Source organism: Heteronotia binoei, chromosome 1 (genome assembly GCF_032191835.1).
Source record: "Heteronotia binoei isolate CCM8104 ecotype False Entrance Well chromosome 1, APGP_CSIRO_Hbin_v1, whole genome shotgun sequence".
Classification (NCBI taxonomy): Eukaryota; Metazoa; Chordata; class Lepidosauria; order Squamata; family Gekkonidae; genus Heteronotia; species Heteronotia binoei.
Window position 1 is genome coordinate 256,088,694 of NC_083223.1, and position 66,982 is coordinate 256,155,675.

The 66,982-nt window shown below is 45.7% G+C and overlaps 1 protein-coding gene across 1 annotated transcript; it reads left to right on the plus strand.

Moving 5' to 3' along the window:
• Positions 1–3,115: 3,115 nt before the first annotated feature.
• On the plus strand, positions 3,116–31,565 carry LOC132582263 (ras-related protein Rab-11A-like). Its single transcript, XM_060253807.1, has 5 exons — positions 3,116–3,381; positions 20,662–20,857; positions 21,349–21,542; positions 23,808–23,888; positions 29,607–31,565. The coding sequence occupies exons 1-5, from the start codon at positions 3,342–3,344 to the stop codon at positions 29,747–29,749; spliced, it is 654 nt and encodes a 217-aa protein (XP_060109790.1). The 5' UTR covers positions 3,116–3,341; the 3' UTR covers positions 29,750–31,565.
• The last annotated feature ends 35,417 nt before the right edge of the window (positions 31,566–66,982 follow it).

Sequence of the window (66,982 nt, forward strand, 5' to 3'; positions counted from 1 at the left end):
GATGACAGAGAAATGGCAGACAAGCTAAATGTATTTTTCCCTCTGTCTTCACTGTGGAAGATGGAAGGTGTTTGTCCACTCCAGAACCACTGATTTTGGGAGGGGTGTCGAAAAACCTTAGTGGGATTGAACTGATGAGAGAGAAGGTCCTGTGACTGATGGACAAATTAAAAACTGACAGATCACCAGTCCCAGAAGGCATATATCCAAGAGTTCTCAAAAAATTGAGCTAGGCTTGGCCATTCATGTCAGAGCCAGGGTCAGCCATCCCACCCTGAATTCTTTGGAGAAAGAACAGAATTAAAATGTAATAAATGAGGATTTATACAGGGATATTATGATACTGACTGATTTGTTTTCAGTCCTCTTCCTAATAATTCCCAGCATAGCGTTTGCCTTTTTTTTTATTGCAGTCACATCCTAAGTCAACATCTTCAGTGAGTTATTTACTATGGCTCCAGGATCTCTCTCCAGGTCAGTTACCACCAGTTCAGACCCCATCATCGTATATTTATAGTTATGATTTTTGGCTCCAATGTGTATTACTTTGCACTTGCTCAAGTTGAACTTCATTTGCCACATGGACGTCCACCCACCCAGCCTCAACCAGTCTCTCTGGAGCGCCTCAGTCCTCTCTGGTTCTCACAAGCCTGGTCTTGAACAATTTAGTGTCATCCACAGGCTTAGCCACTTCACTGCTTACTCCTAATTCCAAATCATTAATGAACAAGTTAAAAAGCACTGGACCTTGTACTGAGCCCTACGATACCCCGCTGCTTACTACCTTCCACTGTGAAAACTGCCAATTTATGTCACTCTCTATTTCCTGTTAATTAACCATTTTTTTTTATCCACAAGAGGACGTGTCATTTTATCCCATGACTACTGAGTTTATTTAGGAGCCTTTGATGAGGAACTAGGTAAACAACATCTGCTGGGTAACCCCTGTCCACATATTTGTTCACCCCCTCAAAGCACTCTATAAAGTTTGTGAGACAAGATCTTCCCTTATGAATCCATTCTGGTTATTCCTCAATAGCTTTTGTTCATCAATGTGCCTAGTAATTGTATCTTCAGTAATGGATTCAACCAACTTACCTGGTATTGATGTTAAACTGACTGGCCTGTAATTTCCAGGATCTCCTCTGGAACTTATTTTTTAAAGATGGGGGTTATATTACCTACCTTCCAGTCCTCAGGAATGAAGCCATATTTTAGTGACTGATTTGAGGGCCCAGCAGACTTTCAATGGAGACATGGGCAACGCTGAACAAGTCAGTACTTCTGGCCAGCAGACATCATGTTTATATCAGGCTTAGACATTTATGAGACATTTCTTTCATCAAGCAGATCAATTCAGGATTGGGCTAACTATAACTATCAGCCATGTCTATGGTTTCCCGCTGTCACCAGGAGGTGGGTAGCTGGAGAGCTCTGTAATTACAACTGGTCTCCCGGTTACTGAGATCAGACCCCTTGGAGAAAATGACTGCTTTGGAAAGGGGGCTCTATGGCATAATACTCTGCTGAGGCCTTTCCCCAAACCCTGCACTCCTCAGGCTCCACCCCCAAAATCTCCAGGAATTTCCCAGCCCAGAGCTGGCAACCCTACATGTAGAAACTTTATGTCAAAGGAAGTCTATATCTGTTTACCAAATGGGTTTTAATGCATAACTTTTCATGAGGCTCCTCCCCTTCCCAAACCCTGCCCTCTCCCAGATCCACCCCCAAAGTCTCCAGGTTTTTCCAACACAGACTTGGCAACCCTGGGGGGGGGGCATGAGACAGGTTTATAACATTACGCATGTTGATAAAGAGAAAATTTGACAAAGAGATGACAAAAAGAAAATGTCCTCCCTCTCCCAAAAAACTAGAACTCAAGGGCATCTAGTGAAACTGATGGGCAGTAGGTTCAGGGAAGACAACAGGAAATACTACTTTACACAGAGAGTGATTAAAATGTGGGATTTGCTGCTAGAGGATGTAGTGATGGCCACAGGAATAAACAGCTTTACAAGGGTAAAAGGTAAATTCATTGAGGATAAGTCTATCAATGGCTACGAGGCATGGTGACTCTAGGAAACCTCCACATTCAGAGGCACTGAATCCCAGAGCCAGGAGCAGGGCTTTTTTTGGTAGAAAACCCCCCAGTAGGAACTCATTTGCATATTAGGCCACACCCCCTGATGGCACCATTGTTCTGCGCAGGGCTTTTTGTAGAAAAAGCCCAGCAGGCTCATTTGTATATTAGACCACACCCCTGGCACTGAGCCAGCTGGAACTGTGTTCCTGTGTGCTCCTGCTCATAAAAAGCCCTGGGCAGGAGGCAACATCAGGGGAAGGCCTCAGCCTCTATGCCCTGTTGATGGCTGCCCAGAGGAACAGGTTGGCCACCGTGTGAAACAGGATGCTGGACTAGATGGACTGTTGGTCTGATCCAGCTGGATCCTTATGTTCTTATGTTGGGGTATGAAGAATGCTGGGGTAAGATCTTTGGTCTTGGAGGCAGTGCTTGGGGAGGACAGAATCCGGAGGAGGGAGCTCAGCAGAGATGTGATGTCCTCCAAAGGTGCCATTTTCTCCAGGGGAACTAATCTCTGTAGTTTGGGAGAACTGGAGGTTGGCAACCATAATTAGTAACACTGACATCTATGAAGGGGGCAAAGCAAGCCTTCAATAGTCAGGGGGAGCCTTTAGCACTCTGAATGTGCCCTCCATTCTGCCATCAGCTAATAGAAATAGATATGCAATATTTGCACTGTTTGGGGCATTGCAGACTCAAGAATGTGGCTTTTGTGACTGTATAAAATAGATTAAAAAAAAACTTTTTGCAGTGCCAGTGAAGTGCCTTCAAAGGGATCAGAAGCTTCTTGTATTTTAAAAACAACAACCACACATCTGATCCAAGCAACATCAACTATAATCCGCCTATATACAAATCTGAAGAAATGAAACATTTCCACTCCACCCTGCTTCCTTCCCCTTTTTTTCTCCTAGGAATGAAACTCTGGCCCTTTAAGAAAAGAAACAAAGAGGCATGTCCCACCCACCTACCTGAGCCAGGTGAGCTCCTCGCCCACTAGCCTATGGAATTCTAGGCCCCAAACAAGAGGCCAATCAGAACCAAAGGAGAGGGCAGCAACCTAACCCATTGGCTACGAGAGAAAGGCATTCTAAGGCCTTTCTCTGCCGGTTCCACCTGAAGCTGGTCTAAACCCAGGAAATCCCAGAGTAGTGAGGTCACCCTCTTTTTTTGGGCCCTGGGAGAGAGGCACAGGTGTGCTCTCATACATTTTATAGGGGAGGCTGTAGCAGTCCTTGGGGGATTAGTTTACCTCACCATGCGCGGCAAGGATGATGAATACGATTACCTGTTCAAAAGTAAGTTTTGTTTTAAAAGCTCCCAGTTTCTGCTCATTCTGAGACTTGCGAACTTTGGCTTTCTTCCTGATTTTAGTAGATAGTTTTTTGCTTCTTATGACTTCCTTCTAGCCAGTGATTTCTTATAACTTTACAATTCCCCCCTCCCATCTCTGGAAGCCTAGAGTTGCGACTGCATCATGTAACTTCCCTAGCACAACCCCCCCCCCCCCCCGCGAGCCCCGTACAGTCCTTGAAACAGCCACTTCTTGTTCATAGAACTGTCGCTGCCACCGCCGCCCCCCTTGTGGAAAATTTCCAGACATAATTCTTATCGCTTCCAAGTCTGCTTTTTCCACCCACTCCCACCATCCCTTGAAATAACCCCTCAGAGAATCATTCTTGCAAACAACTCCATAGAATACAAATCTCTTTTCCTCAAAACGCTCTTCCTGCTTTATCCCCCGGATTCTTCCCTGGGCTTCCACCTTCCCACAACCGCTGCCCATTTATTTCTCCTCCACCCATTCCTTATTCTCCATTCTACCTCCTGGTTTTTAAAGCTGTTCTTTCATGGTGCTAGAAATCTAGCAGCTCAAGATGCTGTGTGGGCTCTTGACTTTGGGCAGTTGGATCTTCTGGAGTTGGTTAGTCATCACTTTGGTGTTGTCTTTCCATCAGGGTGGAAAGTCCCCATACTGGGCAGGGTTTTTCTGGAAAATGTTGACCGCTTTTTAAAAACTTGTTCCTCTTATAGTTCCGGCTTTGGCAAACTCTTGATGCGGGGAAGGGGGCCAGTTGAGAGTGGACTGCCCCACCTAGGGAGGTTGCCAACTCCAGATTGAGTTCCTGGAGATTTTGAGGGTGGAACCTGGGGAGTATGCGGTTTGTGGAGGAGGGAGAGCACTGGGCAATAATAATGCTGTAGACCCCATTCACTGAAGCTGCCGTGTCCGCCACGGGAACTGATCTTTGTAGTCTTCTGGGAGATCTCCATGCCCTACCAGGAGGTTGGTAGCAGCTACCTTCTCTCCCTCTACTAATTCATTTAAATGTTGGTATGTGGCCAGGGCTGGCCTGTGTGGCACTCTAGTTAAGGCTAATGTCTGGGGCTCCCCTCCTGCACTGATAATGTCACCAAGTCACATGGGGATGCCCAATTAAGTCCCCCAGAGGTTGGCATCCTAGGCAATCATCTAGTTTGCCTAGCAGCAGAACCAGCCCTGCATGTGGCTTTCATGAAAGTGGTAAGGAAAATGGCAGGATGCCATGAAATTTCATATTTAGCAAGGATTGTGTTCTGGATCATGAGAGATGCATGATTTGGTCATTCTCCTTTTCAAGATTAGCAGCAGACCTCATTCAGTTTTTGCGAAAGACTTTTGAAAGTTGCTTCAGATCATAGCACTATCCTTTGTTGCTGATTTCTTGCCTTTAATCTTCTCCCCTCCTGCCTCCTCTAACATAGAAATAACAATCTTGCCCTCTCTTAAGGGCCTGTTGTGAAGACTGCACCATTTTCGCTAATATTTCATGGATGAAAACACACAATAAACCCCTCCCCCCATTCTGTGACAAAGTAAGATCAGTTCCCCTGGAGAAAATGGCTGCTTTGGAAGGTGGACACTATAGTGTTATAAACCATCAAAGATCTCCAGGAATTTCTCCTTAGTTTTGGCAACCCTTGGCCTAGATATCTCTCAACATTGCTACTGATCTAGGGTTGCCAGCTCTGGATTGGAAAATTCCTGGAGATTTTGGAAGTGGAACCTGAGGAGGGCAGGGTTAGGAGAAGGATATTGCCATAGAGTCCTCCTCTACCTCCAAAGCAGCCATTTTCTCCAGGGGAAGTGATCTCTGTAGGCCCTACCTGGAGGTTAGCACCTTTAAAACCAACAGTTTTATCGAGAATGTTAGCTCAATAAAACGTTGTTGGTCTTAAAGGTGCTACTGGACTCCCAACTTTATTCTGTTGCTTCAGACCGACATGGCTACCTACCTGGATCTATCTCTATGTTTTGTAGTCATTTTTATCAAAAGTAGAGTGTTTCTGCTTGATGTTGCCAACATGATGACATTACCTCTGGCAGTAATGTCAGCATGTTGCCAACGTCCCTGACCACCCCTGGAAAGCCCCACAAATCCTGCTGCCAGCAGAGAAAGGCCCATGGGACTCTTATTTTAGAAAGTGGGCAGGACCAAGTAGGGCTTTTGCCCAGCGAGGCCTCTGATTGGCCACTGGGAATTTGATTGGCTGTGCAATTTTTTAAAAAATGTTGCTATAGTAGCAGCTATAGTAGCAGCACAAGGATCTTCACTGCGTGACTCAGAAGGGAACCTCCCGTCACACAGCGCCATTTTGTGGCAGTGCCCAGCCAGCATGCTATGTCAGGATTCCAATAGCTCCAAAGTTGGGGACCCCTTCTCTATGATATTATACCTGGCTGAGGCCCCTCACCACTCTAAATTTTGTCTTCCTTAGACTCCACCTTCCAAATATCCAGGAATTTCCCAGCCCATAGCTGGCAACCCTACTAGATAAGGGTGATGGTCTTGAAAAACTTGCCCTGAGAAGATTGGGTGGGTGGAGCTTGGAGGGTGAGGTGAGTCATGAGTAGGGTTGCCAGCTCCAGGTTGGGAAATATCTGGAGATTTTGGGAGTAGGGCCAGTGGAAGGGAGAGGTTTGGGGAAGAGAGGGACCTCAGCAAGGTGGTATATGTGGGCACTTCAGGAATTCTGACATGGCATGGTGGGTGCAGCAACAAAATGGCTGCTCCACAAAATGGTTGCTACAGTTTAACTTCAGTAATACAATGTAGTAGAGCCTCATGCTGTGGTGGCAGCTGCTGTTAAAGCAATGTTTTTTAAAAACCTGCACAGCCAATCAAATCTTGAGAGCCAGTTTGGTGTAGTGGTTAAGAGCAGAGATCTCTAATCTGGGAGAACCAGGTTTGATTCCCTACTGCTCCTCCACATGAAGCCTACTGGGTGACTTTGGGCCAGTCACAGTTCCCTCAGAGCTCTCTCAGTCCCACCTCCCTCATGAGGTGCCTGTTGTGGAGGAGGAGGAGGAGGAGATTGGATTTATACCCCGCCCTTCATTACCCGAAGGAGTCTCAGAGTGGCTTACAGTCTCATTTACCTCCACCTCCCTACAACAAAGGCACCCTGTGAGGTAGGTGGAGCTGAGAGGGCTAAAGCAGAAGCTGCTCTTGAGAGAAACAGTTCTGCAAGAACCTGTGATAGACTCAAAGTCACATCCGTGGGCGGGTGTGTGTGGAGGAGCGGGGGATCAAACCCAGTTCTCCTAGATAAGAGTTTGTGCACTTAACCACTACACCAAACTGGAAGAGAAGAGTAAGAGAGGAAGGGAAGGTGATTATAAGCCACTTTGAGACTCCTTAAGGTAGAGAAAAGCAGAGTACAACTTTTCCTCACTGTCACTTCTTTGATCAGTCAATCAGAAGCCTTCATAGGCCAAAGTCCTACCTGGCCTCATCTACCCCCTAAAGACAGTTGGAGGGCACCAGAAAAAGTGTTGACATGCATCATGGCACCCACAGGCCTCACACTGAAGACTTCTGTGATAGAGTCCACTCTTCAGAGTAGCCAGTTTTTTCCCCAGAGGAACTGATCTTTGTTGTCTGGAGACCAATTGTAATAGCAGGAGATCTCCAGGTGCTACCTAGAGGTTGTCAACACTACCCCTAATCTACACTACAAGACTCAGGGCTTTTCTTGAGCAGGAACGCACAGGAACACAGTTCCGGCTGGCTTGATGTCAGGGGGTGTGGTGTAATGTGCAAATGAGTCCTTGCTGGGTTTTTTTTTTTAAAAAAAGCCCTGTGTGAAACAATGATGATATCAGGGGGTGGTTCCTAATATGCAAATGAGTTCCTGCTGGGCTTTTTCTACAAACAAAGCCCTGACAAGACTATGTTGGCAAAGATAAAACAGAAGGACAATGCAGCTTGCAGGCGAGGGAGGGGCAATAAAAATGTGATATTTGCATTCTTAGAAGCTACCTTTCTTATGCATTTTTTTTTTTTGCAATGCAGAGTGTTAAATATTATTTTTAAAAGATTAATGTCACTCCATAAAGCTTTAGGGACAGGCGGGGATTGTTGACTAGTCCTTAATTAACCTCAAAACGTTCTATGGAAACCTTTCTGCATCGTAAAACTACACTTTGGAGGTTCATCTCTGTTGGACTTTGCCTCTCTTTGACTTGACCAGACAGGCTTGATTTCCTGCTTGTGAATTGGCTTGTGTGGAAACATAAAAAGTGATCATTTTGGAAAATATCTGCATAACTTCTGTGGTTTTTTTAATTTTAATTTTTTTAAAAATTAAAAAGGGTAGTATGGAAGGGAAAGTCAGTATCCATCTACGATAGGGATGCCAGCTTGCAGAATGGATTTGGGGATTCCCCGGAATTACCGTTTATCTCCCGACTATAGAGATCTGTTCCTCTGGAGAAAATTGATGCTTTCTCTTGCATTGTATCCCACTGAGGTCCTTGTCCTCCCCAGGCTCCAACCCCAAATCTCCCGGGGTTTCCCAACTTGAATCTTGCAACTACCCCCCCCACTCCCCACCAGTGGGCTGGGGAGGACCTGACAGCTCTACCCAAATCTTTAGGAGTTTCTCAACCTGTAGCTGGCAACCCTACCCCCCCCCCCCCACTCCCTGCCAGTGGTTGGGGAGGAACTGGCAACCCTAAAACTGTCATGTCACATGTGTGATTATTCATTGCTTCGTGGGCTCCTGGCATGGGAAAATCTGCCACCCCAGATGGAACATTCATTCATTCTGCCTGATGTTGGCATGCAATGCAATATGTTCTTTTGCAGTGCCAGTTCACACGTTCCTAGGTGTGGATTTGTAGAGTAAAATCTGGCCCTTTGGTCTCCTCTGGCCCTGAGATCAACAGCAGGCAAAATGGCTGAGTTGTCGTCAGCTTAAAACCTACTGATTTGCCTGGAGATGTCCTTGGTTTCTCCATGATGCATGGAGAGTGAGTAATAGCCTTGCACGGAATGAAATCATCGGCTTTAGTTTCCTATGACTCGCCTCTGCTTTTTTTTGTGGAGACTGGAATGGCAACTTTGGCAGCTGCACCTTGGAGAAGGTGACTTTGTCCAGGCTCATCACCCACACCCAGATCTTGGGGTGTAAGCTGGTCTTCTTTGTTTTAGGAGGCACAGACAGCAGCCGAACCGGGATGTGTGATAGGAGGGATTTCCCAATTCACGGGTGTGAAAGAGGGTGTTGAGTGTGCAAGTTCCCTTTTGATTGGTTCTGTACCAGGACAAAATAACCAGCTGTTCAAGCTCAGTAGCTTTTTGCCCTGTGATGAAGTTGCAAGTTGGTAGGTACAAGGTGAAGGAGGGGAGCATAAGAACATAAGAACATAAGAGAAGCCATGTTGGATCAGGCCAACGGCCCATCAAGTCCAACACTCTGTGTCACACAGTGGCAAAAAATGTTATATACACACATACACTGTGGCTAATAGCCACTGATGGACCTGTGCTCCATACACTGTGGCTAATAGCCACTGATGGACCTGTGCTCCATACACTGTGGCTAATAGCCACTGATGGACCTGTGCTCCATATTTTTATCTAAACCCCTCTTGAAGGTGGCTATACTTGTGGCCGCCACCACCTCCTGTGGCAGTGAATTCCACATGTTAATCACCCTTTGGGTGAAGAAGCAAGAAGGAGCAATTTGGGTGTAACTTAGCAGGAGTGCACTCTGCTTCCAGGGCTGGTCTGCCACATCTATCTATCACCTTTTAATTCTGCCTTTCCTCTGAGGAGCTCAGGATGGTCGACTTGGGTCTCCTCTTTCCATTTTATCCTCCTAGAAACCCTTGAAATGATCACTTATGAAAGTTAAAGCAGAAAGTGCCAAAGCAGGATTACAGCTGAACATCAAGAAGACAAACGTAATGCTGACTGGGAAATTACACAACTTTAAGGCTGGCAGTTTTCTAGTAAGAGCATAAGAGAAGCCATCTTGGATCAGGCCAGTGGCCCATCCAGTCCATGTCACACAGTAGCTATTGTGTATTGGTTGTTTTGACTGCTGCTTTGTTATGTCTGCTAGTTAACCTTGAAGCATACTTCATTGCCCTCCAGGACCTTGATGACTACATTCCAATTGGCTGCTCTTTTAGAACCAGCCAATCGGGATGCGAGGCATTTATCTCAGGAAATGCAAATGAAGGATCTTGGAGAGACCAATAGGGTGGATTGCTGCCCACATAAGGGGGCGTGTTTAACTCCAAATGGATATAAGGAGTGGTGTGGCCTGTTGGTGTTCGGTTCTGCTCTTGTTCAATAAACATTCTTGCTTATTGCAAGTGGGCTGAACTCACTATATAATAGTGCCATCAAGAGGTCTGCCAGCGGGGCCAGAACTTCAGAAGGCCTCCTACTTTTGTCCCCAAGCACCTAGAATACAGAGCATCACTGCCCCCAGATTCTTTGGCTCCATCGTCAACCCAAAGGGAGACTGTACTCACAAAATCAGGAGACTGAAACTGGGGAGGGCAGCCATGAAGTAGATGGAAAAGATAATTAAGCCTAGCAATGTGTCACTTGTGACCAATATCAAATTAATTCATGCCAGGGCTTTTTGGCTTTTTTTTTAAAGCAGGAATGCACAGTTCCGGCTGGCTTGGTGTCAAGCGGGTGTGGCCTAATATGCAAATGAGTTCCTGCTGGGCTTTTTCTACAAAAAGCCCCGATTCATGCCATAGTATTCCCCATTATTATGTATGGATGTGAAAGTTGGACAATGAAAAAAGCTAGAAATGGATTCATTTGAAAGGTGGTGTTGGAGGAGAGTTTTACAGATCCTGTGGACTGCCAGGAAGACAAATAAGTGGGCTCTAGATCAAATCAAGCCTGAACTCACCCTAGAAATTAAAATCACTAAACTGAGGCTATCGTACTTAAGTCATATTATGAGAATACAAGACTCATTAGAAAATACAATAAGGCTGGGGAAAGTGGAAGACAACGGGAAGACTCAACATGAGCTGGATTGACACATGAGATGGACTGATGGCCTAACTTGAGAGGAATTGACAGCCATCGATTTGCAAGACCTCAGCAAGGCTGTTTATCAATAGGACATTTTGAAGGACATTAAATTCATAGGATCAGTCACCATATGTTGGAAGCAACTTGATAGCACTTAACATGCAGCACAACAACCCTGGGAAGTAGGCTTGGTTGAGACTGTCACCCAATGAATTCCATGGAAGAATGAGGACTTGAATTCAATATGTCTGAATCTAACACTCTAACCCAGGGTCCCCACTCTTGTTGACCTTTGGGCACTTTTGACATTTTGGGAAAGGCAAGAGGATCAACCACAAAGTGGCTGCCGTGGAAAGTGGGACAAGTTGTGTTCCACAGGGAGAAATTATAAAAAGTCCCAAGCCAAGAATCCTCCTAAATTGGGCTATTTCTGCATGGGTAATCCTTTCAAACCCAAAGATTATGTTTTCTGGGGTCTTTTGGATCATCTTCTGCTCCAGCTAATTGCTAGAAAGCCTTTTGCTTTGGAGAAGAGCCAGGTGGACACTGGGAAGCACATTGGTGGGCACCATTGTGCCCATACCAGGAATCACTGATGTACTCACTACATTGGCTCTTGGTACATACTCTTCTGTCCCTCTATGCCATAGATAGTCCTTATTTTCTGCTATCTGTTCTTGGTAAATCTCTAGCCTTCTTCAGAATGTTACATGCACCTGTTACCAGAGTCACATGTTACTTGTGGTGCTACCAATCCATGCAGTTACCATACTGCCTCAACAGGAGCAATGTGTGTGTTTTGCATGTACGTGCACCTTTCAGTGCATACGCACATACTAGAACTCTGGTAAAATTCAGACGTGTATTGCACTTGGAACTTCATGCAAAATATGCATATTGCCTGTGTTCAGATAACATGAGGACCATGTGCATCACACAGAGTTGCCAACTCCAGACTGGAAATACCTACGGACGTGGGGGAAGATGAGCCAGGGGGAAGGAGCTGGGGTTGCCAACCTCCTGGTGGTAGCTGGAGATCTCCTGAGATTATAACTAATCTCTGTGCAACAGAGATGTGTTCCCCTGGAGTAAGTGGCTGCTTTGGAAGGTGGACTATGTGGTTTTATACCCCAGTGAAGTCCTTCCATGCCCCAAATCCAGCCCTCTTCCTATATTTCACCCCCCAAATCTCCAGGAATGTCCCAACCTGGGGCTGGCAACATTGCCCTCTCTTGTATCAACCTCCAAAGTCTCCAGGTATTTCCCAAAACTGACCTGGCAACTTTATTCCAGTGTGAGTGGCTGCTGGTCTTCCAGTATGCAGGGATAAAACATCTTATAAGGACCACTGCTTCTGTTCTTGCCTTTTGGAGATGCTATGTTAGGAGAAAAAGAGTTGGTTTTTATACCTCACTCCTCACTACTCGAAAGAGTCCCAGATTGAAGAAGAAGAAGACCATAGATTTATACCCCGCCCTTCTCTCTGAATCAGAGTCCCAGAGTGGCTTACGATCTCCTTTATCTTCTTCCCACATAACGGACACTCTGTAGGTGGGGCTGAGAGAGCTTTCAGAAATCTGCCCTTTCAAGGACAACTCTGAGGGAGCTATGGCTGACCCAAGGCCATTCCAGCAGCTGCAAGTGGAGGAGTGGGAAATCAAACCCGGTTCTCCCCATAAGAATCCGCGCACTTAACCACTACACCAAAGTGGCTTACAATCACCTTCCCTTCCTCTCCCTGCAACAGGCACCTTGCGAGGGAGGTGGGGCTGAGAGAGCTCTGAGAGAACTGTGACTGACCCAAGGTCACCCAGCAGGCTTCATGTGGAGGAGGAGTGGCCAGTCAAAACCAGTTGTGGAGGAGGACTGAGGAATCACACCCGGTTCTCCAGATTAGTCTGCCACTCTTAATGCTACACCATGCTGGCTCTGTTAAAACGTTGTGTGTGTAGAAATCATTGTTCAAGGTTCAGCTCTCTCCAGGGGGCTCAAGAAGTTAAATCCCTGGGTCTCTGGCTAGCTGCTTCTCTTAAGTGCACATCCATGGAACAGCACGAGCAACAAGGCGCCATGCCGCGCACAGCCTGCTGCTTTCCATAGCGCAGCTGCTGAGGTATATTTGGAACCGGTGAGAACATATTGTCGGATGATTATGCTTTCTTAGTATAGCTATAACCAAAAGAACAATCACTCTCTAGACTACGGAGAATGGTGTACTTTGGAGTAAATGAATGCAGCCAAATCTCCAGGTATTTCCCAACCCGGAGCTGGCAACCCTAATGATTTATGTAGTCTGGAAGTCAGTGGTAATTCCAGGAGATCTCCAGTTCTGACCTGGAGGCTGGCAGTTTTGGTCCCATCTACACTGACTCCCTGTCTCTTTCCTGGCAGAATTCAGGGTGCTGGTCTTGACCTTCACACCCTATATGGTTTGAGACCAGGATTCCTGAAGGACCGCCTTCTCCCTTCTGAACCTGCCTGACCACTATTGTCATACTTCAAGTGCTCCCATCTCCTGGGCCTTCTTGGTCATGGCACCAGATTCCTGGAACTTTCTCTTTCTGGGGAGATCCGTCTGAACTCCTCTCTTGTATTTTTGTATTTGTGTGTGCACTGGAAATCATGGCAGCCTCTGGTGACTGATCCCTACTGGGTGCCTGGAGGATATTCAGGGCGGTGGCTGAATGAAGCCTGCCCTTGTCTTCCCGACTGCTGGTATTACAAGGACGTCTCCCATCCGAGTACTTGCCAGAGTCAACCCTACTTAGCTTCTGAGATCTGACAAGATCAGGCTGAACTCTTCTGTTGCCCTCTTCTGCCAGTGGGTGAAGACTATTTTGCTTTGTTTGGATTTCCCTCAATAATCCCTCCTCCCTTCATTGCTGTTTTTTATGTTTTGTGTGTATTTTAGCTTTCTATTTTATTTTTAAATGATGACTATTGGGGAGAGGGTCAATTTTTAAATATTTTAAAGTGTGATTTTTAATGACATATGTTTTAAATGGTGAGCCGCATTAGTAGCCTCCGTAAGGGCAAAAAGGTGGGATACAAATTTTGTAAATAAAAATAAACGTGCAATGTATGTATAGTGTATGTTTGGGACTGCCAATCCCCAGGTAGGGGCAGAGGATCCCCTGATTTGGAGGCCCTTCCCTGCTTCAGGGTCATCAGAAAGCAGTGGGGGAAGGGAAACATCTGCTGGGCACTCATTATTCCCTATGGAGACTGATTCCCATAGGGTATAATGGAGAATTGAGCCGCAGATATCTGGGGCTTGGGAGCTGCTTTTTGAGGTAGAGGCACCAAATTTTCAGCATAGCATCCAGCGCCTCTCCTCAAAACACTCTCCAAGTTTCAAAAAGATTGGACCAGGGGGTCCAATTCTATGAACCCCAAAAGAAGGCACCCTTATCCTTCATTATTTCCAATGGAAGGAACGCAATTAAAAAGTGTGTGTTCTCTTTTAATATGATGGCCAGAACTCCCTTTGGAGTTCAGTTATGCTTGTCGCAACCTTGCTCCTGGCTTCACCCCCAAAGCCTCCTGGCTGTACCCCCAAAGTCCCCAGATATTTCTTGAATTGGACCTGGCAGCCCTACGTATGCTCGATTTTCCTTTATACATGAGTTGAATAATTCTTACGTTTCATTCGGTGCGCGCAAACCCTAATGTGATTGAAGCCCTGCATTTCACCAGGTACTAGTTCCTGGTTTCATTTAAGGTGAAAGTGTGTTGGTTCTTTCTAACCAACAAGTATACACATGAATATGCAGGTGGCCGTGCATTCATGTGAAAAGGAGAGCCAGTTTGGTGTAGTGGTTAAGTGTGCGGACTCTTATCTGGGAGAACCGGGTTTGATTCCCCACTCCTCCACTTGCACCTGCTGGAATGGCCTTGGGTCAGCCATAGCTCTGGCAGAGGTTGTCCTTGAAAGGGCAGCTGCTCTGAGAGCCCTCTCCAGCCCCACCCACCTCACAGGGTGTCTGTTGTGGGGGAGGAAGATAAAGGAGATTGTGAGCCGCTCTGAGACTCTTCGGAGTGGAGGGCGGGATATAAATCCAATTTCTTCTTCTTCTTCTTCTTCTGCATTTCTATAGGTATAAGTACTCCTCAGAAATAATAATAGGTGCAGTTATCCTCTCCATCCATCCCATGTTTTCCATAATTGGTAATCTTGACCCAGAAACTCAGATTGGAGTAGGAATGCCAGCCTCCAGGTGGGACCTGGGAATCCCCCAGAATTACAGCTCATCTCCATACTACAGAGATCAGTTCCCCTTGAGATAATAGATGCTTTGGAGAGTGGAATCTATGGCATTGTATGAGGGTTACCAATCCCCAGTTGGGGGCAGGGGATCCCCCAGTTTGGAGGCCCTCCCCCCGCTTCAGGGTCAGCAGAAAGTGGGAGGGGGGACGGAAATTGCTGCTGCCACTCCATTATATCCTGTGGAGATTGATTCCCACAGGGTATAATGGAGAATTGATCTGTGGATATCTAGTGCTCTTGGAGGGGGGGTGTTTTTTGAGATAGAGGCACCAAAGTTTCAGGATAGCATCTGATGCCTTTCCTCAAAACACCAAGTTTCAAAAGGATTGGACCAGGGGGTCCAATTCTATGAGCCCCCAAAGAAGGTGCCCCTATCCATTATTTCCTATGAAAGGCAGGGATTTAAACGGAGCACGGTCCCTTTAAATGTGATGGCCAGAACTCCTTTCATGCCCTTGCTCCTGGCTCCACCCCCAAAGTCCTCAGATATTTCTTGAGTCAAACTTGGCAACCCTACCCCACCTGAGGTCCCTGTCCTCCCCAGGCCCACCCCCAACTCTCCAGGAGTTTCCCAGCTTGGATCTGGCAACACTTACCACCACCCCATCCCCTGCTAGTGGCCAGGGAGGACCTGGCAACCCTAACAAAGGTTGACCACTGAGACTAAGCTGGAGACTTATGGCAGGTTCAGAGCAAGTTTTTACTTTAGCATACGGTTTTGGGAACTAGAGCTTATTCTAGTCTGCAAACTCTTATGCTAAAAATCTGTTTATTTTTCTCAGTGCCACAAGCCTTCTATTTTTGCTGCAACAGACGAACGTAGCTTCCCCTCGGCAATTATTTCCAGCATTTTTGAAATGGTTCAGGGTGTCAGGTTAGAATCTAGAAGTCCCAGATTCAAAATTCTCCTCTGCAACACAACCTGGCATTGGCTGACCTGGAGCAGCCAAACTAACCTCACAGGGTAGCTGTTGGAAGAATAAATTAGAGAATATGGTTGCAAGCTGCTTTAAGGCCCCCTTCCCTTTTGGGAAGAAAACCAGGGCATGAATATCTAAATAAATACCAAGGTTGCCAGCTCCAGGCTGGGAAATATCCAGATTTTGGGGGTGGAGCTGGGGGGCGGGCAGGGTTTGGGGAGGGGAAGGACTTCAATAGGGTATACTGCCATCAGGGCTGGGCCTGCCAGTAGGCAAATTGGTGATTGCCTAGGGCGCCAGCCTTCTGGGGATGCCCCCCCATGTGTCTCAATGATGTTATCAGTGTGGGGGGGGCACCAGAAGTCAGCCTTGTCTAGGGTGCCAGACAGTCTAGGGCTGGCCCTGCCTGCCACGGAGTCCACCTCCTAAAGCAGCCATTCTCTCCAGGGGAACTGATCTCTGTTGCCTGGAGATTAGTTGTAATTCCAGGAGATCTCCAGCGACCACCTGGAGGCTGGCAGGCCTAATAAATTGAGTCAATAGAGAAGCAGATGGCTTCCACTTGAAGCCATGTCAGCCCTCAAAACACCATGGCTCAAGTGGGGGTTGAGCCATGGTTAACCTGTAAGTGTCAAAAGCGATCCAAGGTGCTTTAAACCTATGCCTTTTACCACTGCCAGTCAAAAGCTGCCTTGCTGCTTCATGCCTGTTTTGCTCAACCAGCCCGTTATGCTGGTGAGAATCAGTGATTATGGGAAGAACTGCGGTTGATTGAGGTTGTGTATTATTCATTTCCTGTTTGCAAATGGGACAGCTCCATGATCAGAGAATTCCTAGAGAACCTTACAATTGCTAGAGGATGGGAATGGAGGGGGTAATTAGTTCATAATGGATGGTATGATGAACGTACTAATAAGGTAGGGTTACCAGATGTCCTCTTTTTAGAGAACATGCCCTGGTTTTTTTGTGTGCATCCATCTTCTTTTGGGCTCTCTTTAAAAAGCTGATGAAAATGTACTCTTGGGGTTGGAAAGTTAGGAATATTCCTAGATCCAAGTAGGCAGCTGTGTTGGTCTGAAGTAGTAGAACAAAATAGGAGTCGCTTGCACCTTTAAGACCAACTTAGTTTTATTCAGAACATAAGCTTTCGTGTGCATGCACACTTCTTCAGACGAGGAATGAGGTACAGTAAGCAGAGCCACATATAGCTGGTGGGGTTTGGAATGCAAAGTGGTACAAAGTTAAAATCCAATAGCAGAAAAGCAAAATCAACAAATTCAGAAAACCTTTGATCTGGGTTGCATTAGCGTGGGAAACCATAAACCGTAACATGTCAGAATGTGAGAATGCCTGTTAATTATTCTATTGCTAATTAACCTGGGTCAAAATGAGGGCATTTCTTTCCCAGATGTTTTTCCTATCCAAGTAATTTACCTTTTAACATGTAACATAAATATATACGTCATTCTAGTTTGCCATTAGGAAAAAATATATTAAAATATAGCGGAAGATGGGTTCAGTATATGTTATGAGATAAACAGCCAATACCCCTTGTTTGAGCATGTCAATACAAAAGCATTATTCTGATACACTATCCTAAAAGAGAAATATATTGGAATACTGTGGATATATCGCCATACTTGGTGAAAGTGGTTTTAGCATATGTAATGAGATAAAAAACCAATATCCCTGTTCAGTCCTGGGAAGCTGTTTGTTCCAAGTTTCATAATAATTTGTAATTCAGCAATTTCTCTCTCCATTCTGTTCTTGAAGTTCCTTTGCAGTAAAACAGCTGCTTTGAGGTCACCCATTGAATGCTTAGGAATATTCCTAGGTAGTATCAATTATCACAGCTTAAATAGTAAGGATATTTTAAATGAAATTTGTCATAGTGATCACTTGTTTGAAGTAGTCAGTTGGGAAATATGACCTCTTTTTTGCTTTTCAAAATATAGTAACCTGTCCTGACCAGGATAGCCCAGGCAAGCCCAGTCTTGTCAGATCATGGAAGCTAAGCAGGGTTGACTATGGCAAGTACTTGGATGGGAGACCTCCTTGGAATACCAGAGCCAGAGGGCAGGGGCAGGCTTTATTTAGCCACCTCTCTGAATAGCCTCCAGGCCCCTAGCAGGGGTAAGTCACTAGAGTTTGCCATGACTTCCAGGTGCAGACAGACATACACACAAAATACAAAAATACAAAAAAATTGATAACCCTAAATAAGGTACATGGTCCTCTAGAATGGCATAAACAAAGATGGCCAACTCTTTCCTCCAAGTGAGTAGTAGGCAATGTTCCCTCTAAGCTGTTCCCTCTAAGCTATTTCTCTTTTAGGATTGTGAGCAAAAATTCTACTTGATGAGCTACTGGCATTGAAGTTGTGAGCTACTGCATAAATTAGTTTGCTTTGGGGCCATTTTTCCTGAGCTAGGACAAAAATGTGCGAGTCTCATGCTAAAAAACTGTGAGCAAGCTCGCACTAATGCAGCTTAGAGGGAACATTAGTAGTAGGGAGAAACACAGTTAACAAGGAATGACCAAGAGGAAAAGCTTTGTTTCAGCAGGAAGGAGGATTAAGGGATTCAGCAGAAGATTTGATGGGAAGGGTGGGTTTTTAAGGGGTGGGTGTTGGACAGACCAGTTCTAGATTTTAGGGAGCCCTAGACAGGATAGGAGCATCTGGCTTCAGCATCAGCAAGCAGGATCTCACTCAATGTACAGTTCCGACTAACAAATAGAACTAAAGTGCGGGGACTGAGCTCCACCCCTTGAGACTCAACCCACCCCCCACCCCACTATTTTATCACCATTGGATATACTGTTTTACTGTATCCAATAAATGCTTTTTGCCATCACGTCACAACCAACTTCTGGCAAACCCTGGTGGTGTTTTCACAGCAAAGAGATGTTCACATATGGCTTCTTTATTGCCAACCTCTTTCCTGGTGGTCTCCCATCCAAATACTGACCAAGGCTGACCCTGCTTCGCTTCAGAGATCTGACAAGATCAGGCTAGCCTGAACTATCCATGTCAGTACAATAAATCCAGTACATAATTGTATATGCCGCAATAAGAGAGCAGTGATTCCCAAGGTGGTGCCCAAGGCTGTTATGGCACCCGCCAGTGTATTTGTTAGTGCCCACTTCCTCCATTCCCAGAGCAAAATGCCAGTCTTGGTTTTCCACCCACTGTTAGGGCAGGACATGCTTCAGGAAAAGTCCAAGAGGCATCACCTTTATGTCTACAGGAAATGCCTGTTTTGGAACTGCTAGGAAACATCATAGGAGCAGGGCCGGCTCTAGACTGTCTGGCACCCTTGGCAAGGCTAACTTCTGGTGCCCCCTCCCCTGTACTGATTACATCACCAAGTCACATGGGGGAGCTCAATTGGTGCCCCCAGAAGGCTGGCGCCCTAGGCAATCGCCTAGTGGCCGAGCCAGCCCTGCGTAGGAGAATGTTTGGCTTGGAACTTCAGGAATTTTTTTTACTAGCCGCAGCCTGCATGGCAACCATTTTGTTGTGCCCTCCACTGAATGTTCTCAAAATTCCAAATGTGCCCATGAATTCAAGAACATTGGGGCAGTCCTATGGCAGAAATATAGAGTTGCCCTGCAAAATAGATATGGTCAACTGTGATGTGACGCTGCACAATGCCTTAGTGTTCATGGGCAGGAATTTACTTTGCAAAATGTATCTGTTTTTCTAGGGTTGCCAGCTCTGGGTTGAGAAATACCTGGATATTTGGGGGGTAGAGCCTAGGGAAGGCATGGTTTGGGGAGGGGCCTTAGCAGAGTAAAATGTCATAGAGTCCATCCTCCAAAGCTGCTGTTTTCTCCAGAGGAACTTGTCTTAGTCATCTGGAGATCAATTGTAATGGCTGGAGATAGAAGATATTGAAGAAGATATTGGATTTATATTCTGCCCTATACTCTGAATCTCAGAGGGGTCACAATCCCCCTCCCCCAACAGACACCCTGTGAGGTGGGTGGGACTGAGAGAGCTCTTACAGTAGCTGCCCTTTCAAGGACAGCTCCTACAAAAGCTATGGCTGACCCAAGGCCATTCCAGCAGCTGCAAGTGGAGGAGTGGGGAATCAAACCTAGTTCTCTCAGATAAGAGTCCGCACACTTAACCACTACACCAAACTGGATATCCAGGCACCACCTGGAGGTTGGCAGCCCTATCTCCCCATACCAAGATTTAACTTCTTACATACCCTGGGAAAGGAGCTGACTGCTAAAGGATGGTTATGCTTGCAACTGCATTTGTAAAGTGCCATTAAGTTGCTTCCTGCAGGGTGATAATACAAATTAATGACCTCCAAAAGTCCTTTGTTAACAGCCTTGCTCAGGTCTTGCAAACTGAGGGCTGTGGCTTCCTTGACGGAGCCAGTTTGGTGAGTGGTTAAGTGCGTGGACTCTTATCTGGGAGAACTGGGTTTGATTCCCCACTCCTCTACTTGTACCTGCTGGAATGGCCTTGAGTCAGCCATAGCTCTGGCAGAGGTTGTCCTTAAAAGGGCAGCTGCTGTGAGAGCCCTCTCAGCCCCACCTACCTCACAGGATATTCGTTGTGGGGGAGGAAGATAAAGGAGATTGTGAGCCACTCTGAGTGGAGGGCAGAATATAAATTCAATGTCATCATCGTCTTCTTCTTATGTTGGGTCTTCCTGTTTTTCTGCTGCCTTCTGCTTTCCCTAGCATTATTGTTTTTCCAGTGAGTCTTGCCTTCTCAGAATGTGACCAAACTACAATAACCTCAGTTTAGTCATGTTAGCTTCTAGAGAAAGCTGATTTGACCTAGAACCCACATTTGTTTTTTTTGATGGTCCTTAATACCTCCAACAGTCCTAACACCACATTTCAAATGAATCCACTTTCTTCCTGTCAGCTTGCAATTAGCATTTGCAAAATTCTTACAAGGTGTCCCCAAAAGGCAAAGCTGGGAATAAAATGGGCAATGTGAATGGTTAGGGATGGGTAGCAAAACCAATTGCATGATGCCCCCCGGGCCATTCTGAAGCTTAACCATTTTTTTCCCCCCTTGTGGCTTGGCAGTTGTTCTCATTGGCGACTCTGGAGTAGGGAAGAGCAACCTGCTCTCGCGATTCACCCGCAATGAGTTCAACCTGGAGAGTAAAAGCACCATTGGGGTTGAGTTTGCCACACGTAGCATTCAGGTGGACAACAAGACTGTGAAAGCCCAGATCTGGGATACAGCTGGACAAGAACGCTACCGTGCCATTACTTCTGCGTAAGTACTGCATCATCTCTCTTCATTCTCTTGGACTAGGAGTGGTCAAACTTCCTTCCTTCCTTCCTTTCAAGCCAGTTTGGTGTGCAGACTTTTATCTGGGAGAACTAGGTTCAATTCCTCACTCTTTCACTTGCAGCTGCTGGAGTGACCTTGAGTCAGCCATAGTTCTCGCAGAGCTATCCTTGAAAGGGCAGCTTCTTTCAGAGCTCTCTCAGCACAATCTACCTCACAGGGTGTCTGTGGTGGGGGAGGAAGGTAAAGGAGATTGTAAGCCATTTTGAGACTCTGAGATTCAGAGTGAAGGGTAGGGTATTAATCCTATATCTCCCTCCCTCCCTCCCTTCCTCCCACCCTCCCTCCGTTCATGTCTTGCAGCTCTCAAACATCTGACATTTATTTGATGTGGCTCTTATGTTAAGCAGGTTTGGCCACCCCTGCTGTAAGTAAGTCCAGCTGCAAGTGATCTTCTTTCTCTCTCCACCCCATAGTTACTACCGAGGAGCAGTTGGGGCACTTCTCGTCTATGACATCGCCAAGTACCTAACCTATGAGAATGCAGAGCGCTGGCTAAAAGAACTGCAAGATCATGCGGACACCAACATCGTCATTATGTTGGTGGGGAATAAGAGCGACCTGCGACATCTACGGGCCGTGCCCACTGATGAGGCCAAAAGCTTTGCAGGTACAAAACTCTGTCAGCCTTCCCTCTGGGGAGCTCACAGCAGCGTACAGAGTAGACAGTACTGCCCTCAATGGACCAAAGGTCTGATTCAGTATGAGGCAAGCTTCATGCTCTGGCCTCCAAGGCTGCCATTTTCTCTCAGGGAAATGATCTCTGTAGTCTGGAGATCAGTTGTAATTCTGGGAGGAATTCCAAGCCCCACCAGGAGGCTGGCGACTTGACCTGTGAGGTAGGTTAGACTGAGAGTCTCCCCAGAGCTTCATGGTGGATCGAGGAATCGAATCTATTTCCTCCAGATTCTAGACTAGCACAATCCCCACAGCGCTGTACTGGCTCTCTAGAAAAATGCAGATGTGGATAGAAACTTAAGATGACACAGTTGGAACAAAGATTTTTCTGAAATGATATCTATCCACGCATATACATTACAATATCAATACATATACAGTGGTGAAGTGTGGGGAGGAGGGGAGGCGGGAAAGATGAGACAAAGAAATGGTGTCTATCTTTTGTTGTTCATTCTAATTACTCTTTTGCACATATGGATTTCTGGGAATGAGGCCCCTTGGATATGATGGGGATGAACACAGGCTGGAACTAGACAGGTTTGAGTCTGGGTAGTACCTAGATGGGGGTCTTCCTTGGTGCCCCACACATGTTGCCTTGATAGATCAAGGATGGCCAAACTGCAGCTCAGGAACCACATGTGACACTTTCACACACATCATGTGGCTCTTGAAGACCCCACCACCATGTTGGCTGACTTGGAGAAGGCATTTGCATCTTTAAACCAGTTCTCCAAACCAAGTCAGCCAGCTGCTTGGAGAATGCATTTAAAGTTGCTTTCTTTCTACTTCTCCCTCTCTCACCTTCCCCATCCATTTCCTTCCTTCCTTCCTTCCTTCCTTCCTTCCTTCCTTCCTTCCTTCCTTCCTTCCTTCCTTCCTTCCTTCCTCCCTCCCTCCCTCCCTCCCTCCTTCCCTCCCTCCTTCCTTCCCTCCCTCCCTCCTTCCTTCCTTCCCTCCTTCCTGTTCTCAAACATCTGACTGACTGACTAAAAACTTTATTAGGCATTTCTTCATAAGAATCCAGATAACAAGAAGCAGGAGGCAATACAATTATATTATAAAAGTAAATGCCATTTAGAATGATAAACATCTAAATTTAGTATAAAATCTACAATAGACTAAATAATACTTGTTCCTTCCCTAAGCTGATAAACCCATCCTCTCAAACATCTGCTGTTTATTCTATGTGGGTCTTACGTCAAACAAGTTTGGCCACCGTTGGTATAGATGTAATAAATACCCTCAGAACCTGTTTCCCAAAGCTGATACTCTATACAGCTAGATACAAGTCCAGTAGCCCCTTAGAGACCAACAAGATTTTCAGGACATAAGCTTTTGAAAGTCAAAACTTTCTTTGTTGGATATTCTGTATTCTTCTTATATTCAGAGATTCTGCAGTGGCTCAGTGATATAGCATCAGCTTTGTGTGCAGAAGGTCCCACGTACAATCCCTGGCATCTCCAGTTAAAAGGATCTTTTCAAAGGACTAAGCTACTGCCAAAGCAGACATAACCAATTGTGATGGACCAGTGGTCTGGCTCAGTAGAAGGCGTGTTTGTGTCTGAGCATGTCAGGCCCGTAGCCACCGGGGGCGGGGGGAGGCACAGCCTCCCCACCCAATCCCCCTTTGATCACCTGATCATCGGGAAAAGCCGTGCCGAGGCCAGCGGTTCCTACGCCGGCTTTCAGGCGCGCTCTGCACGTTCAGGTGATCGGTAGGAGTGGGAGGGAGCCTTGAAAGAGCCCCAGGAGCCTGCTCTTTATTGTTTCACCAGGTTGGTGGGTGGGAGGGAGGGGAAGGCGCCACACAGAGGGGGGCAGGGGCTGCCAGAGCAGCGGGGAGATCGGGGGCCGCCAGAGCAGTGGCGGCAGAGAGAGTGGGGGTCGCCAGAGGGGCCCCTCCACCCAAAAATTTTTTCTGTGGGCCCCCCAACTACAATTTTCTGGCTATGGGCCTGGAGCATGTAGAGAACCTTTTTGCTTACCACTGAGTGAACCCTAGTAGCTCCTTGTAGGTCAACTGATATAGGAGAGCAGAATTTCCAATGGCAGCATAGCTTTAGTAGGTTTAGTAGAACTTTAGTGGCTTTAATAGAACTCTGAAGCAATTGCTTCTTGAAATTAGTAAGCGCTGAAGTCTCAGGAAATACATTGTGCGTGGATAAGATCTGACAGTTTCTCTCTCAATTTCCCCTAGAAAAGAACGGCTTGTCCTTCATAGAAACTTCGGCTCTGGATTCCACCAATGTGGAGACTGCCTTTCACAACATTCTCACAGGTAAGTTGTCCCACCTGCACATTGTACCTTATTCAGCATTATGGGGTAAGCTCTAGCTTTGCTCTAAAAGGGTAGTGAGGTTAAGGCATGGGCTACCTGGGATGGGCCAGCTTCTGGTTCTTAAACAGATGTCAAGTAACACTAGTTATAGGCAAGGCTGCTGAGAGCCACCTTAGCCCCCCAGCCAAAGATTCCATCTGGGTATGGATGCTCCCAGCCAGGGGTGTCGAACTCATTTGTTATGAGGGCCAGATCTGACATAAATGAGACCTTGTTGCGCCAGGCCGTGTCAGGCCAGGCCATGTGTGTACCTATTTAAGATTAGGTAGCAGAGATAAAAACTTTTTAAAGGACACAGACAAACATGACTAAAGATTTTTTTATAAAAAAAACCTTTAAATAAAACAAGCTTAAAACATTAGCACTTGTTGGTCTTAAAGGTGCTTTCTTTGTATTTCTCCTGTGGGATCCAGGGAACTCTGGCTCTTTCCCTCCCTCCCCAGGGGACTAGGAGGGGGAGGAGCCTCAACCAATGGAGAAAATTGAGGCTTTGCTCTGTAGTTCCTGTGTGATTGAGCAAGCCTTGCAAAGCAAGTTGAGATGCAGAAGGAAGCAAGAGAGACGGAGAAGGAAACAGACAAGAGCCAGTTACTCGAGGGCCTGATAGGAGCCCTCCGGGGGCCTGATTTAGCCTCCGGGCCACATATTTGACACCCCTGCTCTAAGCTGTGGAGTCTTGTGAGCAAAAATTCTACTTCATGAGCTACTGCCATTAAAGTTGTGATATACTGCATAAATTACCTTACTCTGGGATCATTCTTCCTGAGCTAAGACAAAAATGTTTGAGCAAGAGGCTAAAAAACTGAGCTAGCTCATGCTAACTCAGCTTAGAGGGAACACTGTGCACTCCTCTCCCATATGACCCTGATCCAAACCAAATATTGTAACAAAACAAAGTACTTGACTGGTTGTTAACATGCAGCTATAATAATAAAAAGATCCATACGTCCATCTGTCTGTCCATTTGCAGCAGACATAATTCCTCAGAAAATAAAACTAGGGAAGTCAAGACTGAGCCACCAGTTTCAGGAGGATCATGGAAATTCTAGGGCCAAAAATGGAAGGAAAGGCTGGATGGTTGAAAAATAAGGGGAGGGGAAGAAAAGGCCAAAGTGGAAATAGATGAAAGGCAGATCATGAAAGGAAGAGAACAAAATGGAGGAGATGTGGAAAAGAGAGGACTGTAGGAAAACAAAAGAAACCTCCCTCCCTCCCTCCCTCCCTCCCTTCCTTCCTTCCTTCCTTCCTTCCTTCCTTCCTTCCTTCCTTCCTTCCTTCCTTCCTTCCTTCCTTCCTTCCTTCCTTCCTTCCTTCCTTCCTTCCTTCCTTCCTTCCTTCCTTCCTTCCTTCCTTCCTTCCTTCCTTCCCACACACTAACAAAGCTACCCCTTGGTAAGATCTGACGCTGCAGGAGCTGGGCGAAATTGAAGGGAAAAGGAGACCATAGACTTTTTTTAGGAGGCTGCCTCCTGTCCTGCCTGCCTGTCCCAATGCATGCTTGGCTGAGTGTTTAGAAAGATCTGATCAGCGAACAGTTTTCCTCAACCTCCTGGCAAACTTTGCAGAAAAGCCAAGCTCTTTGCTGTGCCTCTGCCTTCCTTGTGCCCCTACTGGCTGCAGGCAGAACTGCATTAGGGTTTTCTTTTTAAAATGTATTCCATGAAAACTGCATGAGTCAGGCTTCGGGGGCCCTGCAGCTAATCCGCCCCCCCCCCCCAAATTTTTTGTCCCTCCTCCACCCCCTCTGTCAACAGCCTTGGTTATGGGCATAACTGAGCTCACTTGCAGGAAGGACATGATACAAATCTAATAAAATACAAAAAATAATGCTTTATAGCAAGGCTTTTTTTGTAGAAAAAGCCCAGCTGGAATTCATCTGCATATTAGACCACACGCTCTGACACCAAGCCAGCCAAAACTGCATTCCTGTGAGTTTCTGCTCAAAAAAAGCCTTGCTTTATAGTGACAAAACATATCATCAAGTTTACAAAGTTTGAGTCTAGTGGCAGCTTTAAGACTAATAAAGTTTAATTTAGGGTACAAGCACACAAAAGCGTATACTCAAATTGAACTTTGTTGATCTTAGAGGTGCCACAAGATTAAAACTTTGTGCTGCTGCTTCAGACCAACATGGCTACCCACCTGAACCTGCCTTCAAGTTTGTGACACATATTGAAGATTTATTTCTGTGAAAGCATGAAGAAGAACTGGCAACCTTCTGGCCTAGAAGAAGAAGACGACTGTAGATTTATACCCCGCCCTTCTCTCTGAATCAGAGACGCAGAGCGGCTTACAATCTCCTATATCTTCTCCCCCCCCCACAACAGACACCCTGTTAGGTGGGTGGGGCTGAGAGGACTCTCACAGCAGCTGCCCTTTCAAGGACAACTCGTGGGAGAGCTATGGCTGACCCAAGGCCATTCCAGCAGCTGCAAGTGGAGGAGTGGGGAATCAAACCCAGTTCTCCCAGATAAGAGTCTGCACACTTAACCACTACACCAAACTGGCTCTCAGGAGGGTCTAGTTGAGCCGCTGCCTGACCATTGTCTACACCTTTTCTACCAACTCACAAAACCCCGGCTGAGAAATTATATAACACTTGTCTCCAGTTCAAACACACACAGATTATCAGCCATAACTTCATTGTTGGGTATGTTCTGGGAAGATTTAGGAAGCTTAACTGAAAAGGTGAGAGGAATTGGGAGCTGTTAACAGGTGACCACTCTTAGTCCTCTGCTGCTTCATGATGTTGCTAAGTAACCATTCATAGCAGAGCTGGCCTGTCCACCAGAGCAGTATTTAGGTGACTGCCTAGAGCCTCCAGAGGCAGAAGTAGGCGGGAGAGATCTCTATAGCAGGAGACATCCTGCTGCTTACACCAGTTCCCTCTTGTCTCTTCTAAAGCCAGTGGGAGAAAAAATTGGATTAAACCGTAGAGTGTGGTGAATCCTAGAGCATTGTGCCTCTGAAGTTGGTGTTCCCGTCTACACCCCCTAATTCCTCCTGGAGGGTTGCAAGCCCCCCAATGAGGGATCTTCTGCTTCTTGTTTCCCTCCATTGCCCAGAGTGGAGACAGAAGAAAAACAAAAGCCAGTGGGCCAATGGTGTGACTTCACTTTCAGTAAAAAAATCAGAAGGGACTTCACAGCTCTCTAGGAATTGCTGGAAACTCTGTGGTTTTACCATTGATGTACCTGACAGCTGCTCCTCATGTCCCTAACCTCTAGTCTCCCACTGACTGCTGGGCTGGGCCTTACAAGCGTACTTTAGGTAGAAGGGTGCTAACTAGGGCTTTTTTTTGAGCAGGAACACAGTTCTGGCTGGCTGGGCATCAGGGGTGTGTGGTCTAATATGCAAATGAGTTCCTGCTGGGTGTTTTCTACAAAAAAAGCCCTGGTGCTAACCAATTCTCTTGAGGCACCCACAGCCTCAATGTGTGGCCCTCCAGAACTCTGCACCTTCTTTCCCTCCGTTTGTCATGGGTCCAACACTCTTCCTCATTCTCCTTCCTTTTCCCTCCTCCCTGTGCTGTTGTGGTACCAAATGAAGAGGAAGGTGGTGGCTTTGCACCTCCTTGCAGCGCTGGCTGTGGTGGGTGGTGGTAAGACTGGTCACTCTAGGTTGAGAAATTCTTGGTAATTTGGAAGGCAGAGCCTGGGGATGGTGGAGTTTAGAGAGAGGAAGAAGCTCAGTAAGTATAATGTCATAGAGTCCACCTTCCCAAACTACAGCTGCCAAGCCCCTGGTCCAGGCAGGGAATCCCCCGCCCCGGAGGTTCCCAACCCTCTTGTCCACATTGGGCTGGTGGGGGAACCGCCCTCTGCGTTGCCGGCGCAATGACGTCACCCGGAAGTGATGTCATCAAAATGGCGGCACACATGCGGGGCCGCTCTAGGCATTTCTGGAAAAACACTATGGTTTTCCCAGACGCTCTAGCCATTTGGGAGGTAAAACTCTATGGTGCAATAGAGGTAAAGATCTATGGTGCAATAGATGATGTCACTTCCAGGTGACATCATTTCGTCGTGTGCTCGAATGTCCCCCGCCAGGGCTTGAAGAGGACTTGACAACCCTATCCCAAACAGCTATTTTCTCCAGGGAACTGATCTCTGTAGCCTAAAGATCAGTCAGAATTCTGGGATATCTCCAGCTGCTATCTGAAAGTTGGCAACTATAGGTGGCAGCCCTGATTCACAGGCCCTCCCCATATCTCCCTCTAGGCTTTCCATAATTAGTCCTCACAAGTCCTGCAAGAATGAATCAAAGAGCTATTACAGGAGACATCTCTAATGAATCCAGTTGTACAATCAAATAGAATCAGCCCCCACAAAGGACTAGGATTCCCTGATCCCCTGGTGAAGGTGGGCGTCTCCCCTCCCAGGCCCCACTTCCCCAGATCAGAACTCACCCAGAAAAAAGAGAACATAAGAACATAAGAGAAGCCATGTTGGATCAGGCCAACGGCCCATCCAGTCCAACACTCTGTGTCACACAGTGGCAAAAAATTGTATATATACGCACACACTGTGGCTAATAGCCACTGACGGACCTGTGCTCCATATTTTTATCTAAACCCCTCTTGAAGGTGGCTATACTTGTGGCCGCCACCAGCTCCTGTGGCAGTGAATTCCACATGTTAATCACCCTTTGGGTGAAGAAGTACTTCCTTTTATCCAGCATCATTGCCCACATGACCTGGAAATGATGCCATCACTTCTGGGACACTTCCAGGACATTGGGGGTGACACTATGGTATTTGGGCAAAAACTGTTACGGTAGAAGCCAAATTTGCCATAGAGTTTTGCCCAAATACCAGAGTGTCTCCCTGACATTCCAGAAGTGATGACTTCTGGGTCATGTGAGCCGTGATAGACACGTCACTATACAAAGGTTGGGCGTCCCTGCTGCTCCCGGTATATTCCCTTCCACCCCCTACCGGTTGCCAGGAGGGACCTGGCAACCCTACAAAGGACTTCCAGAGGAGCAGTGTGATGGCCAATGTGGTTTGGCCTGCTGGCTTTTGCTGCATGCGGCTATCTCAGTTTCAACCACATCTGGGCTTGGATCCACCAAAATACTTCTGCTCATGAAACAATTTCTGCCTAGTATAACTTTCTCACTTCTCCTGCCTTGCTGTAGCCCAAAATACCCCCCCAAGTACTTTTCTGGGGGGAGGGCCCCACTGTATGCCATACTCTCTCTCTCTCTCTCTCTCTCTCTCTCTCTCTCTCTATATATATATATATATATATATGTGTGTGTGTGTGTGTGTGTGTACGTGTACACACACACACACAGGCTGCAGGACTGATTAAGACATGCTGGGGCCTAAACTATCAGGTTTAAAAAGATCCCATAGCATTACCCCTCCCCAAAAGTATAGTATTCAGACACTGAAATTTAGTAATATTTTTGCTTCGAGACTCCTCATAGTCTGAGGCCCTAAACTGTACTGAATCTATCTTGTATATGAATCCAGCTCTGGTAGTCTACATACAGAAGATTTAGGTTGAATGTGTGGTGGGGATGGTGCTAGCAAGCACGGTCTTTCTTTTCCTATTGCTTGTATACTATCATGCTGTGTGTATATGACTACCATGTTGACATCACCCATCAGTTCAACCTCCTCTTCATGTTTTGTATTTCATGGTCTTTCAGAAATCTACCGGATTGTATCCCAAAGGCAAATTGCCAGCGGGCAGCCAGAGACAGAATTCAGCCCTAGCAGCACCATTGAGCCCATCAAAGTCCTGCCTACTCATCAGGAAGGGAAACAAGCGCCTTGCTGCCAGAATATATAATCTGCCAGGACAGTGAGGGGAAGAGCAAGTTGGGACAGCGCTGAGTAACTAGGAAGGCCTTTCTCCTCCTCCTAGTATCCAGTCTCCAATGTGTTACACTGCTTCGTGTATGTCCTGCAGAAGTGCAAGCCGGATCATGTCCTTCCCTCCATGTTTTAATTGCTTTGCTTTAGATGTAGGACATACTGATTTGCCTTTCAAGATAACGGTTATTTGAAGCTACTGTTTAGAACCCCAGTAAATATCCAGAGATTGGCAACTAGAGTCCCTTAGGCTCAAGCCTACCCAAAGAATGATGTCAATTCGCCCGGCAGAGAATTTCCCCCATCCATATCCTTCTTTCCTGATCACCTGAGGCTGCTGTTGTGACCTCAGGAGATCTCAGGACCAGCCCTCCTGGCCTAAGTCCTGTTCTGATGCACTGGAAGAAGATGGTGGTTGCTATGCGACCATAAATATGGCACCTTATAGATCCTGCTGTCATTGGAATATGTAAAGAGTACATGAATGGTTTCTGGAGCAGATAGCCTATGCTCCACAAGGGTCAGACATCTTTATCATGCTGCATACCTGACTGCTATACACTACCTCCATTATGTAGGGCTTCCTCTGGCTATATTGTGTGCAAACAACAATAAAAAACCACAAATGGCTGTAGTTCCCCTCCCCCTTTCAAAGACCCGGTGGAGATTAAAAGGGTTTGGTGTTTCATCCACAAACCCCCAAACCCATAAAAATTAAGCTAACTGGTGCTCATCTGCCTTCTGCGTAGGTCTATGATTCTGAACTCAAACCAGTCAGAAACTGAATTCACATTCCCTCATGACTTTCCCTGAGGAACCTTGAGAACGGTAGCTTTGTGAGGGATGCTTAATCACGGGAGCTATAGCCCCAAAGTTCCTTTGAGAGAAGCCAGGGCAAATTAGGCCTATATTTCTTCTTTATAAAAACCCTCTTCATTACACAGTTGTGACCTATTAGCTTGACTTTACTCCTACAAGATAGCTGGGCTGTTGAGTACGTTCTGGGCTCTGTAAAGAGGCCAATACAAGGTTTGTCTCCCTAGGAGGCCATGAATCTTGGCTGCCCCTTCACTCAGGATTTGAAAAAGGCCTTCATGCAACAAGGCCAACCAAAGACATGCAGTTGCTTCAAAGCATTTAATGTTCTGGGTGTGCCTGCTTGCTAAAAACTTGCCAATCTGCTTGCTAAAAACTGGCCAGGGGCATGCATTCAAGTGGCTGACAGTAATCAGCTCTCTGCTTCCACCATTCAGCCAAGCCTTTCTAGCACATCCTCATCCCATCACACTGGTAATCTCTTCTTGTCCATTCAGGTGGGTTTTTAAGTAAGTTCTGGCAAATAAATTTGGTTCCTTCCTCTCTTTTGTTGAAGATTAACTTGGAGATTCTGACTATTTTATATCAGCCAGTAAAGGTGTGGGAGGCTTTTTCTGGAATAGGAGAGGACGAAAGCCACAATAAGAGAATGTTTTTAAGCACCTTAACTTCCCTGCTGTTTTTGTTTATGTCTTAGCATAACCCACATCCTCGGAAAATTCTTCGAGGGCAGAGAAGGCTTTAGCATTCCCTGTGGGTTTCACTGCCCTAAGAGTCATCAATGAGTAAAGATGGACCGTTCTAGAGGGACAAAGTGTCATGTTTAATTGCTTTGTAGTCACACTTTTGTTCCAACTCCAGCCTTCCTGTAAATAATAATTTTAATGTCTGGAATTGCCTTCCCACATTGCGCTAATGGAATTGTATGTGTTGTGTGTTTGTCAGGCGTTGAAGTGTTGAAATAAAAAAATCTCTATAAACAATTGGAAAGTGTTGGTATTGGTGTGGGGCAGAATCCCAGGCTTTTCTGGGTGTTACAACACTGAGTCTCCCAAGAGAAGCTCAGACGTGGTGGTTGTGATGAGTGACTGTCCCTTGCTCCTGGACCAATGTCATCCCTTTTTTGTCCCAATGTCCACGTCTAAGGCAGGGGTGGCTAAACTACAGCTCAGGAGCCACATGTTGCTCTCAAAGTCTCCTTCCCCCATCTTGGAAAAGGCATTCTCTCTTTAAATCACTTCTCCAAGCCAGCCAGCAGCTTGGAAAATGCACTTGAAGTTAAAAGAAATTTCTTTCCATATCTCCCTCCCTCCTCCCATCTGTTTTCCTTCCTTCCCTCCCACAAAGCTCTTCTCACAAAGACCATAGAGAGAATCTTTATTTCTCAGTAACCTAACCTCTTTTTCTGTGTGCATGAACACACAAGCTTATACCCACTACTGAACTTGGTTGGTCTTAAAAGTGCCACTGGACACAAACTTTGTTCTATTTACATCAAATCAACATGGGAGGGACAGTGGCTCAGTGGCAGAGCATCTGCTTGGCAAGCAGGTTCCAGGTTCAATCCCCGGCATCTCCAACTAAGGGTCCAGGCAAGTAGGCATAAAAAAACCTCAGCTTGAGACCCTGGAGAGCCGCTGCCAGTCTGAGTAGACAGTACTGACTTTGAGGGACCGAGGGTCTGATTCAGTAGAAGGCAGCTTCATATCTTCATATGGCTAACTAACATCTGAATCTCTTTTTGTGTTAAAGTGAAGAAACTCTTACAGAACTGACTAACATTTTTCCAGTTATCAGTCACTTCAACTCTATTTCATCTGTCCAGTCAATAACTAGAACAAAGCAAGAGTCAAGCGCACCTTTAAGACCAACAAAGTTTTATTCAGGTCCACTTGACTCCTGCTTTGTTCTACTGCTTCAGACCAACACGGCTGCCCACTTGGATCGATCTGTCAATAACTAGTCACTGCACCACCAACAGGCTTGGTCCTGCTTTTATAAGCTCCAAAGCTCACCAGACATCCATACCACTCAATAATACATCTTTTGTGTTGCTTTAAAAAAAAAGAAGTTAGCACAGTCCACTTATATCTCTGGAAGTCACAGTGGCTTTTCCAGTGTATTTCCCATAAGCCTTTGCTTAATATGCAAACTAGTGACAGCTTGGAGCAAAGCCATAGCTAACATCTGCTGTCTACTAGTCAGGTCTGGCCCAGAGCCGTATCGAAACATCTGCTAGTCAGGCCTACATCAGCATAGTGAGGGGACCCACAGAAGCAGCAGCGACCCAGAGTGGAGTACCTGGTCCCATTAGGCACGATGGGGCAGGATGATATGTGGATTCACAGATCTGCCTGTTCGTATAGAAAACTGGCATTGGAGGAAGCTTTTTGGAAGTGAAAAGGGAATGAATGGGTGAAGGCAGTTCAACCATGCTTCTTTCTTCTCTTTTCCTCTGTTCCACGTCTTCCAGCATTTTTCTCCCAGCTTGGCTCATTTTTGATACATCCTGTTTTAAGAACCAAGAAAGTGTGTATTCTTTTTACTACAGTTAAGCTTTTTTTTTTTTAAAGTAATTTTCTGACAGTCTGCTACAAAAATGTGCTGTGGCAAGCTATGTGCACTGAATACTTACTTAACTTTTCAGGTGGATGCATTTAGCAGCATTTGTCCCAAGAGATAACCATCCACCCACTCAAAGGGACAGAGACAAACCTTGCAGGATAACAATGCTGACAACTGGCAGGAATGATTTCCAGCAATTCATGTTCTGGCTCACCCATCCCCTCACCCCTTTAGGAACATTGTAGGGTTGCCAATTTCCAGTTGGGGGCAGAGAATCCCCTGGTTTGGAGGCCCTCCCCCCATTTCAGGGTTATCAGAAAGCAGGGGTGGGGGGAGGGAAATGTCCGCTGGGCACTCCATGGGGCTTTTCCAGGGTATCCAACCATATGGAGACCGATTCCCATAGGGTATAATGGAAAATTGATCTGTGGGTATCTGTGGCTCAAGGAGGCTGTTTTTTTTTGAGGTAGAGGCATCACATTTTTAGCATAGCATCTGGTGCCCTTCCTCAAAATGCCCCCCAAGTTTCAAAAAGATTAGACCAGGGGGGTCCAATTCTATCAGCCTCAAAAGAAGGTGCCCCCATCCTCCATTATTTCCAGTGAAGGGAAAGCATTTAAAAGGAGGGTGGTCCCTTTCCGTATGATGGTCAGAACTCCCTTCAGAGTTCAATTGTGCTTATCACAATCTTGCTCTTGGCTCCACTTCCAAAGTCTCCTGGTTCCACCCACAAAATCCCCAGATATTTCCTGAGTTTGACCTTACAATCCTAGAGCATTGTTTTAGCAGGGACAGTTGGAATATATCATGCTAGCAAAGCAGTTAGAATTTTTGATGCAATAGGTTGTTTTAGTTATTTGGGGGGGGGGGGGGAATCATGCCCCGTATCCAGGAATCTGCCTGTGGTAGCTTACAAAATAATATTTATTTAATACATTTATACCCCACTTTTCTCCCTGATGGGGACTCAAGACTGCTTACATCTTTCTCCTCTCCTCCATTTCCTCCTCACATCAACCCTGTGAGGTAGGTTAGGCTAAGAATGTGTGACTGGCCCAAGGTCACCCAGTGAGCTTCCATGGCATGAGCAAACATTCGAACCTAGGTCTCCCAGATACTAGGTCAACAGTTTTAACCACTACACCGTGTCGAAACACCACCTGCATTAAAAACTCAGCTGGGCATTTTTTAAAAAAATGGGCCATAAGAGCAGATGACTGACAGCTTAAAACAAGTTTCCAGACTAAAATGGTGTTAAAGGATCAACCTCATAATTTAAAAACCTGGGTGGACAGAACCACTTTGGCCTGGAGCCTAAATGAAGACAACAAAGGCACCAGGGGAGCTTCAAGAGAAGGGCACTCCACAAGAAAGGTGCCACTACTGAAAAACCCCTACAGTTGCCAGTGTTGGAAAATACCTGGAGACTTTGGGGTTGGATCTGGGAGAGGGCAAGGTTTGGGGAGGGCCTCAGCAGGGTACAATGCCAAAGAGTCCACCCTTCAAAGCAGCCATTTTCTCCAAGGGAGCTGATCACTGCCAGCTGGAGATCAGTTGTAAAAGCGGGAGATCTCCAGGTCCCACCTGGAGGCTGGGAACCCTAAAAACTCCTCCCTGGGATTGCCGCCTACCTCACCTCTGAAGGCAGGGGGCACAGGGCAGTACGGTTGCCAGCTCTGGGCTGGGAAATACCTGGAGACTTTGAGGGTGGAGCCTGAGGTGGGTGGGATTTGGAGAGGGAAGGGACTGCAGTGGGGTGGAATGCCATAGAGTCCAGTTAGGGTTGCCAAGTTCAATTTAAGAAATATCTGGGGACTTTGGGGGTGGAGCCAGGAGACATTGGGGGCGGAGCCAGGAACAAGGGTGTGACAAGCATAATTGAACTTCAAGGGAGTTCTGGCCATTTAAAGGGACAGCACACCTTTTTAAATGTCTTCCTTCCATAGGAAATAATGGATGGGGGCACCTTCTTTTGGGGCTCATAGAATTGGACCCCCTGGTCCACTCGTTTTGAAACTTGGGGGGTACTTTGGGGAGAGGCACTAGATACTATACAGAAAATTTGGTGCCTCTACCTCAAAAACAGCTCCCCCAGAGACCCTGAAACCTCCAGATCAATTCCCCATTATACCCTATGAGAATCGATCTCCACATAGGGAATAATGAAGTGCTCAGCAGACATTTCCCCCCACCCCGTCTCTGGCGACTCTGAAGCGAGGGATTGGCCTCTCTTCTCATGTATTGCTGCCAACTTCTTCAAAGTAACTAGGGTTGCCAAGTCCAATCCAAGAAATATCTGGGGACTTTGGGGGTGGAGCCAGGAGACATCAGGGCGGAGCCAGGAACAAGGGTGTGACAATTGAACTCCAAGGGAATTCTGGTCATCACATTTAAAGGGACCGCACGCCTTTTAAAATGTCTTCCTTCCATAGGAAATAATGAAGGATAGGGGCACCTTCTTTTGGGGCTCATAGAATTGGACCCCATGGTGGATACTTTGGAGAGAGTCACTAGATACTATACTGAAAATTTGGTGCCTCTACCTCAAAAAACAGCGCCCCCAGAGCCCCTAAAACCTCCAGATCAATTCCCCATTATACCCTATGAGAATCGATCTCCACATAGAGAATAATGAAGTACTCAGCAGACTCCCCCCCCCCTCATTTCTGGCGACACTGAAGGGGGATCGGCCTCTCTACTCACGAGTTGCTGCCAACTTCTTCAAAGTAACACAGACACCCCATCCCAAGAGGAAGCCTTTCAATCAGCGACTGAAGCCTCCGGAGGTAGAAACGCACATGGTCCTCTGGGGGCAGAGCTCCCCCCCTCCGCTGGCCAGACTCCCCGAGGAGACGCCCGTAGCAGCCGGAGAGGATGCAAGGACTACGAGTCCCAGCATGCACCTCGCGAAGGGAGGCCGTGCCGTTTCCCCCACCCCTCCCGCTTCCACGTTTTTGGAGATCGGGGGAAAAGACTGCTAATTCAGGGGTCCCCCGGCAGGGTGGGGGGGGGGGGATGTAGGGGTGCAGGAACCAGTGTCAGACATCACGCTGGCAAACCACGTGACTTGCCTGTGCTCCCTGTACCCTGCAGGGCCCCAACCGAAACCGCTTCATGTGCATTATACTTTGCCCTATTGTAAAAGGGTATCAATCATTACCTGAGCCAACGCCTGGTTTCCGAGGATAAATAAAGTGAGCGCTCCTGGCTCAGGAGGAGCAGCTTCTTTACCCCACTGTCATCTCGTCTGGTTTCTTGACTCCCACAGTATCTTGACTCCCACGGCTCCTTGACTCCTACAGCTGGTGACCCCGACGTGATCAGCTCCCGACTCCTGCTCGCCCGACCCAACGGTCTTCACGGTGCACCAATTTCAGGTGAGTATGGGGGAAACGTTGTCTAAGGAACAGGTAGTGCATGCAGATGAACTAAGGAAATTATGTCAGTCACAGCAGCCAGACAGATGCCCGTCAGGGAAAGAGATCCTTGAGCTCCTGCGGGAGATAGACTGCCAGTGTCCATGGTATCCACAATGTGGTTCCATGAAGCCCAGTGACTGGGGGAAAATCGGGGCGGAATTAAAGCAGGAACCCCGTGCTCCTATGTCTCTGCTCATAACCTGGCAGCGGATTCATCATGCTATTTGCCAGTTCACTCCGGCTGATAACATCCTCGGTAAGCCCCCTGAGACGTCGGGTGAACCCCCTCCTCATCTCTACCCGGCCCTGGCCCCTTGGCCAGGGGTCTCAGCTCCCGCGGGAGCCCCCCAGACGGTTGTGTCTCCCAGTGAGCCGCTGGGCTCAGTCCTCCCAGTGCCCCAGTCCTCTCCCGCCATCCTTCTCAGTCCCTTAGAATGCTCCTTGGCTCGAGCCCGAGAGGCTATTCAGCGGCAGCTCGACAACATCGAGGCGCAGAGCGAACTGCTGGCTAAATTAGGCTATGAAAATGCTAACACTGATTGCAAGCGGGTGCTAAGTTCAGTTATAAGCCGCCCTGGGTATACATTGGCTGACATGCTAACCGCGTGTGCAGAGGTTGGGTCTAAGCAGCACGAGATGGCCTTACTGGCAGCTGCCCTCCGAGGTGGGGGGCGACCCAAGAAACCCACTGGCAATTGTTTCCAATGTGGGAAACCCGGCCACTACAAAGCTCAGTGTCGCTCCCGCACTGTACAAGGAGGTACTGCAGCTAACAGACCTTCCAAGAAGTGCCCAAAATGTGGTAAAGGATATCATTGGGCCAATCAATGCCGCTCTGTCCCATCAAGCAATACGGAGCGAAAAAACTCTTAGGCGGGCCCTCTCCTAGCCCAAGCCCAAAGGGAGAGTCGCTCCTCTGGACCTTGGTGACTGCGTCTGCTGTTAAGCAACCCTTGCCAGGAGAGGTAGTCACCTTGCCCGTCCTTCTGCCCTCTGAATTTCCTGCTGAGGCAGTGTTGATCTTACCCTTACGGGAAATGGGGGAGCAAGGAGTGTTCATCATCCCTGCCTGCGAGGAGGCCCCCCCCCCAGGGGTGCCGCTCCTTGTGCAGGCATGGAGCCAACTCCCTTTTTCGTTTCCTTCTGATACTCCTGTTGTTCATGCGCTCCCCATAAGGGGGCGCGAGGGTGGAAATAGTGTGGAAATATTTTTGTGCTATTTTGAATTCTCATCTCCTGATTTTGGGTCTAAAAGATATAATTTCAAAAGTCTTTCATTACCAAACCTTTTTCTAATATTGCAGTCTCTCACAGACAGCCTCTCCCCAGCCAGAGAAATACCTGGATGGAAGATGTGCATACGACTTTGTTTTTGTAAGGTTGCCAGTCTCCAGGTGGGACCTGGAGGTCTCTCCCAAAATCATAGCCTTTTCCCCAGTACATTGAGGCTAGTGCCTCTGGAGAAAGTAAGTGTCCAAGGAAATGAACTGCATGCCTTGCGATTCTCACATCTGATTCAATATTTCAGGAATCTCCAGCCTGGAGCTGGCATCCCAAAGTTCTACTTACAGCTAATCCTTCTCCGCTGGAGAGACTCCTCTGCCTGTAAACTGCCCTAATACCAGGAGTTCTCCTAGGTTAATAATTTTCTAGTGACTGGTAAACCCTTTTAAAATAGTCCGCCTATGATTTCCATTGTTCTAAGGAAATGGTGCACCTAATAGAGAATCTTTTTTGTTATTTCTAGTAGTTTTCTTATACAGGGCAATGTCTTAAACTTTACCTCACAAATTTTGGTTTCTACAAGCAGTATAGGACATCTGTACATTTCCTTGGGGTAAAACTTACCCTCTCCCTGTGCTTTTTCTCTCTTAAGCCTCAGGAACTAATACTCTTGCTTTGGCAGAATTCCTGAAAGTTCTTGGTCTCCCTTAGAAATCTGGATTCCTCAAATGTATTTCAACTATTGATATCTTCATTTGCCCTCTGCATGTCATTTGTAGTTATGTTCCATCTATGATCAATCTTCCCCTTTCTAGCTATTTGGTGCAGCTTGAGTTTTAATTGTTGTTTAATCCAGTCTGCCTGTGGAAAGAGGTATCCACATGTTCTTAAAAGGCCCCACCTTGTGGGCTCAGTATATCTTGTTAGAGTCAGACTTTTCTGAGTGAGCACCCTTTTCTATTTTCCATGTTCTCAAGGAAATGAGCCATAACCTGTTAGATTCTTAATGTAGATCCCTCAGGGTTCATTTCTGATCATGATTTTCTTCTTGCTACTAAATGTCCTTTTGTGTTATTTTTGCCTCAATAAAGGCCCTTCAAATTAAGTCTTGTTGTATTATGCTCCACTTTTGGTCTCCTTGGTATTTCTGACAGCATGTTGCCTTCCAGCAACACATTCTTTGCACTCTGTGTATGCACAGAGGAAACTCATTCTCTGGCACAAGCCTTACACCTGGAGCATTGTGCCATCATCCTAGTTCTACCTTTTACTCCATAAAAGGTCTCTTCTTAAAGGGATATGCTTTCGTGCTTCTAGTCTTTCTTTTGACTTGTCCTTGCAACAACTCAGCATTTTAATCTTGGTCCTACAGATGCCTTGACACATCTTTTCTCTTTTTATGCATTGTTTTAGTGTGTCTATCAAGGTATTAACCATGATTTGATTTCTAGGATTTTGTAACCTTTTGTTAAGTTTGCTCATCTTTTCTTTCAATATAGATGTGCAGGGAATCTGGACCTGCAAATCAAGTCTAATGCATGCTCAGTAGTTCTAAAGGTTATTGATAGTCCTGTTAAGAATTGTTTTATGTATGTGTAACCATTATGTTCCTTTTCAGAATCCTTGTTTTGTTAAGTTTTTGTTGAAATCTGTGCTCACATGTGAGACCCCCATGCCAAGATCGTTTTAGCTGACCTAGCCCAGAGAAACACTGGATTTCGTGGGACCTGATCACCTCACTTATGTCCAGGTTTTTAATTTCTCTGATCTAGCTCACCTATCATATAAAGCTAGCTAGCATTGTTCTATTGAGGCCTCGGTTTTTGTTTTTGAAGTTTTTATATTGTTTTGACAATTTATTATATTCCAAGGCTATAGCAAAGGTTTTCTTTTGTCTCTTTTTTATGGAACTATTTTCATCATATGGGGGACGCCCCAAACTATGGTCATTTTCCTGGATTGTGCACAATGTTTTATTTTAAGTTTTATGTTGCAACAAAGAATATTTTGGGTTGTGTTTTCTGTATTGTGTATGTTACTTTCCTCCCTTGACAAGGAAGAAGCCTCCTGAAGTCCTGAATGCTTAGTGTACTAGGCAAACCTGCCCAATGCAGGCCCCTAACATGACATATGTAAGCTTGTGACGTAAAAGCTCACTGGTCACCATACTCTGGACAGGAAGACGCTTCACTAATAACTTCTTAAGACTCCTTTCTTCATGGTTGAATGTATGCATTTTTGATCTGCTTTCACTGCTCCCTACACTGGTACGGAGTCATCTCCATGTTGTCATGTGTGAATGTTTTTGGTTCCTTTTTGGTTTTTTTCCTCAAGCCCCCTGTTGCTGTATGGACCATCGGTGATACCGGCAGGACAGCACCGTTGCCAATTCTATGCTGGGTTACAGGAAGAATTCCCTTTTGGCAACCATACAGACACATTTCATTGGGTGCTAGGGGGGGTGGGCAGGCTCTTTAGTTCACCCTCCCCTAGGCCTTTCACATACCCAATAGGTCCATGGCAGAAGATCCTCTTCCAACCCCAGTATAAGAAGCTTATCAACGAGGGGAGAACGTGAAACGGGTTATTTCTCATTTTGCCCGCGCCATGGCTGTTATGGATCGTCCTGCCACCCTCAACACAGACAATGGCCCTGCTTCCTGTTGCTCTGCCTTTGCTGCATTTTGTGGCCGCTGGCACGTTCGGCATCTCTACGGTATTCCCTTTAATTCCACAGGTCAAGCTGTTGTGGAGCGTGCCAACCGTACCTTGAACGCTGCCCTGGCTGTTCTTGAAAAACAGAAAGGGGGAGAATCCCCCTCCGCTGTTTCCTGTGACATGCTCTGAGCACAAAACCTTTTTACTGTTTGTTGTTGGTTCCAGTCAATGCAGAACTAGTTAATCAGTCTCCTCCTCAGAATTTGTGGGTTCGACACGCTGCGTATATGTTTTGGCACCATGGTACTAATGTTACACTTGTATATGAACCCCCCATGTCTGTTTCCTCTATGTCTTTCCTGCCCACCCCCTTTCAAGCTCCAGAAATAGTGTTAGCCCAATTACAGAACTTAAATCGATCCTATATGTTTACCAACCCATTGGAGTACGATGTTAATGCTACTCGCTTTCGCATGTTTCATTACCAATATGCCTTACCAGGACTGTGCTTTTGCTGCGGCGCTACAAATAACGCCTTTTCCAAGTGGAAGGGACTTGCTGATGGGAACAAACATTGGCTTAGTCGCAAGAATCAGACTCATTGTAGTGATCGATTCTGGGTGGGAGGCGGTAATAACATGAACTGTAATTCTTCTTATAATGTTAATATTTCCCTCATGAATTCTACTTGGGACATGCTTCATGTCACTTTTCCATTCTTGTTTCCAAATGTTTCAACCTTTACCCCCGGGTCCACTTGTAGTGGGTGGATCATAAAAGACCCCAATTTATGGTTCTTCTGGGGTACGGGGAGGGCAGCCGCTGCAAGTTTCACAGGCATTTTAACCTTAGGCGGCTACTCTAATATAGTAGCACAAGAGAACCGTGCTTCCATCATTGGACTCACCTGCCGTCTAGAACAGTCCATTAATGCAACTACCTCCATTATTCGTGACCTACAGAAGGAAATCTTCAGTCTGCACCAAATACAGTTGCAGCACCGGCTTGCCCTGGACTATCTGTTGGCACGCCAAGGAGGGTTTTGCAAGATTGTTGGGCCAGCAGCCTGTGAGGTACGGTTTCAAGACTTCAACCGGACCATCGAGGAAGAGTTGAAGCACTTGCACAACCTCATTGCGGATAATGCACTCCGTCCTGATTGGGACCCTTTCGCTTGGCTAACCTCCCTGCTCCCAGACCCCACTTGGCTCCGACAATTGATTTGTGCCATAATTGTAATTGTTGTTCTTTTAATCATTGCCTGTTGTTGTATTCAGTGCCTTCCTAATTTGCTGCAAATGTGTACACGTTCTAAGGAAACATGGCAACGGCGTGCATTGTATTATGCTTATCATCAGCTTAAAAACAAAAAGGGGGAGATGTAGGGGTGCAGGAACCAGTGTCAGACATCACGCTGGCAAACCACGTGACTTGCCTGTGCTCCCTGTACCCTGCAGGGCCCCAACCGAAACCGCTTCATGTGCATTATACTTTGCCCTATTGTAAAAGGGTATCAATCATTACCTGAGCCAACGCCTGGTTTCCGAGGATAAATAAAGTGAGCGCTCCTGGCTCAGGAGGAGCAGCTTCTTTACCCCACTGTCATCTCGTCTGGTTTCTTGACTCCCACAGTATCTTGACTCCCACGGCTCCTTGACTCCTACAGGGGAAGCCTAAAAGTAACACAGATACACCATCCCAAGAGGAAGCCTTTCAATCGGAGCCTGAAGCCTCCGTGAAAAGGCACATGGTCCTCTGGGGGCAGGGCTTCTGTCCCCGGCCAGCTGACTGGGGGTGGGAAGGAGCCTGGGAAAGCGGAAGAACCCCTGCTGGGACCTGGGGATTGGCAAGGCTAAGTCCAGTGGCCATTTTCTCCAGGTGATCTCTGTCACTTGGAGACTGGTTGTAATCCCACATCTCCAACCATCACCAGGCCCAGTGCCAGATTAAACTCTGGGGAGACCCCTAGGCAGTCAAAATCTAGTGGGCCCCCTTGCAAATTATCTCAGAGCAGAGTGCCCCTGCTGCAGACTGCTGGCACCCTCTCAAAAGCTGCGGGGGAGAGGCAGAGAGAGGCAAACTTGGCGATGACACCAGCAGCAGCTGCACCGGGCAAGTTGGGCAAAGAGCAACTCAGTTGCTGGCTGCACATGCAGGCTGGGAGGGCTGCAAGCAGGGGAAAAACCAGGGGGGAAAGCCAGCCTGGGGCCCATAGGCCAGTGCCTACTTGGCCTAATTGTTAATCCGGACCAGGCCAGTAACCCTATGGTTTGAGAGGTGGATCTTGACCGACAGTCTGGCCAGTTGCTCAGTCTGAGCTGTGAATAGAATTGTGTTCAAAATAGTAATTTTTGCTTGAGGATAAGAGGACATTCTGGAACATTCGTGTACTCTCCTACCCATCATCCCTGGGAACAGGAAGTAGGCGGATCCTTCTGTTTGTAAATAGGATAGATCAGGGGTGCCAAGCTGCAACTCGGGAGCCACATGTGGCTCTTTCACACATGTTGTGTGGCTCCAATCCCAAATCAGACTTTTCCCTGCAGCCACTGTGGCCGGACCTGCCTGTCCCGCATTGGTCTTGTCAGCCACCAGCGAGCCTGCAGCAGATGTGGACTACTGCACCTTTCTTAAATCTTCGTTCGCGAAGTCAAGCCAAGAGAGAGAGAGAGAGAGAGTGTGGCTCTGAAAGCCCCCACTGCCCCGTCAGCCAGCTTGGAGAAGGCATTTGTCACTTTAAGTCTCTTCTCCAAGCCAAGCCAACCAGCAGCTTGGAGAATGCATTTAAAGTTAAAGTTGCTTTCTTTCTACCTCCCCTCCCCCATCTATTTCCCTCCCTTCCATCTTGCAGCTCCCAAGCATCTGACATTCATGTCTTCCAGCTCTCAAATATCTGACATTTATTCTATGTGGCTCTTACATTAAGCAAGTTTGGCCACCTCTGGGATAGATGGCTAGTGCTGCAGTAGGCCAACTCTGGGTTGGGAAATTCTTGGAGATTTGATGATAGAGCCTGGGGAGAATAGGATTTGGGGAGTGGAATGGCTTCAGCAGAATATAACAGCAGAGTCCACAAAGCAGCCATTTTCTCCAGGGGATGATCTCTGTCATCTGGAGATCTGTTACAATTCTGGGACATCTCCAGGCCCCACCTGGAGATTGGCAACCATGAGCCTGGCATCCTCTGTTTTACTTCCTGCGTCCCCTGTGAGATTGTGCAAAGAAGTCACTCTGTGGGATTTTTCTGTATTCACAGAGTTATCAGGCTGTTTATTGTTGCCTCTCTTAGGATTTTTTGTTAAGTAATGACTTGGCTCAGGCTAGCCTATGTCACTTTACCCAAAGGCAACCTCTCCTATTGTGTGTTTTAAAAACATCCTCCTTCATTTTGTTTTTGGTCTGACACAACCATCAGCCCCCCCCCCCCACCCGCACCCCGCTCAGCTGCCTGGCTGTTGGGCAGCACCACAACTGGGTCAAAATGCTTCAGAAGCCAGGGAGAGCCCCTCTCTTGTCACCTTGTCCTGAAAAGCAAATGGCCCTACAAGAGTCAGACCACGAGGTGGAGCCATTTTGCAACTTTTGGGGGAGAGGAGCAAAGTGATCTTAAAGAAGGAACCTGCCAGAGGAAGAATTTATATCCCCGTTTTCCCTCTAACGTTCCAGCCTTCCTACCCACCTACCCCTTGCTTTCTTGACCGGATGAAATATTTCAATCAAATTAACAATGTTGTATTTGAGTGCTGGAGCCGAGCTGCGGATCAGGAAATGCTTAGTTAATGCTGTGAACTTCTCAGGAAGCCGCTGCCATCCTGACCTCTTCCCCCATCCCCTACTATGGGATTTATGCCAGCCTGCCTTACAGGGTTGTTGTAGGGACTGCGACAATAATGATGTAATCTTAATCTGAATTCTACAAAAAAAGCTCTGTGTGAAACAATGGTGCCACCAGGGGTGTGTGGCCTAATATGCAAATGAGTTCCTGTTGAGTTTCTGGCAGTTCCACTTCATTATTGTAGGAAAAGTCCAGCAGGAATTCATTTGCATATTAGGCCACACCACCTGACAGAAAGCCAGCTGGAACTGCATTCCTGCTATTAAAAAGCCCTGTATATTCATCCTGGGTAGAGCACTGGAGATCTCCTGGGATTACAACTGATCTCCAGGTGACAGAGATCAGTTTACCTGGAGAAAATAGCTGCTTTGGAAGATGGATTCTGTGGCATTAGATCCCATTGAATTCTCTTCCCTTCCCTCCCCAAACCCCGAGTTCCTCAGGTTCCACCCCCAAAATCTCCAGGTATTTCCCAACCCAAACCTGGCAACCCTAACAACTGCTCCTCTTCCTGAATTCCAGTCCTTCTTGACTGCATTAACTAATTGGCAGTTATTCTTAATGAAAGGACAAGAGGTAGAACAGCACAGTCAGTAACGGATCATGTTATGAGGGGCACACCTGGCTGGCATTCTAGCATGAGCCAGAGTTTTGTTGGTGAAAAACTGTCTGGAACGTCATGATCACAAGCTCCAGCATATGGTGGGCTAGAAACTTCCTTTATAAGAAAATGTTATCTGGATCTGACAAATCCCATGCCTTTTGCTATGATCCGTTTTGACCATTGAGAGCCAGTTTGGTGTAGTGATTAAGAGTGGCAGACTCGAATCTGGGAGAACCGGGTTTGATTCCCTACTCCTCACATGTAGCTGCTGGGTGACCTTGGATCGGTCACAGTTCTCTCAGAGCTCTCTCAGCCTCATCTTCTTCACAGTGTATCTATTGTCAGGAGAGAAAGGGAAGGAGATTGTAAGCCACTCTGAGACTCTGAGTGAAGGGCAGAGTATAAATCCAATTTCTCCTCCTCTTCCCAATATTTTATTTATTTATTCGATTTATATCCCGCCCTCCCCACCGAGGCGGGCTCAGGGCAATATCTCCTCCTCCTCCTCCTCTTATCATTTGGAGCAGTCTCTCTATGCACATGGGTATGTATATAAAGTGCCATCAAGTCGCAGCCAACTTAGCTCATCAAGTTGCAGCCAATCAGAGTCGCAGCTTTCAAAGCAATTGAGAAGCACAGGTAGGTTGCTGGTGACTTCCTCTGCAGAGTCTTCCTTGGTGGTCTCCTTTCTATGTATTGACCCTTGTTACCTTCCAAGACCAACGAGATCAGGCATTACCATGAATGCATGAACCTGCCTTATACTGATTCATTGGTCCATCTAGATCAGTACGGTCTACTCAGACTGGCAGTAGTTCTCCAGGGTCTCAGGCAGAGAAGTTTCACGTCACCAGCTACCTGATCCTTTTAGCTGGAAATGCCATAGGGTTGCCAATTCCCAGGTGGGGGCAGGGGATCCCCCGGTTTGGAGACCCTCCCCCCGCTACAGGGTCGTCAGGAAGCGGGGGGAGGGGAGGGAAATGTCTTCTGGGAACTCTATTGTTCCCTATGGAGATTTATTCCCGTAGAAAATCATGGAGAATTGAGCTGCGGATATCTGGGGCTCTGGGAGGGCTGTTTTTTGGGCTAGAGGCACCAAATTTTCAGTATAGCATCTAGTGCCTTTCCCCAAAATACCTCTAAAGTTTCAAAAAGATTGGACCAGGGGGTTCAATTCTATGACCCCCAAAAGAAGGTGCCCCTATCCTTCATGATTTCCTATGGAAGGAAGGAATTGAAAAGGTGTGCCGTCCCTTTAAATGTGAGGGCCAGAACTCCCTTTGGAGTTCAATGATGCTTGTCACAGCCTTGATCTTGGCTCCATCCCTAATGTCTCCTGGCTCAACCCCCAAAGTCCCCAGATAGTTCTTGAATTGGACTTGGCAACCCTAAAATGGCAGGATTTGAACCTGAGACCTGCTGCATGCCAAGCGGATGCTCTACCACTCAGCCACATGTCACCTTCCCTCCATGTGTATGAAGTGTGCAATTTTTCTCTTTGCACCCAACAGTTAGGGAGTCAGGGGAAGGAAATGTACAGAGGCAAGGCTTCCAGGCAGTCTCAGGTCCCAGACATTTCTGGGTTCTATAAAAGAAGCACGTCTGACACCAGTGGTTGGTGGAAAGGAGCAAGCAGTGAAAGGGGATCCCTTTTCCTCTGTTTTGCAAGGCTTTGCGCCTGGCTCTTGGTTGGTCATTCATTTTTTGTGAACGAGTCACATTTCCAGGTAAGCCAACCCATCTGGTTTTTGATGGTGACTTTAATGCCTCTCTCCTGCCTCTTTCATTCCTGGAAATGCCCTCTTTTTCAGTCAGTATTTGTCAGCTCTTCTGGGCTCCGTTACCATCATCACCCATCTATATTTACAAGGTGAGATCAGTCTGGAAAAGATCAGGATGAGGGAGGCTGGTAATTCCACAAGCTGTGGTCATGACATGTCTGGGGACGACTAATGGATGGGGGCTGGTTGGGGAGGAGGCAGAGGCTGCTTCCACATTGGGGGTGGGTCCTGTTTTGGTCTTGTTCTTGCGGTGGATGTAAAGATATTCGGAACTGTAAGACAGCCTCCACATGGAGCAAGTCCTCATTCTTTTAGAGTTGCCAGGTCTGTGTTAGAAAATACTTGGAGACTTTGGGGGTGGATCCAGGAGAGGGCAGAGTTTGGGGAGGGGAGGGGCCTCCGCAGGGTACAATGCCACAGAGTCCTCCCTTGAAAGCAGCCATTTTCTCCAGGGGAGCTGATCTCTGCCAGCTGGAGATCAGTTGCAAAAGTGGGAGATCTCCAGGCCTCACCTGGAAGCTGGCAACCCTGCATTCTTTCTTCCTCACGTGTCTTCTTGCTGTTCCTTTGTAATGGGTAGTGTGTGTGTGGAGGGGTTATTTTTGCTATTTGCATTGAATCAGCCTGAAAAGCCCTGATTAGTTTGACCTCATCGGTGCTTGGAAGCTAAGCAAAGTGGGCCCTGGTTAGTACCTTGATGGGAGACCACCAAGAAAGTCCAGGGTTGCTCTACAGACCATGGCTAACTATGTCTGCTCATCTCTTGCAGAAGACCCCAGGTTCTATCATCAACATCTCCAGTTAAAAGGACCAGTCAAGCCAGTTCACTTGTGAGTCAGTCACAAGTTCTCTCGGAGCTGTTCCTCTCAAGAGCAGTTTCTGTCAGAGCTCTCTCAGCCCCACCTACCTCACAGGGTGTCTGTTGTGGGGAGGGGAAAGGAAGAGACTGTAAGCTGCTCTGAGACTCCTTTGGGTAGTAGTGAAGGGTAGGGTATAAATCCAATCTCCTTCTCCTCCTCCTCCATCATCTTCTTGATGTGAAAGACCTTGAAACTCTGGAGAGCTACTGCCAATCAAAATAGACAATACTGACCTTGATGGTCTGATTCTGTGCGAGGCAGCTTTTTGTGTGTTCTTTTGTGTCATAAGTCAGTGGCAACTTAACAACACTTAATTATATTTTTCACCCTGACCTGAAGGCCTCAGACTAGCCTTATCACATCAGATCTTGAACACTAAACAGGATCAGTCTTGGTTACTACTTGGATGGGAGACCACTGAGGAAGTCCAGGGTTGCTAAGCAGAGGCAAGGAGTGGCAAACCACCTCTGCTTTGGGGTTGCCATAAGTTGACTGCAATTTGGACACCACTTTCTACCACCACACCATTTTAACACTATGGTGATATATCTACTGCTACCGATAACTTTAAAGAGCCTCGTAGCGCAGAGTGGTAAAGCTGCAGTACTGCAGTCGGAGCCCTCTGCTCACGACCTGAGTTCGATCCCAGCGGAAGCTGGTTCAGGTAGCCAGCTCCAGGTTGACTCAGCCTTCCATCCTTCCGAGGTCGGTAAAAAGAGTACCCAGCTTGCTGGAGGGAAAGTGTAGATGACTCGGGAAGGCAATGGCAAACCACCCCGTAAAAAGTCTGCCGTGAAAACGTTGTGAAAGCAACATCACCCCAGTGTCAGAAATGATTGGTGCTTGCACAGGGGACTACCTTTACCATCACCAATAATTTTAAAAACCTGACCAAAATCCTGGTGGTGGTGGAGAAATGGGTGGAGAGGTGCAGAAATCCATCTTTTCCTTATCCTGGTTTGGGGAACATCTTTTAAGGAAGATTACTCCAGCATAGGTCTGAGCCAGGGACAACCTGGAAGGGAGACATCCAGACAATGTTGTGTGGAAACCTCAGAAGAACCGCTGAAGTCTTGACAGGAACATACAGGAAGCAACCAAAGAAGAGATCATGGTTATGAAAGTCTTATAGCTGTCATACCACATCAGACCACTGGTCCACTTAATTCAATGTGGTTTCCTCTATGTCGGCCATAAAGTTCTCCTGAGACTGTCAGGGGCTCTCTGGAATCACAGACAGAGAAGGGCAGGGCTTGTCTTTGAGCAGGAACGCGGTTCTGGCTGGCTTGGTGTGAGGGGGTGTGGCCGAATATGCAAATGAGTTCCTGCTGGGCTTTCTCTACAAAAAAAGCCCTGGAGAAAGGTCTTTCCTAACACCCACCCTAAGAGGTCCTTGTAGTTAAGAGGTAAGTGAGACTTTCTGCACATGTTCTTAGTCCTGGGGCTCTCCCCTGGTTCCAGGCCAGTTTGGTATAGTGGTTAAGTGTGCGGACTCTTATCTGGGATAACTGGGTTTGATTCCCCACTCCTCCACTTGCACCTGCTGGAATGGCCTTGGGTCAGCCATAGCTCTGGCAGAGGTTGTCCTTGAAAGGGCAGCTGCTGTGAGAGCCCTCTCCAGCCCCGCCCACCTCACGGTGTCTGTTGTGGGGGAGGAAGGTAAAGGAGATTGTGAGCCGCTCTGAGACTCTTCGGAGTGGAGGGCGGGATATAAATCCAATATCTTCTTCTTCTTCAGGCATGAGGTCCTCCAACATAGCATGAATTCCTGACCATGTGGTTTAAAAGTGGTGTGCACTCTATACAGAAGAGACCCAATGTTCAGCAATGCTTTCTAATGCTCTGTTTCTCACAGGTTATCTGGGCTGGGATGTTCCTTTGGAACAGAGCTTCCATCCTGCTGCATAAAGTTGCCAAGTCTGACTCAAGAAATATCTGGGGACTTTGAGGGCGGAGCCAGGAGACATTGGGGGTGGAGCCAAGAGCAAGGGTGTGACAAGCATGATTGAACTCCGGTAGGCATTCTGGCCATCACATTTAAAGGGACCACACACCTTTTAAATGCCTTTCCACCATTTGGAAATAATGAAGGATAGAGGCACCTTCTTTTGGGGCTCATAGAATTGGACCCCCTGGTCTAATCTTTTTGAAAATTGGAGGGGGTTTTGAGGAGTGGCATTGGATTGTCTGCTGAAAATATCGTGCCTCTATCTTAAAAAAAACAAGCCCCCCAGAGCCCCAGATACCCACAGAATTCTCCATTATAACCTATGGGAATTGGTCTCCATAGGGTATAATGGAGCGCGCAGCAGCCCTTTTTCCTCCCCTTCCCTCCCCCCACTTTCTGATGACCCTGAAACAGGGGGAAGGCCTCCAAATGAGGGGATCCTGCCCCCAACTGGGGATTGGCAACGCTACTGCTGCAGCATATGAAAGCTGCCGTGTACCGAGCCAGGTCCCTTGGTCTATTGAGCTCAGTATCATCTGATCTGACTCTCATCTTGGCCAGCGAATGGTCTTTCCCCCTCAGCTGAATTCTGGGATCCTTTCACGGGAGATGGCAAGGGAGGGAAGCGTTCTCTTTGGAAAACAGGCACCCTACCACTAAGCCACTTCGCTTCTAAGTAAGGGTCCAGAGAAGTTCCTTGGCAGCTTCCTGGGATTTCCTTGATAAGAAACAGTGCATGTGGTTAGACTAGCATCTCTGAAAGGCCACATGACAACAACTTCTGATCTTCTACAGTGATGTTCAGATGCAAGAAACTGCTGGTGGCATCCTAGGCCCTGCTTCCTGTTCTGATGTCTCAAGGGGGCAGCCTTACAGCCTCTATATGAGTTGATGCAGAAGAAGAGGAGGGGGGAGGAAGAAAAGGGGGCAGGGGGAGGAGATATTGGATTTATATCCCATCCTAGACTCTGAATCTCAGAGTTTCAGAGCTGTCACAATCTCCTTTACCTTTCCACCCCCCCCCCCCCCCCGCTCCACAACAGACACCCTGTGAGGTATGTGGAGCTGAGAGAGCTCTTTACAGCTGCTGACCTTTCAAGGACAACTCCTACGAGAGTTATGGCTGACTCAAGGCCATTCCAGCAGCTGCAAGTGGAGGAGTGGGGAATCAAACCCAGTTCTCCCAGATAAGAGTCCATGCACTTAACCACTACACCAATCTCTCTCTCTCTCTCTCTGAAGAAGAAGAAGAAAAGAGGAGGGGAAGGAGGAGGAGATTGGATTTATACCCCACCCTTCACTGAGTCTCAGAGCAGTTTACAATCTCCTTTCCCTTCCACTCCCCACAACAGACACCCCGTGAGATAGAAGGGGCTAAGAGAACTCTCCAAGAACTGCTCTTGAGAGGAAGAGGCCTGAGACAGTTATGACTGACCCAAGGTCACACTCGCAGGTGCATGAGGAAAAGTGGGGAATACACTCTGTTTCTCTCAGATTAGAGTCTGCTCACTTAACCACTAAACTAGACTGACTCTCAAATTGGTCCCAGAATGTTCTACAATGTTCCATAGTAGAAAGTATGGACAGGTGAAACTCTTATGGTAGTGTGTTTAGGGTTGCCACTTTTGACAGACACAGATCAGCTAGGGATGGTCTTCGCCTAGGACCCACCCATCTAGGCAGCAGAACCAGTGGGATCAACCACCACCGCCCGCGTCTTGAAGGTGTGGCACAGTACACAACTTGGATTTAAAAGGCACTCAATTATTTTTTTAAAAAAGTTATATGAAACAAACTGTTAATATTGCGTTGTTATAGGAAACAAACATAAATTAATTTGGCAACAGGACAGAAGGTGGAGAACGAGTCCTACTGCTAGAAAAAGCGGCCAGCACCAACTCTCGTCCAGTGGAGCTAGGAAGCTGAAGTCCAATGGCTTTTAACTTCCTTCTCAAGGTCTCTGAGGGAAAGAACAAAGGTGAGAGAAATTGCCAAAAAATGAACTATTTCAGGGAGGTCTCCAACATGGCCCCCACCAAGTGTTTTTTGAGTGAGTGAAGCCAGGTGAGGCTTTTTGCCCACCAAGGCTTCTGATTGGCCATTTGACTGGGTGTGCAGATTTGGGGACAATGGCTGTCTCAGCAGCAGCTGCCACCACGTGGCAAAGATCTCACTGTGTGACTGATGGGAAGCTGTGGCAGCCATTATCTGCAGCAGTGGTGTTGTCAACCTCCAGGGGGTGGCTGGAGATCTCCCGGAATTGCACCTGGTCTCGAGATTAGTTCCCCTGAAGAAAATGTCTGCTTTGGCAAGCGTGTGGTGCTAGACCCTGCTAGACCATCCCCCTTCCGAAGCCCTGCCCTCCACAGGCTCCAGCACTCAAATCTCCAGATTTTGAGACCCAGAAGAGCTGGCAGACCTTCAGAGCAGTCATTTAGTGGCTGTGCCCAGGGCTTTTTTAAAATGCAGTTCTGGCTGGCTTGGCATCAGGGGGTGTGGCCTAATATGCAAATGAGTCCCTGCTGGGCTTTTCCTTTTAAAAAGCCCTGTGTGAAACAATGGTGACATGAGGGTGTGGCCTAATATGCAAATAAGAACAAAAGAGTAGCCATGTTGGATCATTGAGATTTTTCTACCCCCCCCCCCCAAAAGCCCTGGCTGCGTCCACCATGCTGTGTTAGATTTCCCAAGGGGCTCACAGGCTCAAAATGCTGGGGACACCTGAGCTGTTTTATGGCTGACTTGAAGGCCTTTTCAATCAGCTCTGGCCCCTGTTCTTCAAGCTCCACCCTGAGGCATAGCAAGGCCTCTCTCCCTTAGGCCTTGTCTGGCCAGCCGCCACTCAGCTCTTGGTCTGCCAGGTACCACCGTTTTGTCCCTTGTATCTCAGCATCTGAATGTCAGTTCAGGAACATGACTGGCTGAGATCACTGAAGCGATCCCAGTTACTGTGAGGAGAGCAAGGAAGGTTGAGGGGCAAAATGAGGCTGACTCTGGCCTGGGACCTTCTGCTAAGGAGATTTGCAATTGCCGGAGCTCGTGCCAACTGGCACAGTGCAGCAGGAAAGTGTCAATCGTGTGCATTCTGCCTGCCCACCGTCTGCCCTCTGCATGCCTTTCTGCCAAATGGTGATGTCATTTTACCCAGCAACTGCTTAGCAGCAGGCACTGAAAAGGGAGGGAGGGGGGAAATGAGAAGATGAACTAATATTTTAATCTTTTGAGTCTATAGTGACTCATTCCAGCACAGCACAGTGGAGATAGCAGGGCAGGGACTCAGCAACCCACCCACCCCCCCCCCACACACACCCCACTGCTGTTTGGATCATGTTGTTATAGAATTGGGAAGGTTCTCTAAGCCAAGTGGTCAACTATAAACCTCAACCTGGAGGCCACAGGTCCAGATATGGAACTGGGGAGGGAGATGAATGTCCGGTTGCAATGAAGGGGTTTGGAAGGTTGCGAATCTTTCAGTAAGTATCTTTCCTTCCTCCCAAAGATGGTGAGAAAGCATGTTTTAGAGGCTTAGTGGGGAAGCTGGCCAGGCAGAGAAACACTGTTTGCAGATTCTGGTTGGCTGTCTACAAGCAGGCACAGTAAAGTGCATTCAACGGTTCCAAGTAGTAGCTGGAGATCTCCCGCTATCACAACTGATCTCCAGGATCAGTCCACCTGGGAAAACTGGCTGTTTTCAAAGGTGGGCACTATAGCAGGGTTGCCAACGGTAGCTCTTCAGATGTTTTTTGTCTACAACTCCCATCAGCCCCAGCCAGCATGGCCAATGGCTGAGGCTGATGGGAGTTGTAGGCAAAAAACATCTGGAGAGTTACCGTTGGTCACCCCTGCACTATAGCATTATACCCAATGGAAGTCCCTTACAACCCCCAACCCCACTGTCCCCAGGCTCCACCCCCCAAATCTCCAGTTATTTCCCAATGCAGAGCTGGCAACCTGATTCAGCAGCCATATACTGATGGTGGGGGAAGATAAGGTTGGCAGGGTCTCCAGCAGGCCCGTAGTTAACTAAGGGCCCATGGGGCCTGGCCACCTGACAGGTTTTTGGGGGCCCTCATGCCTATCCCAAGGCAGCCCAGTGGTGCAGAGTAATAAAGCTGCAGTACTGCAGTCCTAACCTCTGCTCACGACCTGAGTTCAATCCCAACAGAAGCTGGGTTCAGGTAGCCGGCTCCAGGTTGACTCAGCCTTCCATTCTTCCGAGGTTGGTAAAATGAGTATACAGCTTGCTGGGGGGGGGAAGTGTAGATGACTGAGGAAAGCAATGGCAAGGAAAGGAAAGGTCCCCTGTGCAAGCACCAGTCATTTCCGACTCTGGGATGATGTTGCTTTCACAACATTTTCACGGTGCTTTGCCATTGCCTTCCCCAATCTTCTAGGCTTTCCCCCCAGCAAGCTGGGTACTCATTTTACTGACCTCGGAAGGATGGAAGGCTGAGTCAACCTGAGCTGGCTACCTGAAAACCCAGCTTCTGTCGGGATCGAACTCAGGTCGTGAGCAGAGCTTAGGACAGCAATACTGCTTTAACACTCTGCGCCATAAAAAGTCTGCTGTGAAAACGTCGTGATGCAACGTCACCCCAGAGTTGGAAACGACTGCTGCTTGCACAGGGGACTACCTTTTACCTTTTTACATCCCCAAACCAGGGCCACCGTCCCTCCTGTGTAATTTAAATTATGCCACTGCCCCTCCCATGCCATTTAAAGGGCTTACCAATCAACTGCTTGGCAGGCTCTTTAAATCACACAGGAGAGGGATGGCCCCCAGCCTCTGCAGCTTTCTGCACTTGCCGCATGGGCCCCTCCCCCATGACCCCTAGCCATGGGACTGGTTCCCAGCCTCCCACTCGGGCCAAGGGGTCCCCTGATTTTGGGGCCTTCAACCCACCAGCACAAGATTGCCCGGCAGGAGGAGACCCGCCCCTGAGGAGCCTTGTCAACACCCAACGTGATACTGTCACCCAGAAGTGATGTAATCACACCAGGTGCATAGTGTGGGGATGTTCTAGCATTTTGGCAAAAACTCTATGGCACCATAGAGGGTTTTTAAACCAACATGCTAGACTAGAGCATCCCCATACGATGTGCCCAGAGCAAATTATGTCACTTCCGGGTGACATCATTGTGCCATGTGTGCAAGGACAGTCCTCCCAGCGGCAGCCAGGTAAGACCTGACAACCCTGAAGGTTGGACAGGAGCAAACCAAGGGTGCAAGAGCTTCTGGGAAGTAGCCTATTTTAGCAGCAGTAATCTGGAATTTCAGCAATTGTGCCCTTATAGGTCTGCAAGTTATGCCCATACTAGTTTGGTGGAGAAGGCTGTATATTTAGAACTGTGAACCTGCTGTGGGCGCTGAAATGACTGGCAGTATTTTATCATCATAAGAAAACAGGGTCATGAGGATTGACAGGCTGCTCATTTTGTGGGTGAAGTTTGATAATACAACTCCTGCTCCTTTCACGTTGACCCTATTGTGAACGTGGGCTGATTTCTCCGAGAACCAATCAACACAAGACATCGCTGTTTCTTAAGTAATAATACTTTAATAAAATTAAGTTCTTAATGTAATTTAGCACATTTAATACAATAACCCTTTCCCTTCTTGGTTTTCCTACAAGTTGTGCAACATCATTATTTTTAAAAACTTTTTTAAAATCTTCTCTTTTCTATATGCCTCCGAAATTCAGACATTGAGTCTAACTAGTAATCTTTTTTTTCCTTTTATTTTTATACATATGGGTTAATATTTCTTAGCTCCTGTCTGTCTGTCTCTCTCATATGGACTTCTGCAGACAGATAAAAAAGGGGGGGGGGTGTAAGCAAAACCCCCACCCCCCTCCAAACCCTGGCCAGAACACAAGATCAGCTTCCAAGGACTGACTACGGGTTTCCTATGACAACAAAGAAATTTCGAAAAAGCGACGAATGGGCTGGAAATGTCCATGGCATTAAGAAATTGCTGGAGAATTCCACAGGTGATTGGCTTCTGCAATGTGCATGTATTTCTTTTTTAAAAAAATTATTAAATCAGAACAAAAATTTCAGCACCATCTTTTTAAAAATGACAAGAAGTCCATGACAACCTTCAGATACATGGTCCTAAAATGTGACGGAACAAACTGCTAATCCGAGCTGAAGGAAAGCGATCCCCCAAATCTTTCTTTGGGAATACCTATTCAAACCACAATCAGAATTCAAAGTTACAGATGGACTTCCTTCTTTGAAGAAAACACTCTATGTATGTGTGACTTTCCCATTACTGAGACTATGCTTGTACTACAAACTTACATTAACTGTCATGGCTTTCCCTTCTCCCAAAGAACACTGGGAATTGTAGTTAGGCCAGGGCACTAAGAATGCTGAGAGATCGCTATCTCCTCAATTGGGACTAAATTTCCCAGGTTTCCCTGGTCAAAGAGAATGACACAATTAATCTCTTCTCTCTAGGAAAACTATGGAAGTGTACTAAAATGAAAAAACGGTTCTGCATTTGTAGTGTCGACACATTCCCCATGCTCCTCTCCTTGTAAGAGAACTGGAACAGTATGCTACAATGTGGCACATTCATTGGAATGGCTGGATTGTGGAGTCAAAATGGCTGAAAGAAACAGAAGGGAATCCCACAATTCAAGAAATCAAGAGGCAACCGGTATACTTTTCATTTATGAGCACATGGAAAAGGACATTATAGCACCAAGAAAAGGAAATAATTTTGCTTTGCTTTTCTTTTTTTAAAAAAAGTGCAGATCTGTTTTAATAATAAAAAATTAAGTAACAATGCAGTTACTGCAATTTCCTATTTAAGTTAGATATCTGAAGATGTAGCAAATCCCTCACTGTTGTGTCGAGGTATTTTCCTCTCTCCCCCTGTTTCAAAAGGATCATGGAAGAACTATAGATAGGTAAAATACATTCTTTCACTTATAAGGATAAATCAATTTCCATTTGTATCACAATTCTAGAATAAGTTCTTAATATAACAAATGGACTACGGAATGTGTTTCAGTTACGAGTTTCAGCTCCTGGAGTGGATCTGGTAAATGGCATCATTTACTGCCATGATGTGGCTCTAGTTTTTGGGGGGGAGTTGTTGCTGTGGGCATTTGACTCAGATTGTTTTCCTTGGTGAGAAAGGTTCTAAGTTTCATTGTCCAGTACAAGAATGTCATACTACTGTAAAAGCAGTTTTCTCTCAAAATCTGGTTTCATTCAGTTTATACAAAATGGAATCCCTCCAGATTCTACTACAACGATCCTTTAATACCAGGTGCAAAATACTGGTTGCCTGATTCTATTCTGCAGTAGAAGATTTCCCTCTGACTTCAGCGGATTTCATGTTCTACCTTCATCCTAGATTCATTCAGTTAACAAGAGATCTGCCTTTCCCCATGGAACTAAACCTGAAATGCCAATACAAAACATAATACGTGAATTGCTCTTTACTTCAATAGCAACTGAAATGACATCATCAGATTTCACATACCAGAAATTAGTATCACCAATTTCAAAGATGTACCTTTAATTTTCACACAAATACTAACAAGTGGACCCATGGAGTTTAATGCCATCCTTTCTGAGAAGTGAGAAATATTTCTTGAAAAGCTATGTGTCCACTAAATCAGCTTCTCCCAACTGTCAAAATCAAGGAGCAAGTATCTATGCCGTTGTCTCTGACCAAAGCAAGGCTAGAATCTGCCAACTGGTACAAGTATTAGAAACATCTGCTCTACAAACTTAAATCAGTGTAGTTATTTATTACCCCCCCTCCATAAGGAATCCTGGGAACTGTAGTTCTGCGAGAAGGTCTTCATTCTAACAGAATTCTCAGCACTGTTGCAAAAGTCCCCAGAGTTCTGTGAAGAATGCCACAGCAGTTAAATTAATTTAGGTACAGTTTAAATTTGTAGTGTAGATGTAAACTATAAAGTGCATCTGAGTTTCAGTCCAGGGCATTACTGTTTCAAGTATCAAACAATAATAATAAAAAACAACAACCCAAAATGAGGTAAAGAAAATGAGCAAATGAAAAAAAAGCAATGAAATAGCAAACTGCCTGATCTCTTTTACTATTTTCTAGACCAAAAACACCAAACATCTGAACAAATCAAAAGGTTCAATCTTTTAAATTCTGTTTGGATACTGATCCCAGGAAGTAGATTCTAATCTCATCTACAGATTGGAGATCCCAAATGATCCAATGGGGCTTGCAAAATTTTTATCAGGTATTCAAGTCTGTACATGTATTTGACATCATCACAAGGATTTAAGTGGACTTAAATCTGTGTTTGTATCAGCCTACTTGGAGATTCAAATCAGGATGTAAAAGGTCTAAATTCTGATTTGCAACATGGTAAAACTGTTGAGAATGGCGCAGAAATGAGAAACTTTAGATGTATGTCAAATGTTCATGGAATCTGAATTGGATACACCTGTGCACTCTAAAAATGGTGCTCCCTCTCACTGTAGAAATAGTCACATCTCCACATGTGGAGCGCAGTGACTCTATCTTGTCTTCTGGATCCACCAGGTGGGTCCACTATTTTTCAAGACTCTTGAATCATTTTACAGCTTTGTTGTAGAATAAGAAAATAACCCAACTGGGCCAGGGAGGAGGGAGGGGAGTCAACTCTACTTCTTAGAGGCTTACTTCAAAATTACTCTAATAGTATCCTATAAACTTTAAGCTATGTTATCATTTGATTTTATAATAATGTCCTATAATATCGAAATATTTTGGTGCAGCAAAAGCTGCTGAGCCTGGATATGATACCCAGAGCAAGACGTTCCTCAGGAAATAAGGCCTGGAATAGCTATCACACAGAGGCAGGACTTTTTTTGAGCAGGAAAGCACAAGAACGCAGTTCCGGTCGGCTTGGTGTCAGGGGGTGTGGCCTAATATGCAAATGAATTCTTGCTGGGCTTTTTCCACAAAAAAGCCCTGTGCAAAACAATGGTGCTATCAGGGGGTGTGGCCTAATATGCAAATGAGTCCCTGCTGGGCTTTTTTGTACAAAAAAAGTCCTGCACAAAGGCATACAGTGTTGAACCAGAGGCTCTCCAGCCCCTTGAGAATTTTAATCTTCATTAACTCTTCAAGACTTTAATCTACACATCCTTTAAGACTGCATGGAAACTGAATACTGTCCAGTCTAATTTCTATATTCTAAGGATGAGTGCCTTTATATCCTCCCCCCGTTCTAATTTCCATATTTTGAGGAATACGGAATTCCATACTCACCTGTCCTCAAGGTATGTATATTTGGTTTGTTTGCTAGGTATAATTTGTCTATCTTCAAGTAATTTTGAGTTGTCAAAGTACTGGAATATTTTAAAAGGGTGGAAAAGATTTGGGCTCTGAGCTGGGGAGAAAAAAGATTTTGAGCTAGCAGAGACCATCCAGATTTTTGGACCTCCATGAACATACATAGTACATGTTAGAGACTCCAGGTTTATATTAAGTTGAATTTTTTTTTTTCAGGATCCTGGACATTGTTAGATTACTTTTCCAGCCTTAGGTAGGCTTGTTAAAGGCATATAGTGTAACTTCAGGGAAAGGAAATAGTTATTGCAAGCTAGGGTTGCCAAGCTCCGGCCAGGGGTGGGGGATCCCCTGGTCTGGAGTGCCCCAACCCGCCAGGAGGGGTTTCCCCCCCCCCCCCCGAAGAACCCTGTTGCTGCACACCATGCCTGGCACAATGACATCACCTGGAAGTGATGTTTTCGCACTGGGACGTCGTGCCAGGGACACTCTAGGTCTCATGGTGAAACTCTATGGTACCACAGAATTTCATCACGAGTCCTAGAGTGTCCCTGGCATGACATCCCCAATGCAATGATGTTACTTCCAGGTGACATCATTATGCCATATGTGCTTCAAGCACACGAGAGAATAGCCCCCACCACAGCAGTGGATGGACTTTGCAACCGTATCAGAAGCTTGTCTGTTAAACGACTGCACAAGAAGAATAAAGTTCCACTCCTATTTGCTTATTGGTCTAAAATTGTTTTCCCCACAATTCCAGCTTCTTAATGATCATACAGAATGCATCTATGAGACAAGTTTATTCCAGATCCTCCTTTTAAATTCCAGGAGGTGTTTTTTTTTAAAAATTGTATTATTCACCAATAATGGTAAATAGGAACCATCAGGTAAGGAATATCAGCAAAATGTTTAATCTATATTGATCACTTATTTCCAACATATGTGGAATGTGACTGTAGCTATCAATCTGTTGAGAAGGACCTTTCAAAAGTCTTTCTTGAGAAGTTTTTCTTTCTTTTTTTCTCTAAAGGAAAATAGTAACCTTACTTTTCAACAAATAAACCTCATTTTCTTAAATTGTCCACTTTCTGTTCAAAACTCAACCACTTCCTTGCCTAGGGCAGGAAGTTGGAATTAAACATACCAAGCGTAATTTTTTCTCTCTCTCTTAGTGTGTTTGATGAATATTCTTTAAAAGATCAACATAAAAAACCAAACCTATTCTTTTTTTAAAAAATACACATTAGATCCCATAGTTTCCCCCTTCTATAAAAAAATAACATTGCAGCTTTGATTGACAGGAAGTCTACTAAACTGTGGTTCAGATTTCAGTTAAGCAATGCAGTAATGACCTAAAAACCCCCACAAAACTGCATAGGATTAGAAGGGAAATTAATTATTATAATAAAAAACCCTGACCTTGGTTATGAATTTAATTTACATTCTGCTCCATCTGGGATCGTCAATTTTCTTATATTTCATTCAACAATATGGATAGCATCTACTATTAATTTTTATTCTTTTCTATAGGATTATAGGAAATACATTAGAAAGTTTTATACTTTTAAAAAGTTTTTTTTTTAATATACTCATGGACTCCTCTTTTTTGCTTTTTTGCTTTGTTTTAATTTTTGGTTAAAAACTACAAAAATGCTTCTTTGAACAAAGGCCAACAGAGCAGGGACGCTATCCTTCTGAAGGATGTTTTGTTAAAATGTAGAAGACTTAGCTTTACAGAACTGTTAAGAGTCTAGAGTTGTCAATGCTAGCTTAGGAAATTCCTGGAGATTTGGGGAGATGGAGCCTGGGTAGGGCAGAGTTTGGGGAGGGGAGGGAGTTCAGCAGGTTATAATGCCATACAGCCTACTCTTCAAAGCAGCCATTTTCTCCAGGGGAACTGATCCCTGTTACCTGGGGATCAGTTGTAATTCTGGAAGATCTCCGAACACCGCCTGGAGTTTGGTAACCCTAAATGAAATCAGAATTGTCACTGTCTTTAAAGAACGAGGGGGTTATATTTAGTGTTTCTTTAAAAAAGAATTGGGTCTGAGCCTATTCCACCCAACAGGAAAGGTATACATCTGCGGGACAAACTGCTAGTTCAATATTAATTGCTTCATGTTCCCCCACAGAATTCTTAGATGTGTAGTTTGGTGAAGTTGGCTCCTATTTTTCCACTAGAGATTTCTAGCTGCCAATCACAGTGTTGCAGTGCCATGAGTAGAGGGCAGATGACCAGACTCCGTTTCAGCATAGTGTGTAGGTTTGCCCTCAGAGAACTGTTCTGAGGAGGGTAATCCATTTGACAAAAGTATCAAAAGGAAGTTCTTACTATATATAGTTGGCCAAGGCTGTATCCAGTATTCTTCATGCTGGATCCTTAGTCCCTTGCTTGTAGGAATTTTAGAGATTTTTTTTTTAATAGAAGTTTTAGTACTTTAATGTAGGGCTCTAGTAATCAGCTGATTGCCTTAAATCTTTCCTACAAGGATTGTTGTTGACACCTCGAAAACACTGGGCCACAGTAAGGTGTGCAAAATGTTCAAAAATCTTTATTTTCAAGGATGGGTGAGGAGGAGTGGCTGTAAACCCAGCGGTAATTCATGATCTTGGCATTTTATTACTTCTCCACTTGTAGGGATTTCAAACTGGGCTCTGAAACACAGTAAATTTCCCCTCAGCCATTTAGTAGGGCACAATAATTACCTCAGCGAGGAGTTACAAGCAGACCATAGTTAGTTGCCACTTGTCTAGATTACCAAGAATTTTGATTGTATTCCGCTCACCGTTTCCCAGATTGTATGATTTTTCTCATCCCACATCTGGTATTTCTGAGCAAGTGGGGGAAAGGTCTAAAGACCACTCATGGTTTTCCCGGTCATAGGATGATAAAGCCTCAAGAAGGCTATTTGGAAGTTTGGAGTAAACAAGTTGGGGTCTTAGATAGTAACATAGGATACTGCTCTGTTGGCTAGACCAGGACCAAAAGAAAGTCCTTTGTATTTATATTTGGGGGTGGCTAACACTGTTCCCTCTAAGTTGAGTTAGTGTGAGCTAGCTCACAATTTTTTAACTTCAAGCTCACACATTTTTGTCTCAGCTCAGGAAAAATGGCCCTGAGCAAACTGATTTATGCAGTAGCTCACAACTTTAATGCCAGTAATTCACAAAGTAGAATTTTTGCTCACAAGACTCCACAGCTTATAGGGAACATTGGTGGCTAATACAGAGATCTCCTATTGTCTGCCTGTCAAAAAGACTGATACTGGGAGTTCCCACTGGATCTGAAGAGTTCTGAGGCAGATAGCTCAGAACTGGCTCGTAAAGTCCTCAAACCACTCCCTATATCCATGGGAAAAGAAAATACTATTTAAGTAGATTAATTAATGAAGCCAACCAGACTGCACTCAGATCTTCATTTATGAATCTGCAACAATCCTTAGCAAACTCACTCTTCCAAGCCCATTGATTTCAAAGGACCTAGAAAGGTGAAACTATACTTAAGAGTGCTGTTCGTTTTTGCCCGTCAAATTCTTAACGCATGTGTCTAGTTTTTAAAATCAAATTTGAAACAATTTGGATACTTTCTAGAAAAGTGTTAGTCCAGTTAGGAATTTTAAACCATTATGGATTTTTAAGTGACACTTCTTCTGTCCAATTTATAATATTTGTTTTTGTTTTTTAAAATCCTTTTTTCATTACAAATGTGTGATAACTTTTTGTTTTTGGGAAGGGCTATTCGTACCGTAACTACCCACTTATACATACACGCACGCACACACAAGAGGAAGGAAAAAAAGAAAAACATATATTAAAAACACTTTTTTAAGCAATACTCTGGATACAAATGTATTTTTAACCTACATATATTCTAAACATTCTAATCTTTTTAAGGATCACTTTATCATAAAATAAAATATCCTTTTCTCCTTATAATAAATTACCTAATAAAAAGTATTTTTATTTAGCCCAGTTCCTTACTACATTTACATGTAATAAATGCATTTATTAAAATAGAATATTAAATTATAACGAAATGTTCTAATTTTTTTTAATCTTTCCCCCCTCTCCATTTAACAAAAAACAAAACACCAAAACAACCAAGCTTGTAAATGCACCTCATCAAGGCAAAAATTAAAGATTGAAATGTTTGTTGCTGTTGATTTGATTCCAGAGGGGTTTTAGATTAACAGTCGCAGCCTTTGCATTGCTGGAGATTTTTAAAAGTATGTGTGTGAGAGAGAGAGAAAAGAGGAAAAAAAGATAGATATCCCAGCAGCTAAAAATATTTCTGCAAACTACAGTTTGGCTAGGATATTGATAATGTCTCCTCATTTAAATATAAATCCAAATTCATTTCTTAGTTTTAATGTATTATAATAATACTATTCTCTATATAATTTATGTCAATGAGGCTGTTATCACAGTATGATAATTGGGAATTCCCTCCCTGGATATACTTGTTCCCACCCCTTCTATAAACACGCCAATACCTCTAAACAATGGCTTCTGATATCACATGACTGGCGTTTGCCTCTCTTCCCAGCCAATGCAGATGTTAACGATTCACTCCAGTTGGGTAGAGCTGAAAGGAATCTGCAGCCAACTGTTGGCGACCCATTTGAAATTTCAGGAAAAAATGGCCAAAGATTGTATTTCAATAAGGCAAATATTATATGTCATAAGTCGATATATTCTCATGATATCAACTTCATGTCTCAAATTCAGTTGAAAGGTCTTTGAGAAGTAACAAATTTGGAGCAAATACTATCTCAAAAACTTGATCTTTTGTTGCCAGTAGACCTGAACATTTGTTAATGTTAAAAAAAAATAGAAAACTTAGTTCCAAAATTCCAGTTTCGAAATACTTATTAAAGTCACACTTCTGAATAGTTGAATTTTAACATTTAAACCTGAGAAAAGCTTTGGATTCAGATCTGAAATTTGCCAATTCAGAGAGTTCAATACCTTTCAGCTCTACCTTCCTTTCCCATTTCTCTTGCAAGGTCTGAAGACATCAAGCAGTCCAGTTAGGGTCCCCTATTCTTAACCTACTTGACACTTGCCAACACTTGGAGAGTCTTCCCAAGAGGCCTAAAGACCTTAGGCTTTAGTTCAACAACTTATTTCAACTCCAGCGATGCAGCCGACTGGTATCTGGTACCAGATCTCGCCCTCATGGAATCAGATTTAGTAGCAAAGGGCAATCCTGCATCAATTTATCTTGCTTAAAACAAAGTTTCCCTCACTGCTTTTGTAAACTCATGCCAGCTGGTGCCTCTCAACATCAGGTAGTGCTTCTACACAGCTTGCTTATTCTCTGTGTTTCACAAACACAACACAGCAAACAGCAGAAGGGGGGTCCTTTGCCAAAAAGCACAAAACAGACCAACATCATGAACTCAACTGACACTCGTGAGGCAGTGGTTATTGGGTATGAATAGCATGCCGTTGGTTGGCCAAAGTTTGGGATTGTGTTTGAATGGGCTGGGCCAAGATAAACTTTGGTTGTGCGAAAGCAGAGTTGGGGAGCCGGCATAACTTTACTCAATGCTGCATGCCTCTTGCAAGCAAACTTGAGCAGTATCTCTACTCTACTTTGACCCAACTCCATACTGTCAGGGAAACATATATTGGTTTCATACCCATTTAACAGTCATGGCTTCCCTCCCATCGATCCTGGGAACTATAGCTTGGAGATGGGGCTGTTCTCTAATACAGCTTGATCCCATGTGTAAGGTATTGCAATTCCCAAATGCCCTGTGCCCAGTTCTCCATTTGAAAAGGGACTGAAGAGACCAAAACCAAGCCATTGCTGCTCCATTTTCCCCATTTGGTACAAGCAGAGTGGAAGGGTGGGGAATCCTATTAACTGAGCAGCCCAGCTTGTGATAGACAGAGGTTTTTAAGACATGAGTTCTTCCCTGTGCCAAAGCTAATAGCAGTGACAAGGTTGGTAAGGCCTAGGAAAAAAATTACAGCTGCATATACCACAGTCCCTTTTGAAGCGGGCATCATTTCCCTGGGAAGGTGGGGTGGGGTGGGGAGTCCAACGTTACCTCAGCGAAGATTCAGGGATTGGCACAGATTGGAATTTAAAAACTCCCAGATCGTCAAGAGCCCATCTGATCATGCTAGAGGAGTTGCCTTTATTATTATCATCAATAATAATAATAATAATAATGTTTGTCCTCTTTATTGCTGGTGAATCAGACCAACAAGCCAGTTCTACATACCTATCAAGGAAGATACAAGTCAGAGCAAAAAATTAAGGTCGTGGGCATTTTTTCTTTTTTTTTCTTTTAAGATTTATATATATACATATATTAAAAACAAGATAATTACGCAAAAATTTATTCCCATCCCCTTCCTGTAAGGGACCCCTGGGAATTCCAATCTGTGGGCACCCCCTACAGGACCCTCCCCCCAACAAAAGTATGCAGGCCCCCTCTTAGACCAGAGGTAGCTCTTGGTTTTGCAACTGAGGTTCTGCAGACTTGGGTTGTTTTTTTTTCTCTTTTACTTGCTACATTAAAAAATAACAGGGAGGGAGGGTGGAAATATATATATATATATTTATTTATATTTATATATATTTTTTAAAAGATGGGAGTTAAAATACTGCTATTAAACTAGAGTTGCTACATCAGGCTTTCTTTTAATATATATGTATATGTATATATAGATTAGATAGATAGATAGATAAAAGGTTATTGGAACTAAAAAAAGATTTCTTTATCCAAAAAAATTAACTTGGAAGAGGGTAACGCCTGGTTCACAAACTTGAACTGTTCTGAGAACAGGAACCAAGACCCCCTTCCATTTCCGATTAGCAAGTTTAGATATTGGTTTTGGGTTTTATATCGCTATTTTTTGTTTTGTTTTTTAAAAAAGGGGGAAATTCTAATATTTTTATCATGCGTATGTGTAAGGGAAGGGGCTGTTTCAATTTCTTATCTTAACAAGGAGGCAATGGGGGGGAACCAGAGGAAAGGAATGGATTCCCCCCCTCCCCATCCTTCCACACTTTTCCTACTCAACCCCATAGGGCCAGTGCTAAAATCTCTCCCCCATGCACATTTCCCCACAAAAGGGAGGCTCTGCCCTCCACTTTTCTCCTCTCTCCATCGCCTGGCATAAAACAATAAAACATTGACCAAAAACTCTCTCACATTAACTACAAAACAGACTTCACTCCGCCAAGAACGACTAAATCCAAAGAATATATCCAGCCCTGCATAGGGCGCCATGTTGCCAGAGGGAACATCGCTACTTGTGTCCCACCTTTCCCGAAAATTTCAGTCCACCCTCTGGCTTCTCCTCCACCCCACCCCATTTTTATCTACATTGGTGGGAGAAATTAAGGTAACTTCCCACCAGTACCATGCTACCACCATCTCCTCCACCAGGAACAAATGGAATCGGATTGGTATCATTTAGTTTCCTCTTGTCTGCTTTCTCCAAAACAGAAAATGTTACTCTTTCTTCCCCCTGCCTCCTCCTCCTCTGCCTTCCTTCCTTCTCTCCACTTCTCTTGCTGGGATTAATACAATTCTATTTAATAAAACAAGTATTATAACTTATTTTCACCAAAAAATAAAAAAGGGGAGACTGTCAGAATTAATTGAATCCCACAAGGGTTTACTTTAAAAAAAAGCCAATGAGGCCAGTTACCAAGATTTTTAAAGTCTTTGCAGGCTTTTAAAAAAAGGAATGCATAGAAAGTTGTTTTGCTGGCATGCCAGAAGAGTAACCAAGAACAGAGAGGGTGCAGTGAACACCCCTTCCTTGCGGGGTTCACAGCAAGCTGCTTTTGAAGGCAAGTGCAGATAAATTTTGGTAGCAAAGCCCCTTTGCTGGATCTGAAAAAATTGACAGACCGGAAGACGGGGTGGGTGGGGGTGGGATGCCATCACCCAGTTCAGCCCTGCTGAGGTCCACCTCGAATCTGTCAGCATTGGCTCTGAGCAGACTACATAGTGCTGAGAAACTTTGTTTGGGTTTGCCTGGCTCTCTGGAGTCGGTTTCACGTTTCCCATAGCGGCTGGCTTAATCCAGTCTGGGAGAGGAGGCTGCAGTCATTGCTGCTGTGCCACTAAAATTTAGTGACATATTGGGATTTTGAAACGAACATCGTTTGGTGTTTGCTGCAATGCTCATCTGATTTTTATGTTTTAAAGAAAGAACGAAATCCCTATTCATTTTCATTAGGTAATTTTTTTC

Bases quoted from the DNA above. Each gene is read 5' to 3' on its own strand.
- LOC132582263 (XM_060253807.1), top strand. From the start codon at position 3,342: ATGCGCGGCAAGGATGATGAATACGATTACCTGTTCAAAA. The intron at 3,382-20,661 runs GTAAGTTTTGTT...GTGGCTTGGCAG, and splicing joins ATACGATTACCTGTTCAAAA to TTGTTCTCATTGGCGACTCT. The intron at 20,858-21,348 runs GTAAGTACTGCA...TCCACCCCATAG, and splicing joins TACCGTGCCATTACTTCTGC to TTACTACCGAGGAGCAGTTG.